This window comes from Arctopsyche grandis, chromosome 9 (genome assembly GCF_051622035.1).
Source record: "Arctopsyche grandis isolate Sample6627 chromosome 9, ASM5162203v2, whole genome shotgun sequence".
Lineage (NCBI taxonomy): Eukaryota > Metazoa > Arthropoda > Insecta > Trichoptera > Hydropsychidae > Arctopsyche > Arctopsyche grandis.
In genome coordinates this window covers 18,726,716-18,798,804 of record NC_135363.1, presented here as the reverse complement: position 1 = coordinate 18,798,804, position 72,089 = coordinate 18,726,716, and the positions used below count along the sequence as shown (strand labels likewise).

Sequence of the window (72,089 nt, the reverse complement as noted above, 5' to 3'; positions counted from 1 at the left end):
TTTTACAAATAGTTGAAATAATCCACCCAATATAAAAAAAACTCCAATTACATTTACTTTATGTAAAAAATTCGGATGTGACCAACCTACGACTTTATCTATGTATTTGAGGAATATAAGAAGTATAAAATACAAAATTCGATAATCGAACATATGTACATATGTACATACACGTTCATACATACCGGCTATGAGCATTTTCAATACAAACTGAACACAAATGTAGGAAAACTTACACAGACTAAAGTTCTACTTCAGTCCGATTTGATGAGTGGTTTGGGAGATATAATTTAAATCAAAAACTTAAAAAGAAAGAGAACACCTATGTATAAGGGGAGATACCATTTCCGGTCAACTTAAAATTTGAAAAATTTACGGTGTATCGATAAAAATTTCAGTAACCAATACTAAGTTTCAGTTCGATAGGACGAACAGTGTTCAAAAAATCCCCAAAATACACTGACACACAATAAACATACAGACACTCACACAGAAACACAGACACACACACACATTTTTTCTAGATCACGAAAACGTGATCTGTGGTCGATTCTGAGTTCGAATCAGTTAAAATATACTTCAAATATCATTGCGGTTGAGTACACTACATATCTGCGACAAAATACACGCCGTTCATACCATTTCGTGGAAACGGCAAGCCGGCGTCGAAACGGGTGGCAAACAAATGGACTATGACTATGGTTCAAATGGACTACGACTATGGTTCATTATATAATGTTGTTTTATGTTTTTGCCATATTATTTTTGTAAAAATAATATTTTTAAAGAAATTTCTACCAGCACCGTAATCCCGGTTTTCATACTAGTTTCAGCACCGGGATTCACGGTGCCAGAAAACACCGGGATCCCGGGATTGGAAGCCTTAATCAGTATGTATATGTATATGTACATTTGACATATAAATATATGCAAAATAATGATTTGACGCACATAATTCGAAGCTCCCAGAGGTTTGGTGTGACCTTGCATACATATGCGTGACACATGTCATGATGCACGAAAGTTTATGGACTTTTCAGATTTCTCAGTATAATTAATTAAGTGACAGCCCTGACGACATATATTGTATTTTTGTTAAAAAAATCGGATGTGACCAACCCATGACTTTATCTATGTATTTGAGGAATATAAGAAGGTCACAAAACAAAACTCGATATTAAACCGTACAAACACAATTACACATACCGACAGAATTATGAAATACTACTACATATACATAGGTACATTTTCATACAAATTGACAGCATTTTCTATACAAATTGAGTGCAAATGTATGGAAACTTGCGCAAGACAAAAGTTCAACTTCCGGTTGTCAGATTGTGTTTAAAATTTTTATTATTTAAAATCATTGTCAGTATTATACACATTAAATATCAAGAAAATAAAAATTGTTTAAGGTTAAAAAATAATTTATATTTCTTTTAATTAAAAAAGAAATATTGTTTAAAAAAAAAATAATACTTCCGGTTTACGAATTCTGACCTTATAAAATCTAAGTTAGTACATAAATAATACAAATATAAATTTTCAGCTTGATACGTTTAGGGGTGTGGACAGTATAGTGGTCACAACATTTAAGGCAATAAAAAATCAGAATCATTAGAAAAAAATATCTGACTATGGATTCCAGTACTCGCTTTTGGTACAGCAGTACTAAATTTTGAGTTGAAGACTGCGAATGCCAAAAATCATGCATTTTTTTAAACGCTATTATCCCATAAACGAGAGATTTTTTATTACAAATTACTTACCATTAGTTTTCCAAAATGCACTGAGCGTATAAAGCATTTCTGTAGCATTTTATAAATATGTTTGTATAAATTCAATCCGGTCTAAAAATATAACTAGTGATACACTTTTCGTAATAACTTTTCCGCATACTTTCAATCAAAAATGGCGGACGGTTTCCCTCCCTATCTATTACACTCCCCTTAATCGTTTAAAAACATTTAAGTTAATAACACCGTACTGACTTATATTCCTCATAGCATTATGTTGTATCGAGGTCAGTTAATAAATGACAATTATTTTCCACAACCCTCCGACCTCACCTCATTTACTTGCGTTTATAAATATCTTAGATACTAATAACGCCCTACACAAGAACACGACATGAAACTTTATAAAATATATCGAGAAATACAAGTTACTTGTATTGCCATTAAAATTTAATTAGATTAAAGAAAGTATGAGTTATAATGTTTCATTTAAAAGACATTCTGCAATTATTCAGACACTTTATAACAGAGAGGGTAATACAATAGTATTGAGAACTTGTTGTTGACTAGACAGTAGACATGTAGAGGGACGCAGTTATTTATTTGTTTTTTTTTTTAGATATCATTTGACTCAATTGCCTTTTCAAAATTAATATATGAATTATTTATAAATGAATGTATACATAAATATGTATGTGTTTATATACGAGTGTAAATGTGAGCTGTGTGTATATGCTTTTAAGCGTCACATTCTCATCCTTTCAGGCGGAAAGGTATCTCTTTCTCAATTGCCTGAGCATATTCATGAAAATTCTTTCCGAGACACATCAAATAACATTACAGGTCGTCTTTACAGAGGGCCCAACCACCCTTCCCATTTTCCCACACTCCGGACACCTCCTCCTGACTCACCCCGAAGTCCTCCCGACTTGGGAACGAGGTTATGGGAATGTTTTCAGAGTCGCCATGGCGACGAGCGATTTAACAAAACTTGGCTAATTTATATTTGATTTATATGAAAAGCGAAAAGTCGAGAGAGCCACTCTGAAAATTTTATAATGGGAAACTTTTTTTAATGGGTTTTCTCCACCTACCGTCCTTCTCTATACCACCTTGCTTCCTCCACTCATTCCAAGTCGAACGTCTCGTATGTGTATGTCTGTATATACACAAAAGTAGGAGGGGAAATTGTGGATTTGTTTTGTTGTTATTATTGAAGCAATTTTTTAATTTCTTCAAAAGTTTCTTTCGCCGAGTTGGAAGCTCGAGATTCTCAAGTGCCTCGTCGGCGAAAACCTCACTGGAGATTTTCCGCAGAGCTTTTTCCGTCATATTTAAACTATTACTAACAACTCGTTTATAATACGTAAACATCATTAAAATTGTAATAAAATCGTATTTCTAGGTAATGTATGTAGTATATTTGATTTATCTATATATGTATGTATCTTGTTTTATATATGTACTAGCTGAACCCGGCATGCGTTGCAATGCCACAATAACGCATGCAATTCCTGCTCCCGTTCCCGTTGCCGTTCTCGTTCCCGTTCCCGTTCCCGTTTCCGTTCTCGTTCCCGTTCCCACTTGTCGGAAAAACACATTTGAAATTGTTCAATTATTTGTTTATTTTACCCTAAAACCATTTGAAATTATTGCGTTGCAATGCCATTCATTCCAGTTTTTCCCGTTTCCGTTCCTGTTTTTACACGAATAAAGTAGATAGTTTTCCGATGCGTGAGCAGACCACATACTTCGGCTATTTTCATAAACTCCTTTGCAGTAAAAGAGTTTCCAGTCTTGCATCCCGTTGCTCGTCTGTTTCTTTCGTGCTTCAGGTGTAGATTGACCAATCGCTTTTCGTTTGGGTGGCATAATTAATTGAATGTTTGAATTGGTATTGTAAATATTCCTTTGTTTTTGTAAATTTAATTGTTCGTTGGTTTTCGTTGATCCTCTTTTTTTTCAGCGACTTACGCGAATACGAATTTCCTTTCTTCAATTGGCAGGCGTCGCGTTTCAAATAATGGTTGTAGTTGGCGGACTTGTATATCGCGTTTCAAATAATGGTTGTAGAAAACAACGTCTTTTCAAAACCGTGTCCAATAACACATGCAATTACCTTTCCCGTTTCCGTTTCTCGATACGTTTCGATAAGTGAATGTTTCAGTTTCAAATTAATCTTCAAAATAAGGCTTCACTCGGTATTTGTAATATAAACCGCTTAAACATGACTTATCTAATAGTAAAAAAAAAAAATTAAAAAATAAATAAATTCTTTTTTATTTTTTTAATTATTTTTAATTATTTTTTTTTAATAAAATACCGAGCGAAGCCGGGTAATACAGCTAGTACTTAATAATCAAATTAAATTATAGTAAAGTATAGGAGCGCATACGTGACAGACAGACGAACATTGATTTATATAGATATGTAGGATTGGTATGAGTGGTATGTAATGTCAGGTTGGTATGACTGACACGTAATGTATTTGTACGTTGGCAATGCGTGCGCGCAAGTTGATTGCCAACGTAAACATTTCCTTAACTACACTGGCGCTTCATACTTTCGCGTCGATAAAATTTAATTACGAATATTATTATTATTAAGAGGTTTTTTCCCTTTTTTTCCACAGTAATCTTTCCGGACATGCATACAACAAATCCTGAAAGTTTCATCTTAATCGGTTATTTGGTTTAGGAGCCTATTCGAGACAGACAGACAGACATTGATTTATATATATATATATATATATATATATATATATATATAGATGTATGTACATATGAGAGATTCTAGACAGACCGATCGAATGATGGAATGAAAAAGAATGGAGAGCAGTGTACGGCCAAGTTCTTATTGAGATGATGTATTTATGTACATATGTATTTATATACCTACTATAAATGGATATGTATTATATGTATGGTATCGGTAAAATTCAATTTTAGTATTCATATGCATGAAAGTGTGTGTGTAAAATATATCTATATATAATAAATCGATTCGATTGTCTGCCTGCCATCTTTTGATTAATTTTATTTTCACTCAAAAGAAAATAAATAATGGAGCGATTTCCTTTGTGAAAAGCTCGTTGCTGGCGCTCTTGAGGGATGGGAAAAGCTTGGTGGAGGAGGTGAGGGGTGTTTTGGGTGGTGGGAGAGGGGTACGGCACCACCCCAAAAGCTATTTAGTTACTAAACTTTAATACGTAACTTTTTCAAACACATTTTAAAATGAAAATAAAACAAAGTTTTATTTTTCTCTGTCCGTGCCTTTACTTTCGCAATAAATTTATAACTTTGTTATAACTCGCCGGTCGAACGATGCTGTGAATGGTGCTCCACCTGCTATTTAAAAGCGCGATATGGCAACACTATTTTACTGTCGTAATCATGTTGTTTACGAGGACATTCATGGCTTTTAACGAACACATTTCAAAGAGAGGTGAAGTAGTATTTACCATATATGTACGTATGTATGTAAATGCGTGTCCTAGAACACTTTCTATTAAACCTATTTATTTTACCATTATGTACATATATAACTAGTAATATTGAAATAATATTTGCTTTTTGCATTTATCTTTCATTAAACGTAAAGAACATTCCAATCGAGTCCATTTCGCATTATGCGGCCAGGTATTCTACGCAAACTACGAATATTTTATTGAAGATATTGAGATCTCAAATTCATAGCACTTTCGATCCACAATCTCATTCTAAACTGAAAATTTGTATTTTAATATGTAAACAAATGTTTTCGTAGTATTTATCCAGACATTCTAAATGTAATTAGGAAGAGTACATTTTTATTTCAATTCATATTTTTAATACATTCAAATGTGTTTTCAATTTAAATTTTTTCTACATAAAAAGGTACGAAATTCCTATCTGTTAAAATTTAAGCATATACATATGTAAATATTTAAATATAAATATACAGATGTGTTTTTTTTTTTCATATTTAATTTCAATTATTTTATGTTTAAATCGATGCAAATGAAACGAAAACAATTCAATGTAATCTTATGCGTAAAACAAATCCAATCGAAAATATTAATTTTGAATTACGCATAATTTGGGCTCACTTTGTTTCGTTTTAATTGAAATTTAAGACGAAAGAGCATACGAATGTGCGTATGGATTTTGTTTGTGTTGGTATATCGTGTATGGGGCACCGACTTAATTAAAGGAATTCGCGGAAATTTCCCGGGAAAAAGCGATTATTCTAATTGAGCCTATTAAAACGTCTTACGTATTAAATTACACTACGGGAAAAGGAAGTGAGTATAAAATACGTTAACGTCAACGGAATGTGCGTAATTTTGCGCACGTTCGTAAATTACGCAACACTTACGAAACACAAGAAAAAATGTTTGCTAGAGTTTATTGTCTTTTTGATTTAAAAGCCTAATTTCGTATAAATGGATATACATATATTTTTATTCAGTATGAAACGTGTTGTATCATACTCGCATATTCTTAAATTCGATTACATATTTAATTTGAAATTTTAAATTTAACGTGTGATGATGAATATAACATTGCGGCAACTAATAACAACTTGCATAATAAATGAAAATTTGCCGTGTTAAAGTTTATAATTGGATTAATAATCGCGTTAGAGTAATTGATGTGTAAATCGAATCAGATTAATTTTTCGTTTTAATTTTTAAATTAACTTTTAAATAAAACTGCGTTAAAATAAATATTTCTTGAATAAATTAATCAAAATTCAACATTCCGTCAAATATTTTTCAAGCGTTAATTTTAGCGACGCGCGTTGATGGATTTTCCAAGCTTTTTCTCGCCACTTTTTCGCACAGTTTACCATATGACAATGAAATAGAATAAATTTAAAATTAATATAATTAATCAGTGGACGTTATAACGAATAATATTTCCAAGCTAAAAATATTAATTCTAGACATTTAATAGCAAATTAAATAAAAATAAAGTAGTACTTCATAATTTATTACACATCATTTTTCATATCATTTGAATATAAGCGCTTATCATATATTAAATTAAAATAATTGTTCACAGTATATATATGTATATATATACTGTGAATATATGTATATTAATACATAAAATTTACATAAACAAACGATCTCAATTTTCATCATGTCGAAAAAATTTTCCTATAATTTTCTATATGAAAGATTCAACCATAGGAATTGGTTTTCACAACTATTATTTGAATTTTATGACAAAGGTATAAATTTAATAGTATTTTCATTTGATTGTTTCTTATGTTAAAGTACAATTTTATTTCATTTTATAATAAATTCTTCCGCCTTCCTTCTAAATCGGTTCAAATTTATCTCCCAATTGACACTTTTGTTCTGTTTTGTAATCGAATTCACCGCAAGGTTTTGCGTTAGAGCACAGCCCTGTACCGAACAACGAGAGAATGTCCCTGGGGTACTAATCTTATACTCAAACACGACACAATGATTGCTTTATTAATTAAGTGACTTGGATACAAAAAGGCGCAAGTCTCACCCGGCAGACAAGCAAAATTGCAACGAAGCTTCGTTCGCTACACAAGACTGTAACGATCTAAATCGCTCGCACTTTCGGAATCAAATCATAAATTTACATTATACAAAATTACTGCGAAGTTCTTAGACAGTCAGAGCTAAAGAGAGTTAGAGAACGAGAGGGGCAGATCGAACGAAAGAGATGAAACACACTAGATTCGTTGAAAAGTGGACCAAGTACAATTATATCGACGCTTGATTCGAATACGGTCTAATTACCATATTTTCTATGCTTATTTATATTATTGAATTTTCCATACGTAATATTCTAGGTTCAATTTGTGTGGCAGAAAAACCAATGAAGCCTCATCGTAACAAACTACTTGTGTAAAATTTCATTTCGCATAAAATCGTATTACCCCCACCGGACTCCCCACCCCGCCTCAGACTCCCGAAGGGGATGAAACCTTCACCCACCCGCGTCTCAACCCCTTGTGGTACGTCACCCCATTTTTTTATATTATCATTTCAATTTATTCTTACTTACCATCAGATAGAAAATTTTCTTTTCACCCCATTCCAAGCCCAACCCCACCACACTCATCTTCTTCATCCCCGTACAACTCCCACCCCCTTTCCCACCTGACTCCATCTATTCCATAGCGTTCCTGTCGCGGCTTATGACGACGATTTGTGATCATATTTATGACGTACACTCATACATGTGTTTGTACATTATTCTAATACACGTACATGGAACAAGGAAATCGCATTGTTTTTCTTATTCTTTTTTGAAGAAATGTTGAAAATTCCGTTTTGGTGTTCGTGTGTTGCGAGATCGTGAAAGAAAATTAAATACTCAATTTTCCTCAACAGCCTTTATGACTCGCGAGTCTCGAAAAGATTCGAATTTTAAATTTAAAACTTTTCCGAATTATTCATAAGAAAAGCTCCGCCTATCGTCCACGTGCCCGTCGCACATGCTCAGCATTTTAATACATATTAAAAAATAATACATTTATATATTCCATTGTCGGCAAAACATATTCTTTAATATACTCACAAAAAACGTACAAGATACATACAATATGAATAAAAATTTAGAGTACATTTTTAAATATTTGCTATATTTGGATTCACTGAGAAATTGGTTTTAATTTTTCTTACATCATATCCATAATTATTTATTTATTTATTCTATAGTAAATTATTTACTTATTTATTCTATAACAGAAGCATAAGAAACGACAGTATAGGAAACATAATATATTTGAAAACAACCAATATCGGGTCAATGGTTATTTTATAATAATTTATTTTTTTGTATATTTTTTTATGTATTTATAAATTTGATTTATGTACAATAAAATGTATGTACAAATATGGGATATCAACCACACGATGATGCACCACTCAAACCAACTAATAAAATGTCAAGACCAATCTTAGTTATAAATATAAAAATGTCTATATCCATAGATGTATCTATGGATTAATTATAAAATAATCAATAGTTAATTTCGAGTTTTCTAACATCTCAAAATTCGGCGATTTTTATGATAAAAAATGCTGCAATGCTTGGAATTGGCCAGGAAGGCGCATTGGAGTTAACCTGTTAAGTTCTTCATCGAATTGGAAAAAACCATCCTATCCTGTCACCACTCATTTTTTCCTGTCACCACTCATTTTTAAAAATTCCTTTAATTTGTTATGCCTTTTCGCTGAACAGCATTAATAGAAGAACCGCATTATAAGAAAATTATATATATATATATATATATATATATATATATATATATATATATATATATATATATATATATATATATATATATATACATACATACATACATACATATGTATATATACATACATACATATGTATATACACCAGGCCTTCCTATACCAATACGCCTTCCTGGCCAATTATAAACATCAATAAACAATTTATAGAGTATAATTTACAGAGCATCATGAGACATCTATGTATTAATTTGAGAAATTTTGATAAATTTGCGAAATTCAAGATGCTGAAAAACTTGAAATTTGCAAGAAATAGGTAGTTACCAATTTGTTAGAACCGTCTCAGTGAAAATCGGGAACATTGGCAAAACCTGATAGGAAACGAAAGACCTGGAGTCAAATATGATCAAATAAGGTCTAATGGTTATGCTGCTGGTTTTTTAGAAGTAGTAGCCTGATAATTTATAAATTCTTTACATTATTGTGTGTGTTCTCAGTTCTTTTCATTAGTGTACTATATAGTACTATAGTAAATTTCACAACGGCACATATGTACATATGTACATATGTATATGTATGTATATAAATAAAATTAGGTCACATCTACATATGTAAATATGTCCATACATACGTGCCGTCTCCTACTTGTATAAAAATAAAAATAGCATGTCATGTGGAACATGTATGCGGTCCTCAATGCAATTTGCCCATACTCCACGCGCCACTCCCTTCAACCCAATTCCTCCCGTTCCCACTCCCCCTTCAGCGACCCACATCCACCCGTTTCATTTCATTTTCATCCCATTTTAGTTTACTTTTATCTTTTAAAGTAGACTTTTATCATTTCCTCTTTTTTATTTATCTTTCGTCATTTATTTCGGTTTTTATCAGCCTTTGTTGGGTGGTGGTTTAGGTTGGGTGGGAGGATTTTCCCCCCGCCCTTATCTCTCCCAAAGCCCACCTCACCTCTCCTTCCTACCATCCCTAATACGCAATCGACGTCACTCGTAAAACAAACTGATTTTAAAACAATATTTTGACAAGGACGTAAGAGCCTCATATTCTTCTTCTTCCAATATGCGCGCGCACAAATATTACATTACATATACACATGTACATACATATGTACATACATAGGCGTGTAACTTTTATACGCGCTGTATACGTTTCTTATATTACACATGTGTACATAAATAATATGAATATATTCATAAGAAATATATCATGCATATCTTTGAATAATATTGGAGAAATTCTCGTATTATTCGGAATTTAATATCCAAAAGAAAATACGTTTGGCTCAATGGAATATTATTGCGCTGCTCGTCCCCTTTATATTGAAGCCTCAAAAATGTTTCATATGTGCTATTTTGCGAAAACGTTTTGTTATATAGAAAACGTACACATATTTTGCATAATATAATTCGAACATATAAACAATATAAAAGAAACAGTTCCATTTAGATTTCTGCGATACGCTCTCTTCCACTCACCCTCTCCTGTTCTCCCTCTGAAAGCAAAGTAATAAACGTTCAGACAATATTGCTTTTCCCTTTGCCTGATATGCGTACAATAAATAAACAATATGTGTGCTTTCATTGTCGAAACGTAATATTATGATTTAATTTGTGGGGAATTATAATTGGTCACGGTGCTTTTTGGGTTCAATGTATTCCAAAGAGGTACACACATATGTATGTATGTATATCGCATACTTTGATCATCAAGTCGTACTCCTAGGCTTACAAAACCTCACCTATAGATGATTATAGCATGATATTTCATGTCATATTACAATTAAAACCGCATGTGCACTGTTTGACATTTAAAAATTAAATAACGTAACACGCCAAATAAAATGTGAGCAAAACAAGAAAACAAATATGACGAATCGGAAACAACGCAACAAAGTAATACTTATCAAATATTGTATATAAAAAAGTCAATTCTCTGATCTTTTCAATCGAAATAAAAGGATTTTGCTTTCTTTGTATGTATTTTTTCCTCTCCGCATTAAGAGGTTTTTTTATATATATTTTATATTGTATGTATGTATGTGGTTATGTCGATTGATCTGTTATGTTGAATATTGTAAATATTTAAATCAAAGCACGCGAGTTGCGTAATGTGGGTTAAAAATTATTCTCATCCGGTTCAACTGTGTACATATGTATGTAGTATATTGAAATAACATGTTTTAAATATTTAAATTGCATTTCCGCGTGATATTTCTATTTCTCAACGTGCAGAAAAATAGTCACGTTGTGATTGATCGCGAATTTCAGTCACGAAATTCCATCTTCAGTCCCGTACGTACGGATCTCGCGTATTATACAAGGAATAATGGGGTCCTTAAGACTCTGGATCGTGACTATTTTTTTTTTGTAGTCCTCCGATTTTACAGACTAAAGTCGAGTTCAAAATTGGAGTATCTCTCGTCTCTTCTCGGAAGATTGAAATCGTTAACTTGTTCATCCCCTGCAAAGAGTTTGATCATCATTTTTTATAAATACATTGCTTTATTAATTACGTTAATATTAGACTTTAATCACTTTTATGCTTAAAACGTATAAAAATAGTACGGAGGGTATGAATAACCATTTACGTATTCAGAAAATCATAAATTTTACGGCATGTCATTAAAAACATTAAGTGAAAGTTGTATTTTAGTCTCGTTTTGTTCAAATAAAAATACGATTTAAAAGCAGAACGGATCAGACAAAGAAAATTGTATACAAAAGCGATCGATATTAAAATAAGAAGGCCTTCAAACTACATTTCAACTCTTATAATACCATCGTACAATAAAGATCGAGTTTTAATTTAGTTTTGCCATTAATTTTGATCCATGTGTAGACGTCAATAATTATAACTAAATACTTACAATATTTATCTATAATGAAATATGTATGTATGTATTTATATGTACATATATATGTTCACTAATAACAAGAATATCACGTCGTAAAAGAAATAGGAAAATATCGAAAAATGAATTGAGAAACCTGACTAAATAGGTACATACATAGATATACAAATGGCTATTTATGATTATTTATTAATCTATTTTTGTCTGTATAAATATATTTTTTCTTTTCTTCGACCATTATCGCGCATTAAGGATTTCAATAATGCTTCAGTGGTCCAAACTTAAATAAAATAAATCAATATGTGTAAGGTATAACTAAATGAAAGCAAAAATAATCATAGGTAAGTTGGCATAATACGCAAAAATGGAAGGAAATTCGAAAATTCTTCATTGAGCTACGGATGGTAGAAAGTTAATATATGCACATACTATATAAAATTTTATAAATCATAAAGCTGATGATTCTCCCATCAAAACTCGTCAAAAACAGAACTTGAATTGTATATAAAAAATATATAAAACGAGTGCTGTGAATCAAATGTATTTTTTTCTTCTTCTCTGAGATACATATAAAATTTTAGCGTGTCATTAAGATAAAGAATGTGTGCAAAATGAGGGGGTGGCTCTCGAGCACCCCAACGGTCGTTTCGGTGTAAAATTGCAGCGACTTGGTGAATATATAAAAAAAAAATCAACGAGGAATGTTGTCTCCACAAATCAAGTTGCAGACGGTTGGTTGGCCGCTTTGAGCTCCCAAGCAACCGCATTATGTCACAGTCATGCAAATGCCGATAATAAATTATGCCCCCCTGTTGATATATATGACAGCAGTGTGCTTTTAATGTTATATTATAAGGTAAAATATAATGGCCGCGTTGATAACGAAAAAAAATATCTCCCGAGACACGACATTTGAATTGTTGGCATTTTTACGTTTTGTTTTTATCTTTGATTGTGTCATAAATTGAGAATCATAACTTAGGTTGTCGTTTGTAAATCATTTTATGGCAAAAAATAAATACGAAAATAGTTTCGTTTGTTTTTTATTTTAAACATAAATTAAATTACTTAGTAAGTAACCCAGGTATGTATTATAAATATTTTAAATTGCTGCATATAAATAATGTAAAATTTTTGTTAGCGACATCTTTATAATTATATTTATAAACTTTGTAATTTTACATATTAAAAGTGTGCTGAATTTATTATATAAATAGTTTTTATTTAAATTTGATAGATGTCCCTATACTAAATTTAATTTGCATACATTTTAATAAGGTTTTTATTCTTTTACAATGCAAATAAATGTATTTAAAGCATATTTTATTGATTAAATAATAAAATATATTTTAGAGAATTCATGTTTCTCAAATTGTCAATAATAAAGAATGAACATATGGCAGCACCGAGCTCTTAATATTCACTGTGACAACACTGGTGTTTCTAGAAGTCGAAATTCAGTGACAGCTGACGTTAGTGTTGACACATTTTGTAAGGGTTTTATACTACTTATATTTAAAGATTTCTAAAATTGATTGACATTACATCCTATATATATAAGTTATTTATTATTTAATTTATAATACAATTTTTCTTGAATCTGATTTTTTTATGTAATTTTGTGGCTCATCAAATTAACCTATCATTCATTTTAATTCCTCTATATGATGTAGATACTTATCGTTAAATTTGTGGTGATTTACTTTTATTCTTATTGTTATCCAAAGTACGCATTTGATATTGCATACAGTTGGAATATCACATTGTAATGGAGATGCATTGTAAATAATATATTTGTTTGAAAATTTTCATTGAAATGATTTCAGATACAAAATACAAAATGGCTGGCACAGCTTTGCGTCGTCTCATGGCCGAGTATCGCGAATTGACATTGAATCCACCGGATGGTATTTTGGCAGGCCCGACCAACGAGGAGAACTTCTTCGAGTGGGAGGCTCTGATCACCGGTCCTGACGATACTTGTTTCGAAGGTGGCGTCTTCCCCGCTAAAATAATCCTTCCTTCGGACTATCCACTTAGCCCACCAAAAATGCAATTTCTTTGCGACATGTTTCATCCGAATATTTACGCTGACGGCCGTGTATGTATTTCTATACTTCACGCTCCGGGAGACGATCCACTTGGATACGAAAGCAGCGAAGAGAGATGGTCGCCAGTACAGAGCATTGAAAAAATATTGCTTTCTGTAGTGAGCATGCTGGCCGAACCCAACGACGAGAGCAGTGCCAATGTAGATGCAGCTAAGATGTGGAGGGAAGATAGAGAACAATTCAATAGAAGGGCTCAAGCCACTGTCAGAAAAACGTTGGGTTTACCTGTCGAATAAATCACTTATTAGTACTTAAATCAGATTCAATAACTTTGAATGTACTATTTTTGTCTGAATTTGCTGTTACTTAGCATTTAAATTGTTGTAAATTTATTCTTCATATAAAATACAAATACGCTAAAACGTTTACTCAAATTTCCGCACGCCAATGATGTATCTTAGCTTAAAATTGTTACTACAATTAGGTTCGAGGTAGTATATTATGATTTGAAATAAATTGCAATTAATTGTTGTCTTACATTTGTAGTTATCAATGTTGTGATTTTTAATAAAATGAAAAAAAAATTACTGGGTGTTGTTCCATTACTATGTAGTAACTGGACATATTCTAATATTAGGTACAAAATTTCTGTTATGATAAAATATTTCGCTGATTTTGAATATCTTACATATGTGCAATTTTCTTCCATTAGGTTTATATTTTATGGTGTTCAAATGTTAATATAATTAACTAAATTAAATTATTAGCTTGCACGATTTTATAAGAAATCTCTGTATCCCTATAATATGTATTGATTTTCAAATATACAAAATTGTTCATTTTTTTGTTTGGTTATTGTTTATTTTCTACAATAAATTATTTTTCTATGATATCTATGCATATTAATTTCTGTATGATTGTTAAAAATATATTATTAAAATAACAATAAAAATGAAAGTAAGTTTTATTGCTCAACTGGTTACAACTTTCTTTTCAAAGAGACAGTTCCGTTAAAATATTAAACCTACAAATCCAAATAAATGTCTTTACCATCTGAATTTCTTGACTATTTTTCGTACGAAATTAAATCTTTGGTAATATAGCAGTAAGAAAAAATATCAATGTCATCATATTTTTGTTCATTACCTTTTAGTGATTTATTAATATCATAATTGCGATCAGTAAAGCTTTTTAATAAATCTTGACTAGCTGACCTCCAATATCTTGTGCTAAAAGGGCTCAAAACTAGACATCTTTTTGAGTCAAACTCCTTACCTCCCTGCAAAGTTTACTAGTACATTAACGGTCGGTCCGGTCTAGAGTTAAGTCGATCGCTTGCTAGCAGGTTTAAAAACATGAGATGGATTGCTAGAAAGTAATTATTTATGTAGTTACGAGTTATACAGTTCAATCACAAGTAATTATTAATATAGTACTAGTTAGATATAATTATTTGTGATCGAATTGTCTAACTCGAACTGCCTAACCAGTAACTACATACATATGTACATACCAATCGATCTCATGTGTTTTAAACTGCTAGCAAACGATCGGTTATACTCTAGAGCAGACCCATTAACGGTATGTACCTACATACAATATATATGAGCATTTTGGATTTTTTAATCATTATATTGACCTAAATGCAAGTTGTTTACGTGCATAATATATGTACATAGATTGTAGGAACAAGTCTTCCCAGGCAGCAGTTTTTTGAAAGTAGCATATTTGATATGATCTGGGAATAGGCATGAAATATTAAGATTGATGTTCAAAGAAGATACTCGTAACTGACGAAAAATCATGAAATTAATTAATTGTCACACAAAACTGGATTGAAGGAAGAAAAATGGAAAAAGTAGGTTTTCTTTGTTGAATTGAGTGACCCAAGAAATAAGTCCAAGGTTTTAACAGCCTCATACTCTTATTCTTTCTCGATTGCTCAATACTGAGCGTCATAGTCGTTGATATCATCTGGAAACCAGTGGACAATCCACCTCCACTCCACTCCGTCCAGTGCCAAGTTGAAAGCAGCGCTTAGGGACAGTCATTTAATATGGTGTGATCATCCTCTTGCTTGTCTTCCTTCTAGTGTTCCAATGACTTCCAGCTTCTCTAGACTCTTCACATTCTTCCTGGCAATATGGCTGAAATACACGGCTGAGGAGACAGTTCAAAATTTACCAACGCCAACTCCAACATTATTTTTTGGTTCGACTCCGACTCAGACTCAAACTCCAACTCCAACTTGGACGATTTTAGTAACATCGATTGTTTTTGTCAATGTATAAAATTGTTAGTAATAAAAATAATTATGATTTTTAAAATATAAAAAATTGAAGGAATTAAAAAATCACTAAAAATTGAAATGTTACCCATTTTATTGAATTGTTGGTTAGTGAATAGGTATATATGTATGTTACAGTGAAAGCATATTTCAAGTGAAATTATATTTTCACTAGTGAAAATATATTTTCACCAATTCGAGCAGTGGAATGTATCAAACAATGACATGAAACTCTATGAATTTAACCCTAACAATCCAATCTTAAATGAATAGGGCCAACCCTTACTTTACCCAACCTATCCTAACCCTTAAATAATTCCAACCCTAACAATCTAATCTTAAATGAATAAAACCAACCCTTAAAATGTAACTGGTTATGATTTCACTTAAGCGTCAGTGAAAACATATTTTCACTCGAAATATAATCTCACTGTGACATATACATATGTATATAAAGTAGGTACATTCATAGTACATATATGTATGTACTATGAATCTGATAAATTAACTCTGTATTTGATAAATGTTTTGTGAGAAAGTGTCACACTAATGAGGCAAGGGTTTACCCAAAGTGGTATATTACCAAATAATTTCATTAATGTACAAGAAAAATAATGCACATAAAATGTGGAAAAAATATAAAGATCCTACATTTTTTATTGATTTCTGCAACTTATGTACGTACTCTTTTTAAGCGGATCTCGGCTTCAGCTTACAAGGAGTACGTGATTAATTGTGAAAATTCAATTGCTCAGAATCCGAAAAACTTTTGGAGCTTCATCAATACCAAACGAATTATAGATAAAAAAACTTACGACAATGCATGATCTGAATGAGGACTTTGTTGGTCATGACAGCATCGAAAATGCTTTTGCTAACTATTTTCATTCGGTTTTTGAATCTACTGCTACTGTTATGACTACTGTTTCTACGGCTACTGTTACTGTTATAAATTCCCCTAATTTAGATTCTTCCATGTTTCCATTATTGTCTATTGATAAGTTCTAATTATGTGATTTATCCTATGGTTTTGGTAAAATTAAAAATATTATGTTTTTTTGACCAGATTTAATTCCAGATTTAATTTTAAAGGATAGTGAGCTCGGCGTCTCGTCTCAATTGCTTTTTATTTTTAATTACTACTGAAGACTTCAGTTTTTTTTTGTATCATGGAAGTGTTCGAAAGTAACTCCGATCCATAAAAAGGGTGACAAGTCTTCCATCAGAAACTATCGCCCGGTTGCCATAATATCCTCTTCAGCAAAGCTTCTTGAAATTACATTTCATATATTTACAATCATTGCCAATATATGATCATTGATCAGCAACATGGATTTCGCTCACAACTTTCAACGACCACAAATTTGTTGTCATTTTCTGGTTTTGTAACAGATTCTTTGGATAGTAATGTTCAAACTGATGTTATTTACACGGATATCGAAAAGGCTTTCGACAAAGTAAATCACTCCATCCTTATTAATAAACTAATTGGTATGGTTTTTCAAATGGCCTCTCTCAGTTATTTACAAATTATTTAAAGGATCGACGTCAGTTTGTGAAATATGGAATTTATTCTTCTGTTGAATACCCAACCTGCTCTGGTGTTCCACAGGGTTCAAATATCGGCCCCTTACTATTCATTTTATTTATTAATAATATTAGGGAAATATTTCACAACTGCAACTTCTTTTTATATGCAGATGATCTGAAACTTTTTAGGTGCGTTGAATCTTCATCTGATGTTCTTCTGCTACAGAACGGTTTAGATTCACTCGTTTTTTGGTCCTACTCAAACTGTCTTCCGATAAGCTTTGACAAGTATCACATTGTTTCTTTTTCCAGATCTCGATCATGTAATTTGTTATATGTAATAATAATAATCAACGTTACGAGATCAATGACCGTTTGTTTATAATCGGAAAATATTACATTTTGTAAATTGGAATACAGCGGTTTTACAATTGTCTTCGACCTTACACATGAATTATTTAATTTACTTTTAAAATTACTGCTTCAGTTCCGATTCCGATTAATTATTACTATTCATATTGTAGCTTTATTTTAAATCATGTATCAATCCGAAAGCTCCCGTTGAAATTTCAACGGGCATAAGACTAGGAGTATATGTTTATGTAATTGTTATTGGCCAGGAAGGCACATTGGGTTTACCTGTTAAGCATTCTTGGTATAAATAAAAAATAAAATAAAATGTGTATGAATTTCTAACTAATAAAATGTGTATGAAATACATACATATAACTACCGATTTTTCTGCAGCCATTTTTTCATTCCAATTTGGAGATTTTAATTCTCTTTTTAATATATTTTTTAATGCAACAAATTGATTGAACAAATATGTGTCATTTGCTATAATATTTTTTGTATTTAAATATTCAGCTATTTTTCAATATTTGACCATTCTAGTTTTAGCCACAACTCATCAAAATGCGTACATTTCAACCATTTCAACGATAAAATTAATCAAGAAGAATTCCTTATTGAAAAAAAGGACTTTCATTGCTGTTGCTGCTACTGCCGGTGATGCACAAAACGAAATATAGATGTGAAAAAAAAACTCCCCTTGAACTTTTGTAATTTATACAACTAGTAAAAATACTGTAATGTGAACTCAATTGTTCAATTGTTCTGTCTTGGGAAATCAGTCAAATCAGAAAAATGTTATAATAATAGAAGCGCCCTTTCGAATACATTTCTTGTTTCAATAACACGCGTACCGTTTCCATAACTACGCTATTGCCGAATGCCGACGCTTTCATGAAAACGTTCATATACGATGTTAATTGAATAATATGTTATTTAAATGATCAATTTACTTATAAAAATGTATCCCATGTTCTTTATTGTGTGTTTTTTAATGCATCGTGCTATTTTTAACGATGCACTTGCCCATTGCCCATAGAAGTTTTTATCGGAAAAACGTCGACCACCAAAGCATCAAATACGACTGATGCTAAAATTATTTAGGATTGTCTGTGGACAATCGTCACTTGACAACAATATTACGCCTAAAGCCACTTCTATTATTATAACATTTCTCTGAATCAAATAGACGAAAACTAAAATACGAAATACTACTATGAACTTTGGGGTGAATAGAGTGTTTCCAATTCGAACAGAACTATTTATGTTAAGATCTACAATGATAACTTTCCAGATAAGAAACTGCAACTAAAAGGCTAAATAGACATCATAATAGTATAACCGACGATTTTATTAACAGAAAAAAGAAGGGAAATCACATTGTAATTTAAATTTAAATTTTAAAGTTCCAAAATAAAAGTAGTATTTTAATAGATTTTGTTCAAATGTTTTTTTTTGTCCTGAATTTAATCTGTTTATTTATTTTTAAAAAATAAACTTACTTTCTAAACATGATATTGAATAAGAACTAGAACCAATTCATCTATATACTCTAATTTGCGATTAATGAATTACACCGAATTCGTGAAATTGATTATGGCGAGGAATAAGTAAAAATAATAATCAAACAAACATACGTACATGTGTTGCACCAAATACGTGAAATTGATTATTACATCCATAGAAAACACGTTATATTGTGCATATACGTGTAATTACAAACAAACAAATTATAATTTAAATCTGTGATTTTCACTCTAACACGTATACTTTTTTTGTAATATTATTGAATGACTGATAAAATTTCAAAAACTTTTTTTTGGTAATCACAATTTGAAATACAAGCCTTTTTAATACTGAGAAATCGATAATTAATCATAAAATTTAACTAAAAAAAAGCTTTTCGCGCATGTATGCATGTATGTACATTGTACATTTAAAATCTGAAAAAATTAAAGAGTCATTAAAAAAATTTGTAAATTTCGTTGATGAATAAAACAATAATTTATTATAAGATGTTTATTTATCAGATGTATAAAAAAGGACACTTGATGCAATATCCTATTGTAACTGGTACATGGCGTCACTCCTTTTCTGTCTCGGTTAACAAAGAACTAAATATTTCAATACATATATATCAAATATTTCATAACCAATTATTTATCAGATCTCACCATTTAATTTACAAACTAAAAACATGTATGGAAGTGACATTTAAGTATAATACATTTCAGTTGTACACATATACATACATATGTGAATTTAACACCATCGATGAACAAAAAAAAAACGTAAAAATGTATAAATCAATAATTACGTGTATAATATAGTTTCTTTAATAATTATAATATAAATACTACAAAATCTAGCTAGAAATATTTTAAAAAGTGTAACTAGACATAGCTAATTCATATAGTATATTTTTTTTAATTAAGTATAACCCGACATAGGGTCAAATCGTCCGATTACGTACCGCTTAAATTTTAAATACATACAATTGATAAAATTGAAAATATTGTGTTTAATAAATCTGAATGTTCAAGAAGCAGAAATAGGAATAATTTTAATTACAAAACAAATACATATGTATATGTATACCAGAATAATAATAAACAATAATTTTCATAATTTTAGAATAATTTCATTCAACGCTACAATATTTCTGCAAATCAAACAATTCAGATTTCACGGACGTTGTTCTTAAGATTAATATGATTTTATAAACTTAAATTGTGCGTAAAATATGCACAGTGAAGTATGTTTTAGATCTGATTAAAACAAATTATTTATAGTGTATTTGTATTGATGTATGTGTGTTTTTGTGTGTATGTGTGTGTTTGTGTATGTGTATTTTTAAAATTAACATAATTTAATCCTAATAATGACTCTAAGTCAAAGAAAATGTATATTGTTTTGAATTCCAAGATATTTGAGACTTTTCTTGAAATTCAATCAATAAAATCATAATTCAGTGATTTTTTTCAATAAAAAATTAGTAAATTAGATTTGACTACCTATGAATTTGAAGTAATGATTGATTTAAATATAAATGGTTTTCAAAAAAATAATAAAAAAATACACTGAACATGCTTTACATCAACTTAGAGTCTGGCAGGGAGTTTATTACTTACTAGGAGGTTCCCTAATTAAGTATCAGGGGCGTGCTATTGTGAATTATAAATTTTATTATAAGTATGTGTAAAATATTCAATTTGAATACACCAAATATGGAACATTATATTTGATCTAAATTGACTACTGAGCAGATTGTCCTCAAAGCACGCCCACCGTGTAAGTACCTTTACAAATATTTTGACTATAATTGTGTGTATATGTAAAAAATAAATTCAAATTTATAGAAAACAGTCTTAAAATTACGTTTTTATCAAACATTGATATGTCGCCAAATGATGACAAAATAATTTAAAATACACATAAAAACGAATCATTTTTGGGGAACCTCTGATCTAATTACATTGCGATATTGGATATCGCTTATAATATAGAAATGCAAACACACAAAAGGATCATTCTAAAGATTATAAAAAGCTATAGACTATCAAAATGCATATAAAAAAAACCATACATCGGTCATTCGCGCCATAGAAACAGTATTTAATCAAACGTTCAAATTAAGATTACACAATTATTATAAAAAAAGGACTAAAAAGTGCAAGGAGTCGCAAGTCGAGTCAGACAAGAACCTTCGGCGAAACACACGGCGAGTCGTTAGTGCGACTCCTAACTTACTCACGACGAACGATACTCCTTGCTACCGTACAAAATTACATTATAGATTAAATGTTTTTTAATTTTTTTTTTGTTTGGCACCCAAGTATCAAAAAATATATTTTAAACCTAATTTAATGCAAAAAAAGTATACATCGTTGTTGTGTTTTTTTTTCAAATCGACGAACAATTCATAGTTTATACACGAACACAACCTATATTAAATAAATAAAATATTAGTCAAATTTCAAAACTTAAAATTTTTGACTCTTTTTAATTTCATTTTAAAACAAATATGAGCAAAAACGACTATATTTTACTAATAACCAAAAAAAAAATTAAATGTTTATGAACCAAACTCGTTTCAATTTGGTAAATTCATTTTATAATCGGACGTTCGGTAGATTTACTCGATCGATTGCTTTAAGCATGCACTGCAACATTGATTAAAATGTCTCACTCTTTATATATGTATATATATTCATATATATGTATATATGTTAATATATTTTTTTGTTTATTTTAAACACTTAGATCACAGTGGGGTTCTTATGTACGGGGTAAGCCGCCAGTGGGATCAGCCGTTCACCTCCTGCGGGATGTTGCTGCAACTGCTATCATTTGACGCAGCATTGGTTCTGGTGTGCATACTTTAGGATCACACTTCATCTGTCCGTCGCCACCGCACCTTTAAAAACAAAAGAAATCCATATTAGTCAAACTTTACAAAATCAATTTGCATGAAATAAATTAAAACCAGTATTTTATTCAAAGAAAGTATAACTTACGTGCAATGTAAGCAGGGACCTGATGCAGATCGTACAAATTCTCCGACTTTGTATGCCTGTCCTTTAATTTGACATCCTCGGCGTTGGGCGGCTCCTTTGTATGCATGAGACAAGAAGTGTGGGGGTAAAGTCGTCGTTGTCGTCGTGGTCGTCGTCGTGACATTCATGACGGTAGCCATAGACACGGGACATTCGTATCTCGGACAGCAGAAACCAGAAATCGGTTCTTCGTGACAGTGCTGTATTGGTGGCGGGCAGCTCTGTTGTAAGCAAATAATATCACTCCTGAAGCAGAAGCAGAAATCGCAAGGATCGTCTCTTGGTATTTGTTGAGCTGATACATAAACTTTTCCTCCATATCTGCAAGTTCCAGGTCCGAAAGATTGGTCTTCATCTTCATAGTCTTGTTCGTTTCCGCCGTACGGTGCGTGGAAATCGGGCACTTGATGGTCGTGGTGTGGTACTGGTAATTGTGGTACGCCTTCATCAGGATATTTATCGTGTACTTGGGATGGTGGTTTGGTATGGTGCACCATTGGGTATTTCGACGTGTAACCTTCATCGAATGGTGACTGTGTCGATGATGCCGATGGTTTAGTATAGTGTGCTGTTTCTGGCAGAGGCCTGCTGGTAGTATGACTTACTTCGTCAGTTTCTTTGTCTACATCTTCACTTGGAACTTCTGGTTCTTTGGTCTCGTGATCTGCAGCTACATGTTCAGTCGTAGTATCATCAGATGGTTTATCTGTTTTTTCACTAGATTCTAATTCTGATGGATGTTTCGTTACATGTTCTTTCTCATCAGAATGTTTCTCTGCATCGGCATCCTCCAATGGTCTAATGGTAGTGATTTCATCGAATAATCCACCGTGCGGCGTAACCTTTTCTTTTTCTGTGTGAGTGATATCACTTTCAGTAGTATGCTGGGATTTAATTTCATCGTCTTCATCGCTAATAGGTTCCTTCGTATGATCCTTGTCGTAATCATGAGGATACAAAGTAGCTTTTTCTGTTGCTTGACCATCTTCAGGCACCACAGTTTCAAGACCGTGCTGTGGTTTTTCTGTGTTGTGATCATGTTCTGGTTTTTCTTCAGGCTTATGTCCCGGTGGTTCCGTTCCTTGTTCATCACTTGGAACATGTTCTCCAGTAACATCTTCCGATTTCTCCGTTGTTCTTTCTTCGTCAGATTTTAATGTATGATCATCTGGATGTTCTGAAGTTGTTTTCTCAGTTTTAACATCACCTGATGGAGTTCCAACAGTAGTCAATTCCAAGGTTGGTGCACCGGTTTCTTTTATTTCAGAATCAGTAGTATAATCAATACCTTCATCAACAAATGGTTTTTCAGTCTTAACGTGATATGGAATTTCAGTTTTTTCATCATAATCAGACTGGGGATGTTTTGTGGTAATCTGTTCTTCATCTCCGATATCTGGTCGAAGGGTTTCTTGCTCTTTCGAAGGCTTTTCGTGTTCAGTAGGAATATGATCAATAGGCTTGTAGGGTTTATCGGTAGATTCTTCATCTTCTCCAATATGTGGTCTAAGAGTTTCCTGCTCATCCGAAGGCTTTCCGTGATCAGTAGGAATATGATCAATAGGCTTGTAGGGTTTATCAGTAGATTCATCATCTTCGTCGATTTGTGGTCGAATAGTTTCTTGCTCATCCGAAGGCTTCCCGTCTTTGGCAGGAATATGGTCCACAGGCTTGTAAGGTTTATCGGTAGATTCTTCATCTTCTCCAATATCTGGTCGAAGAGTTTCCTGCTCATCCGAAGGCGTAATATGATCAGTTGGAATATGGTCAGCTGGTTTGTAGGGTTTATCAGTAGATTCGTCATCTTCTCCGATTTGTGGTCTAAGAGTTTCTTGCTCACCCGAAGGCTTCCCGTGTTCGGTAGGAATATGATCAACAGGCTTGTATGGTTTATCGGTAGATTTTTCATCTTCTCCAATATCTGGTCGAGGAGTTTCCTGTTCATCTGAAGGCTTTCCATGTTCGGTAGGAATATGGTCAACAGGCTTGTAGGGTTTATCCGTAGATTCTCCATCCTCTCCGATATCTGGTCGAAGGGTTTCTTGCTCATCCGAAGGCTTTTTGTGATCAGTAGGAATATGGTCAACAGGCTTGTAGGGTTTGTCGGTAGATTCTTCATCTTCTCCGATATCTGGTCGAAGGGTTTCTTGCTCATCCGAAGGCTTTTTGTGATCAGTGGGAATATGATCAACAGGCTTGTATGGTTTGTCGGTAGATTCTTCATCTTCTCCAGAAATGGGTCGACGAGTGTGTTTTTCTTCGTCGATACTAACATGGTCAGAGGGCGTAGAAGGTTCTTCAGTGACTTCTTCATCTCCAACAACAGGTCGTCTTGTTTCTTTTTCATCAGATGGTTTTCCATGCTCCGTGGGAACGTGATCGATAGGTTCAGAAGGTTCATTGGTAACTTCTTCTTCGTCTCCAATAACTGGACGTTTAATTTCTCCTTCGTGCAATGGTTTTTCGTGTTCATCGGGAATATGATCAATAGGTTTGTAAGGTATATCAGTAGTTTTGTCTTCTTCAGAAATTGGTCGATGAGTGTGCTGTTCATCCGATGGTTTTTCATGCTCAGCGGTAGCATCCTCAACGGATTTGGTTGGTTCATCAGTGATTTCTTCATCTCCAATATCTGGCCGCTTTCCGTGTTCAGTAGGAACGTGATCAACAGGCTCAAATGGCTCAACAGTAACTGGTTCCTTATCTCCTGGTCGTTTAGTTTCATCTTCAGTAGCAGAATGATCTGGCAGAGAAGGTTTGCCGGTGATGTCTTCTTCACCAACGACCGGTCGAAGAGTGTCTTGTTCATCCAAAGGCTTTCGTTCATCAGTGATCTCTTCGTCATCTCCAACAACCGGTCGAAGAGTTTGTTGTTCATCCACTGGTTTTCCGTCTTCAGTAGGTACATGATCATAAGGCTTTCCAGTAACTTGCTCTTCACCACCAATATCAGGTCTTCTAGTTTCATCTTCGTGCAATGGTTTTCCATGTTCAGTAGATTCATGGTCAACTGGCTTAGAGGGCTCATTAGTAACCTGTTCTTCATCTCCAATGTCGGGCCGAAGGGTTTCTTGTTCATCCAAAGGCTCGATTTGCTCAATAGGCTTAGAAGGTTTACCAGTAGCATGTTCTTCATCCTTATCCTGAACACTTGGACGAAGTGTGCCTTCTTCATCAACAACTATTTCTTTGTCATGTTCAGGAATTTCAGTGACCTTTCCACCATCTTCAGTTTCTTGAACCGGCAGTGTGGATTCCGGTCGTTTCGTTTCTTTTTCATAAGATGATGTAACATCTATCAAAGTCTTTTCTGTTGATTCTTTTTCCGGTTCCATTTCATGAGTATCCTTTGATGGTTTATATTCAGGCGCTTCAGTTTTTTGTTCATCTGCATCACTTGGAACCTTCGTGTCCTTATCATATATTTCGCTTTCTTTAGTAGTTTCTTCTTCGGGCTCAGATGTCTCAGAATCTTGCTGGGTAGATGCTATGTGTGGTCTTTCAGTTTCTCCATCATGCTCTGGTTTTAGCGATTCACCCACTACTTTTTCGGTAGATTCAACATCAGGCTGTTCATATTTTGTTGTAATGTGTTCTAAAGGTTCTGAATCGGGCTTTTCTGTTTTCTTCTCTTGTTCTGAAATTTCATGTTTTTCATCATGCGGTCTATCAGTTATTATTTCATGGTGTGGTTTTCCGGTTTCTAGTTCATGTTCTGGTTTTACATCTTCTTTCGTTGGCACTTCTACATGTACGCTTGGTTTTTTCGTTTCTTTTTCAACTTCCATAACATGAGCATCTGATTCGAGTGCCGGTCTTCTTGTTTCTTGCTCGGGCATTTCATAAACTTCAGTAATATCAGTGTATTTAATTTCTGGATATTCCGTTACCTTATCATCATCATCTGCTTTTTCAGGTAGGCGCTGTGTATGATCATCATGTCCAGTTTCTGGGGACGATGTTTCATATTTCGAAGTATCTTGCTCGGTTACATGAGGTTCAGTCTTTTCTGTTTTCGTGTCGTAAGCAGGTTTTTCAGTACCTTCTTCTGGTGTCTCATGATCTTTAATAATCGGAGTAATTTTTCCAGCTTCAGGACCTTCGGTGCTCTTCTCAAGTTTCTGTTCATCATAACGCTCTGTTGTTTCACGATCGTGTTCTTTTCCATCATCTACACCAGTTTCTTCATCAACGTGTTCGGGTGACTTTGGTTTTTCGGTACCATCGTCATATTTCTCAGTACTATGGTCTGTGGGTTCACGGTGAGGCTTGTCAGCTTCTGATACTTCAGTGACTTCTTCGTCAACTTCAGGTCTATCTTTTTCACTTACTTGCGTCACATGCTCATCGCCACTCTCATCTGTTGATGAACTTGGTTTTTTCGATTCACTTGGTTTTTCAGTGGCAGATTCTACAGGTTCCTCTCCTTCAGGTTTCTCTGTATGTTTATCAATATCGTATTCACCAGCAGTATGTGTACTATGCTCAGTTTCAGGTTTTCCTTCTTCTTCGTCGTGTTGTGTTGTCTCATAGTGTTGGGTAGAATGCTCAGCTGTGTCATATTCAGGTTTACCTGTTTTTTCATCTTGATCATCAGGTTTTCCAGTGATGTGATCAATGTGAGTAATATCGGGTGTTTCAGTCTTCCTTTCGTAATCTGGTTTCTCTGTTTGTTGTGATTCGTCTTCTTGTTTAGTAACAGTGTCAAGATTATCCTCAGGTTTTTCATCTTTAGTGCCTGGTTTGGATGAAGCAGATTCAGTAGTTTGTTCATCAGAAATACCCGGTGCTTTGGTATCTAACTCTTGTTGTTTATCTGTAGATATTTCGACGACAACTGGTCGTACCGTAAATTGTGACCCGTCTTCCGATGGTGCTTTTTCAGACGTTCCCTTCGTCCTTGTATCAGAATATTCAGTTGTGTGTTGGTCCTCTGTATCCTTGATTATACTTGTTCCATCTTGCTTTTCAGTTACATGTGGAACCTTTTCTTTTTCTTCTTCGCCATCGACATCAGGTTTTCCAGTTGCATGTTCTTTGTCCACGCCAGAATCAATATCAGCCTTTACAGTAGTTACATCATCATACCCTGATTCAGGTACAGTGTGGTCAATTGGTTTTTGGTAACCGGTTTCATCTTCATCAGATTCGTCAACCTTCTTAGTAACGTGGGTAGAGTCCGTCACCGATTTCTGAGTTGTAATATCCTCCTTAGTTTCATCGTGTGGTTTAGAAACACCTTCGCCTTCTGTTGTATCTTTATAAATATCTGATGGTGTTGCGGTGGTTTGCTTCTCAAATTCATCATCGGGAGACAAGGTTTGGACTTTCAAGGTGTGATCAGGATACTCGCCAGATTCGATTTCAGAAGGTGTCTTGGTATGGTCGTGTATAGCAGGAACTTCCGTTTTGATATCTGGTGCATTAACATCATATGTTGACGTGGTTCCCTTCTCAGTATCGATAGGTTGTTCGGAATGATCAATATGTTCATGTTCGTCATGATCTGGTACTTTATCGACATGAGTTGATGACAAAGTAGTCTTTTCAATATCACTTGCAACATCAGTCACTACAGAATCCTGATCTTCAGGTGCCTTAGTTAAATGCTCTTCTTTTTCGGACGATGTTTCATCTGGTATTTCTGTTTCAGGTAAAACTTCGACAGGTTTGTGTGGTTTAATTTCGCTAGGTTCACATTTTTCAGCGGTACATTCTGGTTCATCGACTGGTTTTTGGCTTATATCTGTTGAATCGTCTTCAACTGGTTTATCAGTAGAAATTTCCGGTTGAATTGAACATGTATCACCAATGCATGCATGTTCATCTGTAACTTGACCATCTTCTGGTGTGACGATCGGTGTCTTATCAGTTGAAGCCTCTCCACAAACACCATCGGTGCACTTATCATCTGTTACACTTTCCGTTGAGCCTTCAATTGGATGCTGATCAACATCAACAGGTTTTGTTTTTAACTCATCATCCACTTCATTAGTTTGCAAATCCTCATCATCGCCGTGCGGTATTTTATGCTCAGTCGTATATTCAGGTGCTTCAGAATCTTCAGATGGCTTAGGTTGATACTTGCATTCTGCCGAATCGCAATCAGCAGTGCCATCCTTGTGAACTGGTTTGTCCTCTTGTGACGGTTTATGTGCTTCATCTTTGCATCCAGATTCATTGCAATCAGAGACTAGTGGTTTTTTAGTATGTGATTCCTCTGGGCCACATCCTGCTGGACCGCAAAGCTCATCCGTGATTTCATTTTCAGATCCTTCCGGAGTTCGAACCGATGTCGTTTCTTTACCTGGGTGTTGTCCAGATACACCAGTACCGCAGTTGCTACCTTCACAAGGTCTTTCAGGGATCTTTGAAATATCAACACCATGCTCTGGCCCACAGCCAGCCTCGCCGCAATCTACTTGTGTTGGTGTATGAGATGTATCATACGTTGGCTTTTTAGTAGTGTCATGAGCTTGGGGCTGACATTCATGACCATCACAATCAGAATCAGTACCAATTATATTTTCTTGGTCGTCTGCAGCACATCCAGCATCACCGCAATCTGGTGTTTTGTGTGTTTGCACTTCAATTGGTAACACTTTACAATCTCCAGATTCACAATCCGTTTCTATTCCAGTTGGTTTTTCGGTACTGTGTTTATCAACAGGAACTCGGGTATATTCAACTTCTACTTGACATCCCAGTTCTCCACAATCTCCTACTGGAACCGCAATGATTCCACTTTCGGTTGTTTTTTCTTCAGATTTCTTTGGCTCACATTCTGAAGAACCACAATCTTCTTCAACCACGTCAGTTGGCAATACAGAAACTCCAATTTTATTAACATCGTCCGATGATACAGTTGTCTTTTCTACTACAGGTATAGCAGTTGTACCCAAGTCGGAGATATCCTTTGTGTGAGATTCTGATAAATCACTTATAGTTGTTTTTAATTCATCTTCATCCTTTCCAGGTATTCTACTTGTGGTAACACCAATGTCTTCTGAAGGCAGTTTTTCAGTGAGGTGTTCTTGTCCATCAATGTGGGTTGGAGACCTTTCAGTTTCTTGTTCAGGTTGTGATTGGTCGGATTCAGTCACACGATGCTTATCATCATCAATGTGAGTTTTTTCGGTAATCTGTTCTTCATCGTGAACGTCATATGGAGATTTAACAGTAACATGATCTTTGTCATCGATTTCAGATGGCGATTTTTCAGTCTCATGTTCTTTGTCGTCAATTTCAGAAGATGATTTTTCAGTGTCATGTTCTTTTTCATCAAATTCTGGTGATTGCGTGATCATATCTTCTTCTTCACCTAACGACGGCAATTTATCAGTGGTATCATCCACAGATGGTGTTTCTTCACCAATATGTTTTTCGTCATCAGACGATGGTACCTTTTCAGTTATATGATCTTCGTCGCCAGCAGGTTTCTCAGACACATCTTTGTGTTTAACATCTGTTGGAATATGGTCAACGTGAGATTCAGTGGTGCCTTCGATTTCTTCGCCCATGCCTTCAGAAATGTCGTGAATTGGATGTTTCGTAGTACCATGTTGTTTGTCTTCGTCTTCGTCTAAAGTATGCTCATCAGTACCGTGTGGTTCTCCCAAATCATCATCATATGATACAGTAGTATAATCACTTGGCTCGTCAACTTCTTGTTCATCGTATGAGTGTTTCGGTGCTTCTGTCTTCATTTCGTCATCAGATCCAATTGCATGTTGTTTATCGGTCGATTCTTCAGATACATGACTTACATCAGTTACTCCTTCATGAATCTTCTTACTTGTAGTAGAATCAACGTCCAAGACGCTTTCTGTGACTCCATCATCAGAAATTATTTTTGTGTGATCTTCAGCGTCATCATGAATAAATGGTTTTTCACTTTCTTCATCTTTCTTTGAAACTTTAGCCGCACCACCTTCGGTTGTATATTCTCCATCTTTATCGTGTTCTTTTTGTCCGGTAACTGAGTCGGGTATGGATTTGATTGTCGTTGGTTGATATTTTTCATCATCGGTCGATGGAGACGTGTGATCTTCCCTCGCAGGTTCCGCGGTAGATTTGGTTCTATCAATCGAACATCCACTGGTTCCGCAGTCTGGCACGTATACGGATGGTTCAATAGGTTCTTCAACAATTTCTGGTGTTTTGTGGCCTGGTTTAATGTATTCATAGCCAGTGTGATCTATTTCAGGTCTCGCAGTATGACTCAATAAACTGTCATCCTTTTCAGATGAAATTTCATCTTGTTCAGGAACAGTGTGAGCATCACCTTGTTCTGTAACATCATGCGAAGGCACTGCTGTAGTTTCATAAGTATGACTATCGGATATAATTACAGGTGCTCCATCTTGTTCGCAAATGTATGACGGACAACAAGTTTCTTGAGCATGAAGTATTGGTTGACAGTTTTTCATGTCTGGAGGAGGTGGCGAGCATGGAATATGTTCGCACTTTATTACACTGTTAACGCATTGACAAGTAGCTTGACATTTACTAATCGGTGGAATATGGGCTCCATCCCCATAAGAAACTCCGTCGATGAAACAGTTTCCTTCGCCAGGAATACGAGGAGGCTGTGGAACAATATCGATTGGTTTTTGTTCTGTGAAATCATGATCATAAGCATCAGTTGACACATGTTGATCTGTTTCTGTACCGAAGGCAGTGGTGAAGTCTGATGATTTTTCAGTTGTCTTTTCAGATACTTCCTTGTCAGTAGCTTCATCAGATTTTTCAGAAGATTGAGTAGTGATAGCATGTGGCAAACTTTCACCAGCATGAGTGGTATAAGAATCAACAGCTGGCTCTGGAACTTCAGTGGAATCTTCTTTTTTGGGCGATGTATGCGCTCTGTCTGTCGTTTCCGGAACGTCTGATGTCTTATCTTTATCGACATGTACATCGGGTTCGCCTTCTTCCGGTGCTTCATCACTTGCTTTCGTAACGGGAACTTTTTCTGAACTAATTTCAGATATATGTGGAACGGGTGTCGTCAATTTTCCTTCATCGTCGCTAACATGTTCTTTTTCACTCTCAGGTGCTATGGATGTGACGTGTGGTTCGTGATATATCAAACCATCATCTGTGAAGCCTTGCTCTCCATCTTGTTTAGTATCATCAATATCTAGTGGAGGGATTGTCAAGAATTCAGAAGTAGTTGTAAATATTGAATCAAAGTCATCTGGGTGTTGAGCATCACCGGAACCTTGGTCTCCTTCACCATGTTCGAATCGATCGTCAGTATGTGATAAGATATCGGAGCCAGGTTTCTCGGTACTAGCAGTATATGCTTTAGTTGCATGCGCGTCTTCTTCTTTTTCTTCATCATCTACTAATGGTTTCATCGTTTGTTGCGTGTCGTCAATGGTTTCGTGCGTTTTGTGATCTACATCATGTATTCCAGTGAACAATTTATCTGGTTGTTGTGTGTGATCAGACACGTCTGATTTGACAGTTGATTTTTCGTGGGGTACAACCTCGTCTATTGGTTTTTGGCCATAAATTTCGTCATCTACACCTCCAGAGCCTTCAACTTCCTCATCGAAAGCATGGGAAGTTGTTGATGCTTCTAATGGTGATTTTGTAGATACTACATGCTCATCTTCATGTGATACAATGTCGCCAGGATATTTTTCAGTCGATTGTGGCGTTTCATCTTCTGGTTTCAAATGTTCTGTAACTTCTTGTTCGTCGGGTTTCGTAACATCTTCGTGTTTCACATGCTCGGTAACTTCATCATATTTCTCTTGCTCGGTAACCTGTTTATCAACATCTGTTACACCGTCATGTTTCACGTGCTCGGTAGCTTCATCATGCTTTTCAAGCTCGGTGACTTCATCGTGTTTCATATGCTCAGTAGATTCGTCATGTTTCTCGTGTTCAGTAGCCTCGTCATGTTTTACATGCTCAGTAACTTCATCATGTTTCACATGTTCAGTAGCTTCGTCGTGTTTTTCATGTTCAGTAACTTGCTCTTGTTCATCATATTCCGTCACACCATCATGTTTTACGTGTTCAGTAACTTCATCATGCTTCTCGTGCTCAGTAGATTCATCATGATCCACATGTTCAGTAGAATCATCATGTTTGTCATGGTCAGTTACTTGTTTTTGTTCATCATGCTCTGTCACAACATCATATTTCACGTGTTCAGTGGCTTCATCGTGCTTGTCGTGTTCGGTAACTTCATCATATTTCACATGCTCAGTAGTTTCATCATGTTCCACGTATTCAGTATCTTCACCGTGCTTATCGTGTGTGGTAACTTCATCATGTTTCACATGCTCGGTAGTTTCGTCATGTTTTACATGTTCAGTAGCTTCATCGTGCTTATCGGGCTCGGTAACTTCATCGTGTTTCACATGTTCGGTAGTTTCATCATGTTTTACGTGTTCAGTGGCTTCGTCATATTTTACATGATCAGTAACTTGTTCTTGTTCTTCGTGTTCTGTTACACCATCATATTTCACATGTTCAGTAGCTTCATCATGCTTGTCGGTATCGGTAGTGTCATCATGTTTTATATGTTCAGTGGTTTCATCGTGTTTCACATGCTCAGTAGCTTCATCATGTTTCACATGCTCAGTAGCTTCATCATGTTTCACATGCTCGGTAGCTTCATCATGTTTCTCGTGTTCAGTAGTCTCATCATGTTTAACATGCTCAGTAGCTTCATCATATTTCTCGTGTTCAGTAGTCTCATCATGTTTAACATGCTCAGTAGCTTCATCATATTTCTCTTGTTCAGTAGTCTCATCATGTTTAACGTGCCCAGTAGTTTCATCATGTTTTACGTGTTCAGTGGCTTCGTCATATTTTACATGATCAGTAACTTGTTCTTGTTCTTCGTGTTCTGTTACACCATCATATTTCACATGTTCAGTAGCTTCATCATGCTTGTCGGTATCGGTAGTGTCATCATGTTTTATATGTTCAGAGGTTTCATCATGTTTCACATATTCAGTAGTTTCACCGTGTTTAGCGTGTTCAGTAGTTTCATCGTGTTTTACGTGCTCAGTAGTTTCACCGTGTTTAGCGTGTTCAGTAGTTTCATCGTGTTTTACGTGCTCAGTAGCTTCATCATGTTTCACATGCTCAGTAGCTTCATCATGTTTCACATACTCAGTAGTTTCACCGTGTTTAGCGTGTTCAGTAGTTTCATCGTGTTTTACGTGCTCAGTAGCTTCATCATGTTTCTCGTGTTCAGTTACTTCATCATGTTTCACATGTTCGGTAGATTCATCGTATTTCACCTGGTCAGTTACTTCTTCTTGTCCATCATGCTCCGTCACAGCATCATGTTTCACATGTTCTGTAACTTCTTGACCCTTTGCTTCTGTAGCTTCATCTAATTTAACTTCATGCTCTGTAGATGATTCAGATACCTTATGTTCAGTAACTTCGTCGTATTTGTCGTGTACGGTAGTCTCTTTCTCATCGGGTTTCTTATGATCATCCATTTCCAATTCCGGACGTCGGTCATCGTGACTTTCAGTGACAGAAATAATTTCATCTTCGCCCAGAGTGGTTTGTTGTAAATCGTCAACAGCATCATGTTTCTGGTCTTTATCCTTAGGTTCTGTACTTTCTTCTTCACCTGGTACTACAGGTGCTTCGGTAATGTAGTGATCTGTCGTATGTTTTTCAGTTGAATGATACTTGTCGTCAGGATGGGCGAACTTAGTAGTTGCTTCTACATTTTCTTCTTCGCTTTCACCCTTTTCAGCCCTAGTTTGTGTTGCCAAATCATGTTGTCCAGCTGTTGTAGATTCTTCTTCATCGTGTTTCTCAGCATCAAGGATCGGCACATCTGAAGCCTTTTCAATGAAATCTTCACTAGGAGTAGTCAAATGATCCCTCAATGGTTTTTGATCATCGAGCAGGTCATCGACAGTCGTTATGGTTTCTTGGTCACCATCACATATGTAAGTATCAGGACAGCACTGACCCTCTCGAGCTGGAAGTGCAGTGCAGTTCTTGCCTTCATTCTCCATTGGAGTTCCACATTCTTGAACGGCACATACCATATCACCCTTCATACAGTAGCAATGCTCGCAAGCCTTATCAGTGGTTATACAAGCTCCATCGGCATAAGTCTCATTGCGATAATAACATTCGCTAGTGTAACCAGGAGGCAACGTAGTAGTGAGCATGAATCCAGGGGTAGGTCTCTCAGTAGTTGTCAAGTAATCGAGCATGAGTGGCTCCTCACCTTCGGGATGATCTGCAAATGAAAAATCATGATTACATTGAATTTATTTATTAATTAAATAAGTTTAGTTAGGATGATGCTTACCGCAGGAGTATCGAACCGGGCAACATACTTCCTTCTGATAAACTGGGGTGCATCCTTCAACGTGCAGCGTACACTCTTGCATTACGCAAGCGGTCATGTTTCTAATGCAATAACACAATTCGCATGGTTTGTTCGGTTTCGAAGGTACTCTAGCTCCTTCCGAGTAGAATTTGTTGTCAATCGAACATCCGTAGTTGTCGTGGTGGCCAACTTCGGTCGAATAGACTGAAGGAGACGAGGTAGTGGCTGACATCAAGTCCACGGGTACTGCAATTGAAGTGAAACGTTATTCACAATCAATATAAATTTGATCATGTTTATTATGGAGATAAATTACCGTCAGGACAGGTGATGATAGGGCAGCACTGGTCTCCCCTATTTTCTACTTTGCAATCTTGACCGATGGGTTTCGTGAAAGGACAAACCCTCAAGTAGCACATGAGCATTCGATTGTGACACGTGCAATTCAAGCACGGTTCGTTCGTCATTATTCTGTCGCCTTCTCCATAGTGTTGGAAGTTGTAGTAACAGCCGGCTGCGAAACAAAATAAATTTAATTAAAAAATTAACAAAGAACTTACACATGCTGGGTATTTTTGTGTATTAAATTGAGCGTGTAGAATGTCGCGTGTTGGCTACAAGCCAGATAACCACGATCATGGTGGTCTTGCAGAAGAGCGTCGTGTTCGTTTTGTCAGTCACCTGCTGGAAGTAGTAGTAGTAGTGTAGTCATTGTATTACGTCTCGTTCGACCATTCTCATTTTCAATTTTACTCTGATTTTATTTTTTACTCGATTTCAGATGGCATTGTGTTTGACGACGATCCCGATGATGGTCTCGTCACGACGAGAACGGCGTGCAAAATTTTTAAAAGATACTTTTTGTACATATCTATATTATTGAGTATGTACTGAATATAATAGATGACTAACAGTGGCGTGCCGCGACTCTTAACTGAAGGGCGACAAATTCAATTGTAAGATGTATTTAAAAAGCTAAGTGTAAATTTATTCCTCTCGTCGCTGATTATGTGTTATGGATGCCAAGATGGTATTGTTAGATGAAAATCTAAACTTTACATATGTCCTGAATACTTTTCAAATACATATGAGGTGATTCACGATTCGTGTCATATGTACATTGTGAGCAATTGTTTATAAAAATAAAGTCAAACTCTTCCGAAAATCGACGCATCAATAAAACGTTGAATTTATTCGTCAATTAATTTTAATCGAACAAACATGAGGAATATTTTTGACTTCGGATACAAGTTTCATAAAAACAATATGATAAAAGTATGAATGCTTATTTTATATCAATTTTAATTTTAATTTTAATTAATCGAATGAATTTGAAGTGCAAAATTGTATTACTAGAGAAACTTTAATCAAGAAAATAGTATACTTTTTTTTCAAATAATACAATTTGTTTAAAATTTAATAAATTTCTTTAAAATCTGTGTTCGTTAATCAATACCAAACTTAAATGCTGTTCAAATTTAGCCAGGCAATGAATTTTGTGGAGAAAAATCATTCGTAACATTATTTTTATTAATTAAAAATATATACGTTGATAAATCGTGAGAATAAATCGATGGAATTGCATTGAATATGAAATATTACACGCTATTAACGAAACGATTTTTAAGAGGATACGTAAAAAAAAGCACTATTAGACACCGCGTTTCCCACACGTTTCCTTTTGTAAGGAACGCGATAGAGTAATTTTACAAGTCTCATCCTAATAAATTGCTCGATTTCAAATTCGAATTTAAATTGGTCGTTAAACGAATAAAATGGAAATGAATAATAAAAATAAAAATAAATTGGCGATCGTATCGCCGATTCGCCTCGCCCGTTGCGAGTTCACCGAATTTGCATAAAAATTGCATCTCCGTGCAATTTCCGAGCGGGTATCTCATCCGATCGCGATGAGACTGACCCGTTTGTGTGTATGTATGTATGTACAAACAACAGTTACTCCAATTCTAGATTCCCACGTGCACTCCGGGCTATTACCGTATGATTACTATAATACGACGGACACACCTATATGAAATTGACGCACCGATGCAATCGAAGGAAAACCGATGAAAAATCAATGATTGTCCGGAAAGGATGGCTGGTATCCTCGGCAATTTTATCCAAATACTATGATATCATTGACGATTGTTAGATGTACCTATGCTCACCTCCAAGTGATGCGCACAATCATACTTGGTTTTTTTTCCTCACACGTTTTCCCGCACAAATGCGCGGGTCGCACCGCCTTACATACAAACGAATCGAACGAATCATTAGACGTATTAAAACTAATATAATTTTGAGAATAAAAACGTGACGTACGAAGGTCGTGTATAACATCATCGTTCGTTCAGGAAAAATGAAAAAACGACGAGCAAGGTCTAACTTAATTATTCGTACTGTACGAATGTTTCATTACTTACAAATGTTTCAAAGATGCGTATTAATTATATTTATTACACGACGTGCTTTTAAGTTAAATATTTTAAAATAATGATTAAAAAATGTTATGTACCTTTGTATGTTATTTAAAAAAAAAACATGACTCTTTATTGTTTTAAGTCGATTGAAATGGGCAAACGAAACAAAGTTCAATAAGCGACGATGTACATACATATGTATGTTAGCAAAAAAAATAATGCAATGGTTTTTTCACCGATTAAGTTAGAAGGTTAATTTTTTGATATGTAAGAGACGCCATTGAAAAAATTGATTAATGTTTAAAGGTGTACCCTACATAATTGTATGAAATACAAAAAGTATATTTACCTCCATCGTATACATCTAAATCGGTCGTATCACTCAATGTGGGAGCTGTAACAAAACAAAACAAAACAAAAACGTTAGTTCCATTTATATAATACGTATGCACTACCTATATAACAATAGTTACAGTAAACTTCCATTGCAGTTCAATTGAATCAAGTTAACAGTAAATTTGATAAAACGACAAGAGTGGAAAAATGAAAAAAAAGACGGCAAAGAAAACAATCGTCGAACATTGGTGATGGGAAAGTTTTACACGGCTCTCGAGAGAGTGTTGCAAAATTGGAAAATAATACTTAAAAGTGTGTATTATTTATACCTGTGTAATCTGTAACGGGGTTTTTCTGCATTGTGTGTGATGATGCCACTGGGTTATGTCATTCGTAAAATACTCTCGCACGAGATGAAAAACTGTTATAAAACCACAATCCGAACGAAAATTATCACAAACCAAATCGACACATTTTATCGTTGATGATAATTTGAAACAGCGAAACAATGTAAGCACATTTTTTTCGTTGAAAATACCGGTTTTTACGTGTTTAACAAACCCTTGGCAATGACAATGAAATTAAATTGATTGCGACTACACTTATCTTTTTAAAGACTATTTAGCTAACTTTTTGAATTTACAATTACATCTACAAAACGTTTCTTTTCTCTGTTATAAAACTATTTTGAATTAAAACATTTATATTTTATAACTTGAATTAAGTATAGCTACATCTACATATGTATATAAGTTTTGCGTCTGAAAGGGTACGGTTTCTACTTACGCAATAGCATATAAAATCAATAACATACGTAGATATATGAAATTACGTATTCAAACAATATTTGATTTTCAACGTGTGTGTGCTTAAAAATCGATTTGTAAGGTTTGAAAAAATGTGTAAGACACTTCTGAATTCAATTCTTGTATGTCATTAGCGTAGGGGCGTGACAAGAATTATTATTATCGCTGGGAATAAAAATTGAGCTTGCTAAACGACGATCATGATTATCACGATCAGTTTCAACAAATCTCTGCCCAATGAAAACGAAGAAGCAAAAAACTGCGATAATGGCAATGAAACATTTCGTATCTCATTAAACGTCAACAATCGTCGGTTCGTGATGTCTTAATTAAGTGTACGATTGCGCAATTCTGTGTATCCAAACCTACCCGCTGACGTTGAAAATTTCTCGAGTGATATATAGGTATACCGAAGTACGATAGATAATTCGTCCGCGTTCACAGATTCTTTTGCATACAAAGTAGCTGAAGCGGTCGCCCCGGCGAAATGTAGCGGTGAAATTGAAAGCAAGACATGTTTATTGCTTCTGAAAGGGTGCTTGCTAGCTTGCTTGTCGGCAATGAAAGCTATCGTTGGATCTGCAAAAGGCAACCATACTTAGAAGGTTGTCCGCAATGTTACAACGGTTAAACGGTTCTGATGATGGCTGTTTCTTTTCATTCAACTGGAATGTCCCGTAGGGTGCATACAGTCTTTGAAACGCATTCACTTTAACTTTTATTCATACTTTCAAGTGATTTATTTACAAAGGACAGTAAGGAATCCAGCAATCTTATGGACATTCTTATGACTGTGAAATCATCACAATGACGATTCGCGTATAATGCACCGAGTGACATCGACGAGCGAATCCACACGAAACCCACACTAAACCTGACCACGCAACCGTAAAAATAAATTCCTTATACGTAATTTGCATATTTAAAATTAGCGGTTGCAATTCCGCGTAATGAGAAGTGTCTACGTCTCGTTCATTCACCGTCGCGCATAATAAAACAATAATGACGTAACAGTTCCAAAGCGATTGATGGGCCAATAGATCAGTGGTGGCAAACCAGGGGCACAACGTCACGTACGCATCGACATTCCGACACGCGTGTCCACTGTATCGGCAATTACGAAGAACGCACCGTCTCTCTAACCACCACCAATTCAAATCAGCAATCGATGTATGTATCTACCTACATATATAAATAACCATCTGATGTGTGTCTGTATTTGAGTTTAGAACAGTTAACGGGGCTTGAGTTCCAAAATCGAAAAAAAAATTGTTGAGGAAAAAACCTAGAACAGTTTATTCAATGCGTTTCGCAAGCGCAACAGTTTACATTGAATGTCCGATGTTAAACAATTTGTTCATGGAATGTTTGAATAAAAAGTGTTGGAATAGGGCCTTACATTGCTTCTAAAAAGCGTATCTCCTTAATGATCAATAAGTAATAGAAATCAATCAAAGGTCTTCTTATTAATTCAACTGTCAATGTAATGCAAATGAACAAAAATACGATAAATATTTAATAGACAATTGTAATATGAACTAAAGAGGATCAAATTTCAAACAAAAACGAAATAACATTGTGTCGAAAATCAGCACGAAGGCTTTAAACAATACAATATAATGGCGTTCACAATGATAAATGGTTGAGTCTGTCTTCCATGAAATGGCATGCATATTGTAATCAATCACACCAACGTTTCCCGAAAAATTCGCGACACACCCAAATGTTATACATACACATATGAATATGTAATCGAGTGAATTTTTATCAAAGAAGAAGACGCCATCGAACGTCCCACGCGCTATGAATAATTCGCTCATCAAATATTTAACCAGGACATGAGAACCGGAGGACGCCTATGGCGACCGAAGAACCCGTTCGTTTTAATGATATTCGGAATGAATCAATTCGCATTACGTTGAATTGTTAACGAATTGTTAGCCATTGTAATAAAACGACCTTAGATAAAGCGTTCATTTTGGTTGAATGTCTAATGCAGATGCAGCAATGCAATAATTATTTACATGAAAGCGTTATTTCATAGCTGTCGTTAACATACTTTCATATGTTCAATGTTTTGTATTCACATCCATCAACGATATGACAGCGTGCCAGAAATGGATATCCTTCACTTTTATTTAGACTTTGAGACTTGTTCAATTCTACAATAAAAATATATGTCTGTATGTCAATTGAATATGACTTTCTTCGATATACAATATCAAAGTCAATACAATGAATAGTATACAAAATTGTCTAATTCGGATCCATATTTGTAATTCAATAACAGAGTATAATTTGAAGTCAAAAAGTGTCGTCGATTGATTATTTATCTGTGGGCCAGTGACCGCGAAACTGGTTTGGTATTTGTCAATGAGGTCTTGCTTGTTCGAACGGGACTGCATCCTTTTGCCAAAAATGTCGCCAAAATATTAAATATTTTGCAATCGATGCAAAGTTGGTTAAAGATCATTATATTTTCCTTTCAGTGCGATCAGCTAGTCGTCTGATATTAACTAGGCGCTTTAGCCTAGACATGATGTGCTAAATTATGACGCATACGACAGCCAGGTCATAGACGTTGGAATTGGGTATCCGGAACAGTTCGACAGTCAATTGCACAAAAGACGTAATTTGCATAAACCCGAATGCAATGATATTACATGGAAACCTAATTATTTAAAGCTGCTATGAATCTTTACATTCCATACAATTTTCCGTTTATATGTAAGGTATGATAATTTGAAATCTAATTATTTGATTGGTCCATTCTCTTCGTATATGATATGATTAGTGATTCGAGGTCTCATATTCAATTTCAATTCGATATGGTTTAGTACATCGTGCAATTATCGAATCGAATTGAACGTATTTGCGAATAAAATTGAAGGTATTTATTTGCTCAACATTAACCCACATTCTAGTCTCTTCATATCTGTTTTGTTAACGGGAATCGGCGGACTTTCGCCAAAAGATATTCGAGTCATTTTACAACTTATCTTACATGCGAACAAAGGTCGTAAACATGCAAAATTGTCCATTGGGTTTTTCCATCGGACGAATTTTCAATAGAGACATTAACGTTTTTGAACACTCGTGGAATTAAGATTGATTCTGTTTAAAAATCCGTTATATTTAAGCGTGTATATGTTGAACAACGCAAAACAAGGCAGTTTGTTTAAAATAAACGTCACATTAGATAACAATCAGGTTTAGTGCAAAATCTTGTCCGCTGTATGATGCAACATCTATCACGTTTTTTGTACCGCCGATCGAAAATTCCAGTTCAATGCTAATAAATTATATATATTTCAAGTTTCAGTTAAGCATCGTATTATCTGTACATTAAAAATATACACTTTAATTATAAACATCCAATGTACTAATGATACATGTAAATTATGTTTCAAATCTTTCTATAATCACTAAATTGGATTTCTGAAAATGATATGCATTTGTAATAATACGACTGCTCGAGACCTTTGTCCGTACTATGTAGATCCCAAATAGCAAATAAATTGTTTCTGCATGTGTATTTTTTGCATCTGTGTGTTGGAATCTAATTTGCTAATGCATGAAAGTATAAAAAAACAGATAGATGCAGATTGTATTCAAACATCAATTGAATGAGAAACGAGTGTGATTGCCGCGGATGATCTGCAATTTCGGACCACTTTGCCAACGTAACAATGATAATACGGGACGCATGGAAATCATCATACGGGTCACGCTCGTTATTGACCCCTACGGTTTGGGTCATCGAGCTTGACGGACAAGAAAGCCGAGCCAATCTGAATCTGATGAAGTCGACATCGCGAATGCAACTACGGAACACGTTTACCGTTAAACACTCTGCCTTTTTCCGATTTCGTAAGCACGACACACGAGACCCCGGCTACTTTGCGCTTGATATCCTTGCTAAGGAGATGGTGTCAGCTGAGGCTGAAGTCCGGTTTCAGGTCGCGTTATCTATCCGATCTGACGGGCGCAAGACAACAGATTAAAATGCCGCTAGCATCTTCGCACGATCTGATCCGTGGGTGCCGTTGAACTCGCAGCAAATCTTTTCGAGACGGTTATCAATAAGGTCGGGAACCTCCTCGGCATATACAATGTGTGTCACCTGTCGCGATGCTAATGAGCCGCAGGTAACCTTGTCCGCCCACGCTCCAGCGTCTGCTCTTTAACTGTAAAACTCGCCATTGCCGAGTGCGGACGTTGCTGTTGATAAATCTCACGCGAACCGTCCGACACACATCTTATGCTAATGGATTGTGAAGATCACTCGATATGTTTTGGAGTGGGTCGATATTATGTCAGAGGATGTGTAGCGGTTGCAACGACGGACCGGTGAAGGGCTATGCAGGCTGAATGCAAAAATTCCGACAGCGATTGAATGCAACGATGGATGGGGCCGATGCACGATCAACTGGTGCAAAAAATCATCATAAAAAATCAATATTCGAATTGAGTGAGTTTAACGAACTGCGTTCGAACGTTGCCTTTCTACATAACTATTGTATAAAAAAGATATGCGACTTTGTTTAAAGTGTAAAAAATATCCAATTAAATTTGTAATAATCCGAATGTAGCATGCCTCTGTCACTCATATTTTCAAGTAAAATCGTTTTAATGATATAATGTTCAATTATATATTATAATTCCAGCTATAGGAGATCTTATTATTCAACAGGGATAATGTATTTAACATAGATATGTTTTGAACTACTTGCAACTCTAATCCAAATGGAAGAAAATAAGTCGAAAAATCAACTTTGAATTCAATGCTAGAGCAATTTATGTATATACCTATTGCCAAAATATACCAATTAAGTAATCTTTATAGTATTTGATCCATTAAAAATGAATGAAATTTCAATTTAAGAGAATTTATTTAATAAATGGCTGGCAATATTAGAATTTCGGCAGATTCTTATATTATACCTATGCATGTATGTATATGTATATAATAAATACTTCAGATACTCCAAACGATATCCAAAAATATAGTGAATAATTTCAAAATTTTGTTATTGTCTAAAAACAACTTTTCGTATTCAACCCAACTTTTATACAATAATATCTACATGTTTATAATATTTTATAATGATTTCAGACTACATATTATTACATAGTATTTTTGTAATGAAGTTGTTTCAATGCCGTAATTACATACATATGTACATATGTATGTTTGTGAAATTTTATATCTACATTAAATAAAAAATATTACCATATGTACAACAGTATCAATTTTACGTATCTGTAAAAAAAGTATGAGTCCATAAAAAAGGTGTGTTCGTACAAAATATATGCAATTCTGAGATAAAATCGCATTTCGTTCGTCGTCGCCATACATAATGCGTCTTGTGAACTTGACATACATGTAATGAGAGGGCCATATTCAACAAACGGTATATCCATTTTTTTAATATTAAATCAAATAAACAATTCTTTTGTTAGTCGCATAATCGAACTGTCATCTTCATAGTAGATGCATGTATTTTATTTTTATGTTTGTTGAATCAAAAAATTTACGAGACGAACGCGCGCCAATGTTATTTATAGCTATGCTAATTGTTTTCACGGTCAAGATGAATTTTTATGAGCGATAGTAAAATATAAAACATCGTAAATCAAACTACCGATTATTTTTAACTATTATTAGATATACTCGTACATATTTTATAACGTGACGGTTTCGCGCTGATTCTTGCGTCGATATCGCCGATAAATCAATGCGTTTAATGAGTCATCGTCAGCATCCCTCCGATGGGGTGGGGTGATGACTGGCCGAATTTGAACCAGATTGCGATGCATTATTCATGATTTGACAAAGTGAATTTCGCCGACACCCCAAATGGCATTCTCTGGATTTTGACGCATGTGAATTTTGAACGTGACGAATGCTGTGTGCACCGGAGCGTGTTCCGAATCACAAAAACAACACATGTGCGTAAGTGTGTTTCGATGTCATATTCATACTTAAATAATAATGCATCGAATATACAGTGCGACTTTAACCCTTTAAACGTGACGCTTTCCTTTAAATAAGAACAAGTTGAACAGATGCAAACATACCGTCATACTTACACCATTAATAATGGAATTAATCGAAATCGACGCGTTATGAATTTAATGGGTAATGTATATGCAAGGCAAACCCAATGTCAAACAGTAATGCTTGTTCAAGAGGATATGTAAAATCGTTTCCAGTCAAAGACCTTTCATATGGACAATATCAAATTATGATCTACCAAAGAATTTTACAATCTTTGTTGGCCAGCCTTAGGCACAAATTTATTTCGTCTCAACAAATCTCGAGGTTAAAGTTAGTTCTCCTAGTACTTAAAATATTCCTAGCCCGCATTAAAAAAATTGGATATCCTCAAATCATCTACTTATTATATGTACCTTCCTTGCTTGCTTTCTTCTACATATTTTGGGTGACTTTTGAGTTTTTATCTCTTTCTTTTATCCAACTGTCATCTAACATTTCACCTCCATAGCTACATATTTTAGTAACAACACGTTTCTTAAGTATTATAGATTTACTACGTACGCCTATAAAATCGATCTAGTTTGAATTAATTCATCCTCTCCTCCCCCTGTCATATATTATACCTATAGATGTTATTTGAGTAAATCAAACAAAATTGGTTCGGTTTTTTTTTATTAGATGTTATGAAATGATTGGTGTTATTACATCTACGAGTGGTCGTAATGGGTCAAGTTCACTTATCGATCGTTATAATTGATTTTTTATTCGCATACTTAATATATAAAAAAACCGAGTTCACCTTGACACTCGAATGCGTACATATGTACATACTATACACCTCTATGTAGTAACACGTTCGAAACTTTAATATAAAGCTACGTTGTTTTTTTTTTTTCACGCGAGCAATATTCCATCGATGACCAATACGGAAGGCTATTATTATTTACATTATTTATTCGATTATGCGAAACGTATTAATAATGGGACGGTCGCCACGAGCCACCTATGCGGGAACCGTTAGCAACCGCTCCTCTCTTGCGTTTTATTTTTAGATGCTAGCCTGCAGGTGAAGTCAGTGGCGGTGCATTTTATGCACTTTCAGCAGCGCAGCGGCATAACTTCCATCGGATTCCTTGTATTCGAGAAATTTCTCAGGAAACGCACCTTACAATTCGCACACTTGCAAATGAACGCCTTAATGTTTTCTAAGTACGAGCGTTTAATATTCTGAGACCAAAATTACCATTCGGAGAAATGAAGGGTGGTCGAGTTTACACGCCTTGAAAACTTTTTGTTTAAACGTGGAAATAGCACCCGATAAATAAAATATCTACACAATATAATAAACATATGTACATACAATATGTAGCAGCCTCTGAAACCATTACGAGAACAAATGGAACAAATTTTCCTTTCCATTAATTTTTTTTCACAATCATTCACATGACTAAAGACAAACTCATGAAGATGTTCTCCATTGTCCGAATTTAATGAATCTAAACACGTACAATATATGTATGTACATCGTACATATTTCTATCTTTATCCAATTGTCTTTATTGAATATTAAATGCCTTAACGATCATTCTTTACGATATATGATTTTTTAAATTTTAAACTAACTATTCCCAGAAATCTGCAGAAACCCACTAGATGAGAAGTTCTAACTCTAATACATACAATATATGTATGTACGTTCTTGTACACATAGATCTGAATTGCATAATAGGTGGATATAATATAGCTTTCAAGTATCCATGTTTTATATCCAAGCAAATCGAATTGCATGGAACTATTACATATCTGAGGAAACTAATCGCGAAGTACATATATATATACATATATATATATATATATATATATATATATATATATATATATATATATATATATATATATATATATATATATGATGCATAGATTAAGGTAGATCGCGGTTGAAAATTAGTAACTATCTCGGCATAATAAATCATATTGCTAGTATGTATTTCAAATTTTCATGGTTTGTGCAATATGATGCCGATGCAAAATCCCCATAGCTTACGCACCACGTTGAAATTGTTCCATCGCGAATCGGCTAATGATACCCCGGCGGCGAGCACATCCTTGCCTATCTCTCTCTAGACGTGCACGAAACCCGATACATCTAATTAGATTCGTCCGGTGTGGAATGAAACAACAACAAAAAAATACAAAATAACGCGAAAATACCCAGAGGATCGCATGATGTATTGAATTCGCGGTCTACCGTTACCGTCGGAGCTTTTAAAAGCGCCAGTTTGCCGTGGATTAGCATCGATAATGAGCCGCGTTGGTGTTCCCATGGGTCGACCCCCGTTGAATAATGGCGTGGAAAAAGTAGTTTGACTGTTAATTTGTTGAAGTCGAGCTCATCTGTAGCACTGCGATAAATAATTTCGAGTGTGCATAAATTTTCGCGAGGTTAATCGTATGCGGCGTTATCTCTTCGTAAACATTTGACCCCCATAAAATGCTATTTTGGCGTTGTCTTTGATTTTTTTTTTCGTATAACTGTATCGATAGGGTCAAAGCTACATATATTTTCTTTTTATTATCCGATTCGTTGTCACTGAGGATTTTTATTTGTTTCCATTTGAAGGAATAGTATTTTTACGGTCGACCATTAAGGGCACTGAACTCGCAAATCGAATCCTATCTAATTCTATAATATAATACTGATCTTGAATATAACTTTTTTTAGTATACCTGTTGATTTACGATTAGAGATGTAAATATTTTAAGGGTGATAGGAGAGGTCGTTCGGTGGAAAAATTCGCATAAACTTTTAAAGGTTTAAGAATTAACCAATAAAATTAACGTCGTCAAATATAAAATGCTAAATATTTCATCATCAAGCCATAAAATTGTATTTCTAATGAAAATTAAATTTGAATAGATTCAATCAATGTAAGAAAAATATTTTCTTCTTTGGAATGAAAATTATCATATTTTTACTTCTTGTAAAAAGCATATTATGAATTAGTCTGCTTGAAAATAAAATTATTTAATAATTTATGTAATGACGAGAAAGGAACAAGTGAAAGAGCCAGATCCCACAAGACAAGGTGTACTACAATGAGCATTTTCTGTAATCCAAAAACAATCTAAATTTTTACATCATCAGTGATTTTATGTACAATAACGATCCTCAGCTATGAGGAAAACGGCCAAGAAGATCGCATTCTAGAAAGCTTTTGTCATTTTCGTTATACTACCACATACTATCAACTCAACCAATCAACGACCAACTTCAGTGTCCATCAAGACAGAACAACATTTTAGCATGTAATAATGTAATAATATGTAAGTGTTGGAGAAAGGTTTGGTTTATGTTATATGTTATTATACATAGGTAATAAATTAAAGAGTACAAATCAGACAGAACCTTCCCACAAGAGAATTTCCTAACTTTAATCAAAATTCCCATTTGAGTCGATGGGTATGAATATGCCATATACGATGGGCGCACTTGAACGGAATTGTCTGGCCATTTTCAGTGAAGCCATGTGCCCGGCGAGTCCACGTGTTTGGAGAGGGTCCGGTGAAGGGATTCGTTAGTTGCCCAATCGGTTGCCGTTGGCCACCAAAGCGAGTGGCAAAGAAGAGAAGAAACACTTGAACTTGAGTGGGCAGGTTCACCTCACACTTGACCGCGGGGCCGAGATATGTGACGCAACAGCGGACCGACGCGATGCGATGCAACAGACCGCAACAAACGCACCATTCAAATTGACCGACCATTGCGGTTTTCCTCGTGGAAAATTCTCTAAACGCACACGCGTAAATTTGAGGTAATCGACGGCCGCGGACGATGCTGGTAGGACCGCGCCGATGCAACTGTGCAATTATCCAATAATAAATATTTGACGGGCAGCACTAAAACCATTTAATTGCGGGAGTTGAGCGTCTCGTTGTGCAACGTACTATTTTTCATTGTTGCATTATTTTGTTAAGCAATCAATTTTAACTGTATGGACTATAAAATCACACAGAAAGGTATTCGATTCATATGGTAGCATTTCTTTAGATGATAAAATAGTAGCCAATAATTAAGTTTGAGTTTGGACCATTGTGGCATTATAAGAGTCCCTAATGCGCCACAATGTCCGGTATGAATATTATGTCCGGTATATACATACAATGAAAAATAAGAGACATATGAAATGAGGGTGGAACTCAGTTTTTAAATAAAAAAGGCCACTCTGCCTGAAGAAAAAGATCTTCGATCAATATAATTTGACAATGATGACGCATGGATGTGAAACTTGGACGTTGAACGCCAACATGTTATATATAGTCCAACCTATTCAAAGTAGGTAACGCCATATGCTCGGCATAACGAGAAACGTTGTTGAGAAGCATGTTGGTGAGAAGCATGACAAGGGTAGTGTATATAGGTGGTCAAAATAAGTGTTATAATAATTTAAAAGGGTGAAAGGAAGGCCGCAGGGAAAATTTATAGATGAAATTAGAAAAATGTGTCGAGTGAGAGATGTAGATGAGAGTTGCGCAAAAGAAATGAATGGAAGTATATTGGAGGTGCTTTCATCCAGCAGTGGATGGTGAATTAAAATTTTGATGATGACATACATATGTAGATATATACACACATACTTAGTTGACTTTACTTTAATATGACTGAATTGTTCGGGCTGGTGAAAGTCGAAGAGAGTGAAAAATAAAAAATTTCCAGAATTGTTTTACTATCTAACGAATACCAAGTACTAATGTGACCTTTAAGTTATTTGAAATGTATTGTTAGTTAAATTATATGTACAAATAAAAGGTTTACTATTTTAGTAGGAGGGATAATGCCAAAAGCTCAGCGTAGTTGGTAGTGTAGGATAAACTAGAAGAAAATTGAATTTGTTAAAAAATATAATCTGAAACTTAGTATGTATTTCCAAAATTTTAGCTGTTAATTCTAGTATATATCAACGGTTCTTTTTTTCATATCATCCCTTATAGTTTATTTTATATAATATGAACCGGAATACATGGATCATTCTGTACATATTAACTATCATCTTAGATCCAAAAGCGAAGCGTTTAGATGACTTGTCGAACTCGCGCAATATATCACGTCCCGTATTCGGTGATTCGAGTGTGTAATTTACCATTTTTCACGTTTTCGAGAAGTGGCTTCAAATCGAGATAAGACCGCGTTCAATTTTTAGTGCACGCACATCTGTATGTACATGCGTATGTACGCATCGGCAGTTTTTGTTATTTTTTTTTATTATTATTTTAATAAATAGTCACGGTGCGTTCGGCCGGATAAGAGGGGTGTGCACGGATAATGGTATGCAATTACCGTTTTGATTTGTTTCTGCGTTTCGAATGACCATTTTGTGGTTCGGTATTGGGCAACGTGCAGACGGTTAAAATTTTAGACATTTTTTTTATTTTTTTGTTTCGTTTCGTAATATCGTATGGATATTTATGTAATATACACAGTGGTACACGTGAGAAATTTGAAATAATACATACGATTATATTTTCAACATTCACACATTATCAAACTTTCTAGAACAACGTCTTTTCAAGTTAGATTAGAGTTGAACTACTTTGAAGTGATAAATCCACCATTTAAATTAGTATATCTACAATATTTTACTTTGAAACTTATTAAGAACATGATGTGGGCCCAATCTCATTCGTGCTTCAAGAGACATGGTGAAAGTTAATGTCTTTGACATTGGTTCAAAGGAGAATCTCCAGATCAAGTCCACGAATCAAAACGATATTCGTACATGTGTAATGTGAAATGATCCTTCGAAATTGGTCGAGATAAGCGCAAATTTCCCCCGTATCCAGATTGTCGACGAATAGCTCGCATTCTTGGGTAGACATTAACCGGTAATTTGACCGGTGCGCATGCAAATGGATTATTATTTCCGTCACAATAACAGTTATTAAACCGACCAGATTGATGACCGGAGCTCTTCCTTGTTATTGAAGCAAGGTGGACGCATTAATCAAACCGGGCGCTCGATTACCCACCCAATGTTTACAACAAGTAATTTCATAGATATTGCGTAATCTCTAATAGACTAATATGTACTCTTATGCAGTGACTCTTAACCGGGGGATGGTTAATGTAGCTGAATAAAAATCAAACACGTCTCATCAAAATTTACAATCAATCTAGCTACAATATTTGACGTAACTTAAGATGATATGTTAGACGTTATGAGCGACTTATATTTCTGTACTTCTTATATATTAATCTTTTTTTTACATGTTTCGTGTAAAAATATATTATATCTGTTCGTAGATACTAATTAAGAAAGACTTAGCAATTCAGCAACGTTTTATAATATGAAAACAAGTAGAATATAATAATATCTCTAAACAGAGTTAAAATAAATATTTTGTGATTACTAGCTAGGAAGCTGAATTTTCTAAATGGTTTAAAATCAATACTGCAATGGATGTTTAAATAATATTTAATTAAATTTGACTTACCGGCTGTGACAATCGGCGCTAATATAACTAGGAAAACGCCTAGCGCAAGTACTGCGCCCTGCGCACCCTGCGCACCCATGATGTTCCCCCCACCGAAGGCTCTGTAAATGATAAAAATAGAATAATAATTAGAAAAAAATCAACATAAATCATATTTAAAATAGGCAACAAAAGCTATGTGCCCGCTTGGTGCATGACAGTAATAAAATGCACCGCTTCATAGCCAAGCGAATGGGTGAGGATAATTACGACCACCCAACAGGGCGATCTATCGTCCGTGCTTTTAAAGCTCATTTATACGATAATCAATTTGGTCTTAGTCCTTGTCCGATGTTTTATAGTGATGATTGATCGTTGAAACGTTCAAACGTACATACCTAAATAAACGTTTTATGAAACGTGCAAAATCGTCAATACAAAAAAATCGTATACGAAAGTCATTACAAGTACACATAGTACGCTCGTAGCTAGGTTATAAAATATGATTCAAAAAGCAAGTCGGCACATTAGAAACGAACTTGTGCGATAAAGTTCGACTTTGAATCCGTATTCAGATCGAATACGATTCGGTGTGCTATTTATGTGACTTTTCGAGTCATTTAACGAGACGTTCGTACGCAATGCGCAACTTTATAACGACACGCATTGAGCAATTCAAAGTTCAACACGAAGCTAAAAAGAAATAGAGGGAGAAGAAGGGAGTTCAAACAAGACGAGATTTTCCTTTAGACAGTTTGAATTTGCTCCAATCTTACTCTCTCTCTATTGTGTACGTGAATTTTCCGCGGCCGCTTCTTATCTAAATTCGCCGCGGAAAAGTGTACCGCGTCGCGTGGAAAACTTTTAAGTGTAGCGCGACCGGAAAAAGCTCGTCGGGCTTTCGCCGCTAAAGTGGATTAAGTGCGCTATCGGCGGAAAAACAAAAGTTGAAATACCTTCTCAGACGAGTTATTTCCCAGGAGGGTAACAATTCGTACCTCTGCCACCCCCCGCACGCCCACTTACACCCTCGGGTAACTGCGTTCGTGAGATACGTGAAGGAGGAGACGCGGTGGACTTTCCTCTCGATTTTTTTCGCGTATCGCATAAATTTAGATTAAATAAGTCGCTGAAAACGTCGAGTCTGATCCGATTTGACTTTTAAATTACTTCGTCTCCCAACTTTATAATGCAGATTTACAGGTGAGAGCACTAATACGATAGTATTAATATTATACCACCCTCATTTATCATCGTCCTGTTATATTTAGTTTTTACAAGGCTCTTCTATACATCATTTTAGGTAACAATAAACTATTCCTTCTATTAAATAAAATACAGGTATAATATAATACAGACTGCAATTAAAGTAATAATCTATATCCAATGATATTATAAAAATATAATTATTAAATAAATTAAATACCTACTATAATAATGCATGTACATATAAGACAATCAAAGAATACTTAAATAATAGTAAGTGATTGAAAATAGATTTTTTTGAGATTTTGAGGAATCCGGGCAAATGTATGAAAATATTTAAATCAAATTGAAGTAGGCACCTAATTTTTAATAGTAAAATAAATTATCATTTAAGGTTGGGTAATTTAAGCTAAGGTTTAAGTATTGCTTATATTCGAATATTATGAAATTTGCATAAAGCTGAGTATGTAATTCGTACTCTCTTTTTTTATTCAATTAAAATATTTGCTTATTTGACGAAATTCGTTATCACAATTGTGTCGATTCTGAAAGCTTTCAAAAAGGTCAACAACCCTTTCTCGTTGAATTCTCATGTATTTTTAAATGTTATTTACTTCTTCTTCTTCTACTTCAGTAACTGTACAAAGAGTCGGATACCTACATACATATATGGGGAGTTGAGCGAGGCGAGTGCATCTCGTATTCCATTCGCTTGCAATAAATCGCGGCAATAAACGCGAAGGTGGATGTTCTGCGGTTATCGGGAGAGGTTCTCAAATATATGGAGATTCATATGGTGGAGAAAGAGGGAGAGACATAGTGGAAAAACTACGAGGGAAGAGGATGAGAAACGTCCTCCGAAATGCGCCATAGAGGCAGCTTCTAATATTTATGCGTCTGGGAACTTTAGGATTTAAGCCTTCCGTGTACCGCAGCTTTATGGACCATATGTAGTAGTAATAAGCACGCTTCCTGGATTACAATTTCATACTGTTATAAATGGAAGCATTTAAATAGAAATCCTTGAACAAACATGCACGACTTTTACTGAAGAAATACACCCAACATTAATAATGTATAACAGGTAAATATTTGCATAGGTAAGCTTTTCAACGATACTATCGTATAATATACGTATTTTTATGGAATTCATGGCTTAAATTTATATATTATACATTTTATATACGAGGGATGTATATTTTTAGACGTGCAAATTTAATATGTCGGCAATTTTATTATGTCAACGTCAAGAGGATTCGTGGAAATGTGGGCGTCAGATGTCTGAGATGGGATCTGAGGATTCCTCTAATCCTCACTGACGCTGGGCATATCTCTTAATCTTATTAAGTTTCCACATTTCAGAATTCTTACGTCGTATTTTTATTTTCATATTTTTCATAAAGAAAAAGCGAGAAAAAAATTATGAAAAATGTTATATTCGCATTATAGAGACACTTGCGAGTTTGTCACACGACCGTGTGATGGGCAATCGTGTACGTAACAGGAACTGATTGAAGTGTCTTCGATGATTATTAACGACGTATAGGACTACTAGAGAGGATTGCATCACCTTAACAGGTAAGGGATAATTACAATAACGTGTTCCCGGCCGATTGCAGCATCTCGGTAACGGGACATACCGGACTGCAGGTAGCCGATCGTCCGAGCAAGTAGCCATTTCGTATTGCAAATATACATGATGATGATGATGATGATGAATAAGATGATATATTGTACATAAGTACATGCCCACTTACACTGTATAATACATAAAATATATACGAAATGTTTGAAAGTCTTTTAACGACAGTTTGAACTTTAGGTTGACGAAAAGGTAAACGGTGTAAGCGTATGTTTACTAACAAAACAGTCAACATTAGCACTCGTGTCGTTTAAAGTGACTAAAAATATTTTTGTTCGTTTTATATGGAAATTAATTAGCACAATTTACAAACATACGACTTTGTGAATTTGTTTCAAAAACTCTTAGCATCAATTTGCGTCAAAATACTGTAACTTTTAGTACCAGTAACGTGTACGTGGTAACGAAAAACAATCATGGGAAAGTCGAAAATATCGATCAACTCATCTGTGTATTTAAATTCTACTCACTCTTACTGTACGCATAACTCATTATAATTTGAATGCAGAATTTTGGCAAAGGCACTTACTTCCCTGTCTACTTAAAAAGCACTAAAAGAGAAATGTTGAATAGATGGTAGAAATATTGCTAATTTTTAAATGGAACGCGTAAATAGTATTCTCATATTTGAAAGTATGATATTAACAACATAATGACCAATATATAACAACCAACAACAACTCAATCTACTGTATAAGATAATGTGCATGTTACTTCTCCACAGTATAAAAGGTTATAGTATAATATCTTGTTACAGTGGATAGTGTTTTCATTCATGTTGGCCTATATTACATAAGTAAGTATCAGAGAAATAACGATCTAAAGATTGAGTGATTAAGCTTTAAAATGTGAATACTTTAATATTATATAATACATATTTTGAGAATATCTTACATGTTTGTTCGTAAAGGACCTTTTTGGTGTGTTCCCACAAAATATATTTAAAAAAGGACAAATCTAAAGCACATATTTACCTATTGCTGACAAGGCACCGGCCAATAACAAACAAAAATATTTGTCTTATATTAATCCGTCACACAAGAGTATTGAATGCAAACTTATATAATTGACTCAGAATTTATCGTTAGATAAAATCACTTAATCAAGATGCACCACGAGTCTTATCGCCGCTAATTTTCAATTTCGGAAACGAAATAAAATCACACTGAGAGAATCGTAATAGCCGTTCCCATGACAAAGTGTGATTAATTGAAGATGATGGAGCCGAAGGCAACAGACAACATCAACAACGAATATTCCAAGTCTGGACCAGGAGAGGTGTTGGTTAATGAGCGTTTCATTCACCACGTATAACGGTATGCGATCCCGCGAAACAAAACGAAACGTATGATGTTGATTCACATGACCTCGACAGATCGGAGATTTCCTGAATCTCGACTAATCTGAGATCATCTCAATTTCGTCGAAACACATTGTTAACTCTCTTCCGCGTTAATGGCCCGAAAATCAATCTAAGGTCTCCCCAATGGCGATAATTCTTCGCAACTTCCCCGTTACTCCATAAAAGTGCAACCTTTCAAGCAAATGAGTGTTTAAGCCGGGGTCATTAAGTACCTGATTTCCGTTAGTCGGGGTGTTGAGTTCCGAGATAAAAAACTGTCATTAAAGCGGGAGATATCGCATGAAGATTGGACGACGGTCATTACACACTCTCGCCTATTTACTTAATTTGGCGAAGCTATAGCGATTTGTGCGCCCCAAGATAATGATCGTCATTTCGAATGTTTGTAAATGAATTTATTTATTATAATTAAGACATAATTTATATTGATTTATGTGCAGAAACGAATTGAGAAATAAATTATATGGTGGTTACTTAAAAATTACATGTGCTTTTTTTCGAATGTGGGCAGATAATTCGTGCGAAAGCTCTAAATTATTTGTCTACACTCGGCAAACTGTGGACGCACAATTTTAATATATAATAATTTGGAGATTTATAAACTTCAACGAGGCATTTGATGATCTAAGAAGTAACCATAACACAATAAACAATTTAAAAATCATTGTTAATAATACATCTTATTATTTACCATAATTGCATGGATTGGAAATTATAAATCTCTACATATATTTAAATGTTTCAAGCAAATTCATCGTATATCGAATTTGTTGATTGTACCAGTTTGTCATAGATGACGCTGTTGTATTGTAAAATAATTGCATTATAATGTTTACTACTTACGTACAAACGTTTGACTATAGGTGTCGCTTTGAGGCGACCTGTTATGATATATATTGTAGAAATTAATGTAAAATAAATAAGTTAATGTTTGTATTCAGGATTTTGACTTCAATGTCAAGTCAGTTCGCTCAGTGAAAAAAAAACAATCAAATTATGGCACGATTTCTGATCACAGGTCATCGCCGAATCATTCGACCTCTTTAAGTACGCGCGCATGTAATAACAAGTACACAATAATTCGGCACATGATAATTCCTTTCCTGTTATTAAGCCGATTTCATTGTACACATGATACGTGAACGTTACCGTTACCAGGTACATACATACTAACAAACGAACAGTCAAAGCATTAACAACAGCAAAAAGACACGACCACGTTCGCGTAATTAACACAGATCGTCCGCCTTACGAATATGGGTTAATGGGTAAATTTTTTTGGCAAGTTCGTCTGCTAATGCGAAATGGACATAGGAGAGTGATGATGATATGGCGAGTGTGGACGAAGAGCGCCATGGCCCGAAGCGTTCTGTCAACGATGACCGCTAAACCATTCTTTTAACGTATTAAACGCACCGTAAAATAACCATTCCGAACACCTACGAACCGTGCAATACTACTCCGAGGAAATAAAACACTCGAGAAAATCGCCATGGGCGCCACTGTCGTCGCTTGAAAATTTTTCTCTTACTCGAAAAAAATTATGGTACTTAGGAGAGAGAGACTTGTCGACACGCTTCATAGTAAAATTTATATTTGGTCAAATTATACGGTGCGATAATAGTGGTATGTGGCGTGTCTTACCGTTACCGACCAGAGGGAAACACATGTCGATCATGATGGAAAACCTTCTACTCCTCGGTTAACTGTTATTTTTTTTACTGACACTCATCGAACAAATCAGCCGAGTGAGTTAATACTGACACAGGTCAACTTGCACTTGCTACAAGAAACATGAATGGAGTGTGTTGTCTTTGAAGTGGTCGTGGGTGTGTGAACTCAAATACGTGCTGTTATGTCATACTTAGTGTACACTTTAACTGCATTTATCTCAATTTTCCTAGCTAGAGCGTTACATCTTTATCACAAGAGCTTTCAGTGTAAATTCAGGAAATAGCACTAGGCCGACATTAAACCAGTTCTGTCTTCTATGACATCATATTAAAACAAGCAAAGGTTTTAAGTTATTTATTGCTGAAAGATATGTAGTCAATTCTCTTTATATTTCAGTTTTAAAATACTCGGTCAAGAGACGGACGAGCACGTACATAATTGTTGTATTTTTCTAGCAAGTTGTTGTCGACAGGCTCATTTTGATATTGTCTATTTTATGTAGCTATAATTTAATATTAGAAAAATAAATAATTTTATGCAAATTGAATAAATCATAACACACTGTAATTGTATGTACATACATACATATAATAAATTAATTGTCGTGTTGAAATCTTGAGTAGGCGTCTCCTCTTTCCGCCAAGCAGTTAAAAGCTATCAGAGCGTTCAAGAATGAGATCGATCGATCGAAATGGTGAGCATCTTTAAGTGCGAGTGAAATGCTTTTACTTTTGAAACCATGTAATTGAGATTAAAAAACTCAAAACATAAACATGGCATTAAACAGACACACAACAAGAAGTAATTTGTTTAGTTAAAAGATTGAATTATTGAAAATTGATGATTACACGTTACCGTCTTCGATCGATCGGGAGAGAAAATGATTAATAGTTTCATTGTTCGTCGGATAACATGGCGCTAATCGGTGCGAAGCGTGACTTGACAATCACACGCTTCCATTAATATTACAAATCGGCCCCTGATTACAGATGGCTCATTAAACTGTCAACGATGGGTATATACTACGACGTTACAATATTAATAATAACACAAAAAATATGTATTTATTATACACGTGTAATTTTCGTGTCAGATTTTGCATCGCGGCGGATTAAAAAGATTCGGAGAACAATGGTTTCGGCGAGACCGGTCGTTCTGCGAAATTAATTAAGCAGTCACAATAGAAAAAGTGGTGGTATTCGTGTCTATTTCTACGTTTCTGCTCGTCTGCTTCGTTTTGCAAGATTAATATGTACATATGTATGTAGGTATTTATGTTCAAATCCCTCATCGGATGCTCTTGCATGACTTGCGCTTCGGACGGATGGACATTTTAATTAGTAAATCTTTCCTGAGAAGTGGAACGTCTGCTTGGATCGACAAACGTTTTGACCTTTTGCACCTTGTCTATCTAGTTAGCCAGCGCGCTCTAATTGGATTGTTAAATGGACCTATTGTGAACCTTTTCTTCGTTTCAAAATAAATCACTTCTATAATTTGGCACTCGATTTTAATTAAAATTTTGAATGATATACATACTTTTTCAAATGAATCTACCAAGAACATGTGGAAAAATATTATAAGAATCTTTTGAAGTAAAATCAAATAATGTAAACACAAGTTATGTTCAATATCTACAATTTTCGAATTAAATCGCTTTTACTCATCAACTGTATCAGTCGGAAAATGATTTAAAAATCTGATCGAATGACCTGATTCTCACTTGCACCTGTTGCATCATCCGCTATTTCGTCGGGCTTAATTCACTTTTTTTCATCTTCCGCCTCGATTAACGGGCTCATTAGATGCGATCGACGTCCGAGACCTTGACCACGTGCGAATTGAACTCGTCTTAGGTATCATTATCCCTCCCACGTGATCTGACCTGAATTCGGGGCGCCCAGAATGCGCAACAACTGGTTCACACTACGGGACATAATAATTACGATTTGGTCGCGTCAAGTAACGAATGATAAGAGCAAAAAAACAACAAAATCCCCGAAGAGGAAGAAGAAGAAGAAGTCTGAACAACAATGGGCGGTCAAGTTCCGTTAGTGTGGTGACCGACAGGCTGCGAAAAAAATTCAGAACACTGCGTCGGCGTTGAAGATTCAGTCCACTATAACTTTTAGGATCAACCTACGATTTTCTTTGAATGAACCCAATATGAGAGTGTGCCACTGATTATGGAAAAGAAACAACTTTCGTTACTAGAAGAGACTTTTCGATGAACGTTTGAACAAACACGCAACCCACGCGCGGCGAAAGCAAACATTGCTGAAACCCAGTGGTGGTAGTCCTTTGTGTGGCACACCGCGTGTATAACAAGAGGACAAACAGACTCGAGAAACTTTCGACACCACCTTCCAAGACGACGACCTGAAGTAGAAGGTGAAAGAAGAAGAAGAGCTTGCGCAACTTCTTTCGAAGCTCTATTTGAAGTTCCTGCAACCGATACGGCCATTCATTAGTGAACGTCCGCGAACAATTAACGACCGCAAACAATCATCCACGGGTGAAGAAGGCTCTGATGTCCGCAGAGTTGACCACTCGATTCCAGTCGAAGGGAAAGAGCAACGAATATGCATTAGGATGAAGAAAGTTCTAGTGTTGTCTGCTTCTGAAGAACTAATAGACTTGAACAAGTGCATTGCAAAAGACTGAAGAAGGTTGGGTATCTTTCCAAATATACACATACATACATTAGACGGCATTTTAACACGGGGTAAAATTAGTCGGTAAAGCATTTCCTTATAGGTTGAAAGGTTCAGACCTATGTAAGTATCAAGCCAAGACTCAAAATCGAGTATGCATTATATTTTATAACTATACAGATAGGTAGATTGATTGGAATGGGTAGAAGCATTTTGCATACTTCATATTATACTATAAATTCAATAACATCACGTACAGCGACTTGAGCATCTCTCACTTCATAATCATCGGCGCTGGCGCCACTTTTTTTCGCATGATCTGATACGGATGGACGAAAAAAAAAAGTAATTTCACTGGGACAGATAGAATGGGAGGGCGATCTATCAATCAACATCGTATTAAAATTACCGCTCGTTCCAATTAAATAACACCACACGAACTGTTATAATACGTGCACATTATTACTAGTCGTTTTTGTATCACAAATCTGGCGAATCGGGCAAACGAAATCCGATATACCTTTACATAATTCCATCGAAAATTTATTCATTCATTCGCGATAGGTTTTTCCGTTTTGTTTGTTTTCGTTATGAACCGTTAATTGACGGCGAAAATTCTTCACGTGTGTACGTTTTTTTTTCTATTTGAATCCGATGGAATAAATTAAACTCGATTATCATAATTCATTATGCGGACTGATCGTTTAGCGTATCTATAAAACGACAAAGCGTGAAATTATTAATGCAATCCTTGAACTTGTATACACAATAAAAATAAAATAACGCAATAAATACGAGATGGTCAATGCACTTCTCAATAAATATGTACATAAAATAATAATATTTTAAATTCGGCTTTGAATGAGTCACAGAATATACATAGCAAATAAAATACAAAATTTTACCGTGCAAAAAAAATGGGATTATTAAAAATAATTGTCGTAAATCAAATGGAAAACAAATCATATGATGTTATAAATGATGATGATAAAATTTCTCTTATACAGTTAAGATTTCGCGTTCATTGAGTTTTTTGGTCGAACATCTCAGGACTCGTCATTAGATCATTAAATATGTCGATATTTTTATTTCAATCGAATGAAATTCAACCGGATGCTTTGGATACTATGTATGTATTACCAGTGGCGTGCCATGATTTTTTTTAAACAGGGGACTAGGTATGGACAGAAAATATTCTAAATTTTTAAATCATAATAATCTGTCTTGTGCTAAAAATATATTCTAAGCAGCCTACTTTTCTCAATAACATCTAGATTGTCTTAAAAAATTAATCTTCTGAATGATTTGTCGAACAATCGATAGAGAGCGCGACATTCCAAGTTCACGTTATTTGTTTCCGCGCGCTCCGCAACTGATTAGTTCCGAGGGAGTCATTTCACGAGCCGAGTCCCTTGCCATTTTGTATTCAAAAAGTTCTGTGTAAATATGTGTTATTTAAGCAAAAATATAGTTCAGAATGGTGTTTGACACAAATCAGAATATTCTATAAATGCTTGAAGAGACGAGTAAATTAAAAAAAAATGTTTTATCTACAGAACACCTATACATAAAAATTCACCAGTAACAGGAAGGGAACATAATTGAGACGGTGAGACCGTGCATGCGAACGACGCGGAGGACCATACCATAACAATCCACTATCACTACTAAAACCTCAAGTAGAGCCGATTCCGGTTCCTGAATTTGACTAATCCGAGTGAACAATATCAATAAGTACAACAATTTGAATTTATTGTATTGAATTGTTGATATTTTTTTAATTTTACGTAAAAGATGTTAAGGTACTAACCTCGTCTCTCTACTTCAATGTGTACATATATTAAATAATCAAAATTGAAAAAAAAACTTGTTAAATTTCGCACGCTATGAATGTCCATCTTTTATTTTAAACGCTTCTAAATTGACATATCCGTTCTCGAAGAGCGTTGACCGGTCAAATCGGCCAAATAAATTGTATCAGTATACTTTCAATGTCAACGTAATTATGACGCTACATCCGAGTCATAACACTCTCAGAGACGTGACATTGTGACATTCGACTACAGACGATGTTGTTTCATAGGTCAAAATATATCACAGACGACCTGTACAATGTTGCAGGGGGACTATGCGGCAAAGACAAACGAAAAATCTATATATTATACAATGGAGACATCATCACGCCTATTTTGATTTATATCTAGATACCGCAAAACGCTCGTGACCCGTCTTCTCATAACGTGGCAATATTTATCGCATGTTTTGAAATCAATATTAGGACATTAATTAACAGGAAGTTTGCATCGGAGCAGGTCGTATTACACAAAGGGAGACATTTGTACATATTCCAGGAATGAACATATTTTCGAATTAGGCTCAGGCCGGGTCAAGCAACCCTGACTGCAGCTGCTGTGTGCAACATAAAACCTTTCCTGTCTACTTCTGGTGCATACAGTAAAGACGTGATCGTTAGACGCAACTCGCTAATTGTTCCGTTTGAATATCTTAATTGAACCGAAGCTTTTGGTGTGCCGGCTCAAGCGTCAAAAAAGAAACGAAATAAAATTTAAACTTGCGATATGGTGACTGGCTATCTTAAACGTGTAAATAAAAGCGGCAATTATCATAAAAAGGTGATTAAATTTGATTTGTAATAAAAAAAAATAACGATCGGAATTTCGCATGCAAATCAAGCGGCCAAATTACGATTCGTCGATCGAAGCTATCTGAAATGCATTAATTAATATAATTTAACACAGGATTATATACATATTCTAAACTCCTTATTATCATTATACTATATACATATATACATACATATATTGTTAAGTACAAATATAGATTTTTTAAAATAATTTAGTGCGATTGATCTAACGCAATTTATTTTAGCTGAAAAACCGTCTTGTTTTCTGACGAAAGGATCTTTCAGGCTATATTCGTAAACATAAACGATAAAAATTTTCTGGATATGTCAATGTTTTAATATGAAAAATAATCATTGCAGAAACAATTTAAAATTAATAAATTATCAACGCCAAATATATTTTACACTGCATTTCTCTGGTTAAGGCGTATTTATTTTCTTTCCCTGAAAAACGTTCCCATAAATTTAAAAACTCAATATATCATACTCATATTTACAATTAGTGGACAATAATGCAGTTCACGTATTTGTTTCATATACGATCCGTTATATTTGAAAGTGGCGGAAGCTCAATTTTCAGTTCCAAAAGCACTATTTCTGTTAATCCACAAATTGCTATCACTTATTTTAATTGCATATGTCCAGTATCTTGTAAAAATAGAATAAACTTATTACAAACCACCATTATTTTTAAATATTGTTAAACGCAAATCATTATATTTCATGTTTTGCGAGATATTTCTCGAAATTAAGAAAAGTGGACCTATGCCACTTTCAAATATACAAAATATAACATTTTTACAAAACATCATAGTTTTGACATAATGATTTAATAATTTTAACACAGATTAATTTAGATTAGTTATGAAATGCATGTGGAAAATATTGATTTAAATACTCATTGAATCATTTCGTTATAATTAAATAATTGTAATTTATTATAATGGGAACTCCATTATAAACATGTATTCACATTCAAATGTATTCCGAGAATCTTAGTAAATGGATTCATAATGTGTTAATGCATCCAAATTAGTTCTGTAATTTGACACTTTTCAAACCCAAAATATTTATTTTATTTGAAATCATCATATTACGTTCCCACGGACGGGGTTATATTCAACTTCAACCCCGTAGACGTTTTCACAGGAAATGTCCAAAAGATTTGGGGCGCTGACGCTGGCGCCCGTCATCCGGCTCCATCCGGTGCGGTATTTACGAGACACAAACGAATAGCCGTGCAAAATCGGGTCTTTCGAACCGGGACCGAGGAGCACAGGGTTCAAATTACCAAAGGGCCTTTCCGCGGAACCGCAAGACCACACCGCGCGGGTGAACGTTCTCGTCGAAGGGCGCCTCTGAGAACATTGCAAATAGTTCTCATTAAGTCGACGAAAAAAAAGTCACAACTAACATAGACCCGACGAATGCATCTCTCAATTCAAATTTCGGGGAAATTAATCGTCCCTAAACAAGTCCACATGTCACGCAGACGGCATGCATAATAAGGAAAAATCATTGTCGAAATAAATTAGCGGGAATAATTCTCAAGCACGTGTATGGGAATTCATCGGTGTAAAACGATACTTTTATGAACAAGGGTGCCGCCGTAATTTTTCCCCATTAACAACACATTGCCTCGTCAAGACTACCATAATTAGAGAGGGAAGCTCTCCTTAAACGGCAGCTTCACTCAAAAATAGCATAATTAATCGCGTGTGGGAGGATCCGTAAAAGATTCGTCATCTCATTTGACACTTTCCCAGTCGTTACGGGTTTGGGTTAAACGCCACATTAGTGACTGGAGCAGTTAAGTCGTTGAATGGTTCAATTTATCATACACGTGTGCTATGTTTAAATCCAACACAATCATTACTTCAACATTTTGAATGAGTTTCAATTTGAATCCCTCATTTATTCAGTCAATGAGAACAAACATATGTACTACATACATGTATCTAAAAGATGTTTCTCCTTATTATAATACAATATAATACAAAGAAATTCACATTTTGATTTTACAACCATTTTAACATAATGAAAAAACGATTGGAAATTAAATTCCAACTGATCTATGATGTACATTCATTCAATAAAAACCTGAAATTAAGTAAGAAACAGTGATTTGGTTTCATTTTGTTTTTATAATGTACTAGATGGATATGTCTTTGAGATGTTAATGTGTCATATTTCACGCATTGAAGTCTGTGAAAGGGGGCTGGGAAAACATATTTAATATTCATATTATTGTCATGTAATATCCGTTTCATGAAAAAATGTTTTCACAAGCGAAAAAATCCAACAAAACAGCACGCAAACTGAAACGAATCGACGTAATGATTAACTTTTACAGTCGATCTCAAAAGCACACGCTGCAAATTCATGTATCATTCATAATTGTATATAGATCAAATCAACTTTCATTCATCGCCTGTTATTAAAATATGATTTTTTATATATTGGTCGCCATGCCCACAGCATATGCCAGATTTGAATCAAACAATCATGCCCCATATAAAACATTCAAAGATCAGTTATGTACATGTGTATGATAATAATAAGTGTACATTTTTCTAGCAATAACTCTATCAGCGAAATGATTGGCATTCCCATTACAGGCCCCCATGGTGCAGATTGGTCGAAATTTCGCAGAAAACATCCACAAGGATTTCGAATCGTTCGGCACGCTCTTACATCGGTATTTCTCAATTAATCGCCTTTAATTTTTCATAATTTTTTTCCATGTGTAACCTCTTGCATTCTTGGGTGGATTTCGTTCGCATTTCAGTCAAAATTGTTCAGGAGAACTTAGCATCATGTAAATGTTTTTTTATATACATACATATATGTACGTACATACATACATATATCTATAGATTTATTTCGCACTATTCTGATAAACGCTGAGGCTGTTTCTCATCCCAGTGTTTACCAGAATTGCATCTAAAAATATTATATATATAAAATCTTCGTCCAAGAAGTGTTAATTGAAAGTGTAATTCTGAAATTTTGCAACTTCCTACAGCGTATTTCCCACCGTCTGATCACACAGAATAAATTGATGCGAAAATTGGCAACATTCAATTTCCATTTGATTTTTGAGTCATTTGACAAACACTAAACTATAAAAGTCAACTGATCAAAGAGGAGTAAAAGAGGAGTCCCACTTCCCTTTTAATTGAAAAAAAATAATAGGAACGACATACACTATAAAGCAATTTTCTCGGTCATTGTGATTCACAAATTAAGTTTCGTTACGTGGCGATCAAACAATGGAATCCAAACGTGCGTGGAGCAGCGATCGCTAACCATCGGCGACTTTATTAAAAACGAACAAATGGAGACGCCCCGTTGCGATTGCATTACGCGAATTTCAATAGCACCCTCGGCAAATAAAATAAAAAATATACAAAAATATTCACGAGGACCGGTTCGACGACCAACGGTTCGCCATACACGGCTTGATTGAATAACTGTACCGTCCGAAGCGTGTAAACAATAAAGATCGAATTCAATGTTAGATTATTCCGAGGCGCTTAATGTTTTAAAGTTTCGTCGCACAACAGCGAAATCATCAATATTAAATCTAAATATTAAAGTAATTTTAAATTTATAATAATATTAAATTAATAAATCCGTGTGAATGGATACGACAAACCGCTAAACGATCGATAAAAGTTTTTTATGCGTGTGTTTATTATGCTTAATGTACTCACGTAATTTCCTTTATGCTTTTGCGAATTTGATTTATGTATGTGTGTTCCGGCAGATTCTTACCTGTAAAAAAAAAATAAAAAAAATTAGTTACGTCTTATAATATTATAAATTTTGACATTATTGTACACAATCAATCGAACAAATTCGATTCGAATGAAAAATAAACATTTTTTATTCACAGATAATATAAATTATTCAAATATACAGAGCGAAATTCATAAAAAACCGTCTATGCTGATCCATGTCAATATTCTTTTGACGTTCAAGTGTGAATAAAATAAAATAAAAAAATTACCGTACAGTATTAGCCTACTGCAACGTAATAATAATATATTAAATTCAAATTAAGTTTCAAATCTAAGTAATTTATAAAAAAATCTTTTTATAAAGCAATATGCTTAATATTTCATATACATACATAAACATATCTGAATACATATCAACATCATTCGCCATCCACTGCTGGATGAAAGCCTCTCCAACACGTTTTCATTCATTTCTGTTTTGGGCTACTCTCATCCATTTCATCCCACACATTTTTCTGATTCCATCCACCAGTCTCCCCTGCAGCCTTCCTTTCACCCTTTTACATTCTCTCAGGTACCATTAGAGCACTTCTTTCGTCAACCTTACGTCCACTATTTTGGCTACTTAACAGCCCATTGCCATCTCTCACCATTTTATCAACACCCACACGTAGTCCGTTTTCTATCTCAAACTTAAAACAGCTTAACTTAAACTTAACTTAACTTTCTATCTACAACTTAAAACATACGCTTATACTCTACTACATACATACATACCCAATACCTTATATAGCATCATATGTAAATAAACTGACGGACTATTATAAACATATAAAGCCTGTGATACTATACCGTTTTCTCACAACAACAAAAAAACTGTTGTATAATTCCGCTGTTAAACGCTTATCCATTCAATCAATCTTCCAGTTATTTATGTACACAGGCATAACAATAAAAATAGCCAGTATTATTACATGCAATCGCTCAAGAATTGCATAACGCGAAAACATACATAGACGTTCAGTGTCAAGGGCTCCGTGGTCAAGTGCGTGAACGCACCATTGTGCAACGATGCGCCAGTTTCCCACGCGGAAGGAGGCATCGCCTCGCGTATATAAAATAATAATGGAGTTGGTGATGATGATGATGATGACGGTTATGATGATGAAGGCGAGACTGCAGCGGTCGTTGCAGCCCGCGTTTTTGCAAGTAAAAGTATGGTACGCGCGGTGCGTGACACCGCACTCATTAAGCAAATTAAGCACACGATGATGCAACCGACACTTACACTCCTACCGGCGCTACCTGTGAGACGATCTGCTCATTTTTTCCCCCTGGTCAACAATGAGGAAGAATTGCCACTTCCCTTTGGCATATCTAAGGCAGATTTATAAATAGAATTCCGTTTTTTTCAATGTGAAATTGAACCGCGGGTCGACGGCCTGCGTTGAAGTGAGCACGAAGGCGTTTGATTTAATACTCGGAGAAACTAATTTATTTAGCGTTCATTTTGTGCATTCGGAGTATTGAGAACTAACTACGTGCTGCGAGACACGGGAGCAAATTGTATATGAATTTATGATGATTGCCCTATTGAAACTGTCTGTGCAAGTGTAGAGCAAAACACTAATCCGAGTGAATGAGACGCTACATCAAAAGTCAACAAGGGCTATCTCTTATTTAATATTCAAATTTGATGAAACATAATTTATACTTTGGATCAATTGTGCACTAACGAGCGAACTACATATATAATTATATAAAATATCACTAGTAATTTTGAAGAATAAATAATAATAATTATAAGGGCGCAGATACACAGAGAGGTAGTTTTTCACATATAAAAAATACTAAATCGCCCTTCAACCTCGCCTGGGGTGTTTTTGGTGATATATTTTTTATATATTTAAGTCTACCTAGGCATACCGTGCCGTACGATTCTGTGTGTTAAACGAAGGCCGAAATGATGTACAAATTTATATTTAAAGTTTTTTTTATTTATACATGATATTTTTTTGATCATGTATGTATGTATGTATATAAAAAATACATACAATTGAAATTGAATTGTGAATAAATATAAATTCATATTTTGATTGATTTTATTTACTGAGAGGTTTATTTAATGTTCGAAATTACAAATTTACAAGTCAAATTGCTCGGAATTAAAATTAATACAATTTCCAAGATGAAAACTTATATTTTAAGATCCAATTCCGCTTCATGGTAATTTAAACTTCAACCTAAAATATTTCACGAGCAAATTATAATAAATTTTTCTTAATTAAGTTTTCGGCTTTGATTTTACCGTACGCAAATTTCCCATCAAATATAGTGAGCATATTTACTCGCGCTCTTTAAACATTACGAATTTATTTTATTGCAAATTCGGAATTTACATCGCAGTTTTTATTTATTTTTTCGGTTAAGATAAACAGCAAAAGGCAATTTAAATAAACGTAATACATTCAGGCGCCGCAAATTCAAACAGCCGTATAATACACTCGCCCGCCATTAAATTCGTATATTTTATTTATTCACGCCCAATTAATAATATTTATACGAAAAAAATCTCCCAGACGCATTTTTATCATGAGATTTGCATCGTACAATAAATATGTACATACATATTTGCGATGTTTTTTTTATAAATTGTAATGTAAACAAAGAAATGATAATTATATTTTTCGGAAAATTGAGCGCAAAGCGTTTCCGCCATTTAGGCGCGTTATCTTGATGCCTACGAAGGAGGATTCGACGACGCGAAGAAAAACGTTTGAAAAGCGCACGCGACTGTGCTTGTCAAACCGTGAAGCCGCAAACGAGACAATTTGTCAATGAAAAATGTTTTAAATTCACGTTTTGTTTGTAAAACAATCGCGTGATCCGCCACCGACGAGGAAAAACATTGACCTTATATAAGTCTGCGGTAATGTTGCGCGTGCAACTTAAGCGAACGCTTCTCAAACGGCAAATCGCAATGCAAGTCAATTAATTATTATTGAGTGATTACAGCAGAAAAAAATTAATAAAAAACCGGTTTAAATATGTACATATTAATTCGATCGAAACTGGCGTCGCTCGTAATAGCGAGCGGTTTTAGATCGATATCCGATCGAGATCGGTCGGTAATTTATTGATCAAACAGCTACCGGTCGAACTTCGGTTCACATACTTATATATACAGCTATGTCGAAAGTGGAGCGACAACACGCCATTGCAAATTTTCGAAACTCAATTATGTACGAAGTCGATTTGTGTGGCGAAAAATAAATAAGCTTTAACGGTTCGCTCTGAAACGGAAGCGAACGACCACTAATCCATTATAATCAGTCGATAATTTGACGATTTTATTATTATCATTATACCGTATTACGCACCCACTACTTGTACCACGATGTACAGTAGTGATGACCAAAACGGCATTTTACAATACGGATGATAAAAATATTCTTACCAACGCACATATAAAGATTGTTATGTAAAGTTTAAGGTCCAGCACTACACGTCAACAGTTCGGCGGCACAACACTGCACGGAAAGGACTACATATATTCACAATATACAGCACCGACCGATTACTGCACGTTCATGCTTGTTTTATACCAGGGAAAATCGTCTTACATACATATACATTACAGAGCGCGACAATATAGCGCAGTATTGCTTGCATCGTATCGTCGAGTCAATATTATCACAATATGACGTTGAGTCAATATGATAACAACACATTACGGAAGATATGAATGTGTCCATATAGAATGTACTAAATAATATTTTTCGTACTGTTTTTACGTGCATTTTCCGACTTGAACTGCACTGGTATAAACGAACCTTACAATAAAGTTGTGTAAAGATAGTCATTCAAAATTTAATTTTTTCAATAACTTACTTAAATTTAGAGAAAATTTACAACATCACAGAAAATATTTGAATTCGGAGTGAATCTGAGATGTTAAATTTAGCATGGTAAAAGTATTCGGACAAAAATTTATGTACTTTATCTTTTCTTGTAATACATACATATACGTATATGTTCATACAATATTCATCCAAAGTAGCTGAAATTAAGGCAGATTCACGTATATCATTTTATGTACCTATATGTACATACATATGTACATATGTAGATGAAAAGGAGTATGTTACGCCCGGCGTAAAATCACAAAGCACACACACACAATCTTCACATCCAGCTCTTCCTCTCTATGTTTTACAGACGTATAATCTGGAATTCTCATATTTTGCATTCGCTTAAACTAAAGCATCGTTCGTTGTTGCGGCCACCGCATTCCCCAGGGCCGGCTCCGTGGGTTATCTGCGGCCTATCTGTGTGTAAGATCACGATGTTCCGGACTACAACACAATGCCTCGCCTGGTCCGGAATAAAACCGAAGACCGACCGTCGCAGATACGACCTAACTAATGCATCCACTGTACTATTGCATCGTCCTCATAGATAAAACGAGCAACAACCATACCTATACAAAAGGGCTGCCCGTGAGGCAGATCGAGATGAAATTAGTGAACATCCCATTTTTTCCCAATATATGTATGTACATATGTATGTACGTATGCAATTTGTATCGAGTATTTTTTATGACGGCATACTAAATACGTTTAAGTGCTATTGCGATATGATTTTTTACTTGGGAAGCTTCAAAAAAATTGTTGTTTCACAAAGAATCCGGATCGTGCTATTTATGGCAACTATTATACAACGACCTTCCTTTGTTCAAGTATTTGAAAATTTTAAGGAATGTCTAATTGTTTTTATTTTTTTACTCCATTTCGTTGTTTAACTGGCCAAATAAACAATCGCTGTATATTCCGAGGCATTGATTTTCAGTGTTCGACTTTTTTGTATGGAATAAGCGAATACAGGAAATTAAAAAGAGGACATGTCTTACGGGTATTATCTTAATTAAAATATTGAAATAAATGTGTAAATATTCTTTTGAAAAGCATATTTTTTTTTAATTTTGATTTGAAACGGATAGATAGTCTCAAAATGAATATATATATAAAATGCTGTGCCCGTTGATGTTTCAACGGGTGGTTTTGCAAAGGAACTGATATATGAACCACACCCGAGGCTACTGTCGCTAGCAGTTTAAACACAGCCCTCGTGCTTCACATCGCTTTCGTGTATCGTCCCCTTACTCTAACCCCCATCTTGCTTCCTCATTCCATCCCCGCTCACTCGCTCGGCCGTCCGCATACAAATAAACAATATGTGTATCTTTGTCGGAGAACCAAAGGTACAATTGAAAGGAAAATATGTAGTATGTAGTAGGTATAGTAAATATAAATGAATATATGTATATAATATTTATGTCATCATCATTCACAGCCATTCACTATCTACTACTGGATGAAGGCCTCTTAAACACGCTTCCATTCGTCTCTGTTTTGAGCAACTCTCATCCTTTTTATTCCACATATTTTTCTGATCTCCCTTGTGGCTGTTCTTGTACCTTTTATTTATCTATCGACCGTTCTTCTACGAGACCCGCTTATTGCTTTTTCAATTTATTTATTCTCACCATATATGTATGTATGTATGTGTTATACATTAGATTAAAATTCGATATCAATCGATAAATATACTAGTATTATATTTAAAATGTATTACACATCATTGACGAAAATTGGTTAATCATAAATGCTATTAATTACCACTTGAGTTTTTCAATGAAAAATATTAACAATTCTAATAAAAGCAATCAAAAATGAGCTCATCACGCTCGGAAAGAGGATTCGCGTGCATTGATCGCGCATGCTTTTTATAGTTGCATAATCGAGTGATTTTTTAATTTTTTTTTTTGCTTTCAATGTGCATCATGAAAAACTTGTTCAAGGTGCTCATTCTTACGGCCGGTTATCTGACATTGTACCGTGAATTCTTAAGGTGCAAGCAAATATACACCCACGCGCTAGTTACGTATGTAGTATGTACGTGTTACGAAACAATTGCGCGTGCTCATCGTTCGACGTTCATTATTATGCCTTTTCACACGCATATCACTTACTAATGTACATAAATAATTTCAATACATATGTAGTTAGGCGTAAGATATTTCTTAACTCGACGCCGATTACGAATCTGCGTGATCGTTGTATTGATACCGATCGGTAATATCATTATCGTACTTTTATATTCATTAAAAGAATAACACAAATCACAA

At 34.9% G+C, this 72,089-nt stretch overlaps 2 protein-coding genes across 2 annotated transcripts; one reads left to right on the top strand and one right to left on the bottom strand.

The window, feature by feature from the left end:
• Positions 1–13,258: 13,258 nt before the first annotated feature.
• On the top strand, positions 13,259–15,067 carry Ubc7 (ubiquitin conjugating enzyme 7). Its single transcript, XM_077437634.1, has 2 exons — positions 13,259–13,327; positions 13,663–15,067. The coding sequence occupies exon 2, from the start codon at positions 13,677–13,679 to the stop codon at positions 14,181–14,183; it is 507 nt and encodes a 168-aa protein (XP_077293760.1). The 5' UTR covers positions 13,259–13,327; positions 13,663–13,676; the 3' UTR covers positions 14,184–15,067.
• Positions 15,068–22,254: 7,187 nt separating this feature from the next.
• Positions 22,255–65,931, bottom strand: tnc (tenectin). Its single transcript, XM_077437946.1, has 7 exons — positions 65,876–65,931; positions 50,998–51,098; positions 37,715–37,759; positions 35,259–35,456; positions 34,922–35,188; positions 22,573–34,849; positions 22,255–22,472 (listed from the first exon to the last, which is right to left on the bottom strand). The coding sequence occupies exons 2-7, from the start codon at positions 51,074–51,076 to the stop codon at positions 22,370–22,372; spliced, it is 12,969 nt and encodes a 4,322-aa protein (XP_077294072.1). The 5' UTR covers positions 51,077–51,098; positions 65,876–65,931; the 3' UTR covers positions 22,255–22,369.
• Between the last annotated feature and the right edge of the window lie 6,158 nt (positions 65,932–72,089).

What these genes read in the sequence shown, in the direction of transcription:
- Ubc7 (XM_077437634.1), top strand. Translation starts at nt 13,677, where the DNA reads ATGGCTGGCACAGCTTTGCGTCGTCTCATGGCCGAGTATCGCGAATTG.
- tnc (XM_077437946.1), bottom strand. Translation starts at nt 51,076, where the DNA reads ATGGGTGCGCAGGGTGCGCAGGGCGCAGTACTTGCGCTAGGCGTTTTC. An exon ending in AGCGCCGATTGTCACAGCCG is followed by an intron (nt 37,760 to 50,997) that starts GTAAGTCAAATT and finishes GTTTTGTTACAG; the next exon opens with CTCCCACATTGAGTGATACG. An exon ending in TATCATCACCTGTCCTGACG is followed by an intron (nt 35,189 to 35,258) that starts GTAATTTATCTC and finishes CTTCAATTGCAG; the next exon opens with TACCCGTGGACTTGATGTCA.